Genomic DNA, 71,500 nt, shown 5'->3' with positions numbered 1-71,500 from the left:
GCGGCACACGTGAAGGAGGGGCCGACTGCTGTGCTCGGCGTCGGGCTCTGCTCGCGAGCAGTGAGTCTCGGCGTTGCCGAGGCGAGCGCGAGTGGCGAGGCTGGCACAGGAAGGCGGTGGCGGTGCTGATCGACGGGCGGTGCGGCGAGCATCGGGGTCGCATGGAACGCGCGCAGCGCGTGGACATGTGCGCGCGTGCGTGGGTAGGGAAGGAGAAAGAGGGGAGGGAAAGGAAAAGAAGAAAAAGAAAAAGAAGAAAAGGAGAAAAAGAAAGGAGAAAAGGGAAAAAGAGGAAGGAAAAGAAAAGGAGGCGCCGGCGGAATTCGCGGCGACGGTCGACTACGCGCGGCGGTCGGGCGACACGCAGCGCAACACATGGGACGAGGAAAAGAAAGAGAAGAGACGGCGATGTATTTTGGTGTCGGACGGCGAAACGCGGGGAAGGACTTTGGGAGATTAGAAGCTCGGACGAAGAGGGAATGATTTGAGCTCAACGATGAAAAAGAATTTTGAAAATTATTTTTAGCGCGTGATTTATCTTGGTGAATTTTTTGGATGTTACAAACCTACCTCACTTAAAATGAATCTCGTCCTTGAGATTCGGCTGGTTCCTGAAGAGATGGGGAAACTCCTTCTTTAAGGCATCTTCGCGTTCCCACATAGCTTCTTCTACTCCGTGTCTGCTCCATTGCACTCTGCAAATTCGTACTTCTGAGTTCCTTGTTCTTTTTGTGACAGTGTCCAGAATTTTGACTGGTACCTCCTGGTATCGCAGGTCGGGCTGCAAATCAATTGCCTCTACTGGCACGTGTTCTGCCTTGGGTACCCTTAAACACCTTCTTAGTTGTGAGACATGGAACACTGGGTGTATGTCTGACATTCCTTCTGGTAGTTGAAGCCGGTAGGCCATTTTTCTAACTTTCTTTAATATTTGGTACAGTCCAATGTACCGAGGGGCTAACTTTCTATGTACTTGAAACCTTCGGGTTCCTCGAATGGGTGAAACCTTGAGATAAACGAAGTCTCCTGGATTGAAACTTATTTCTCGTCTTTTCTTGTTCACGTAGCTCTTCTGTCTGTACCGGGCTGCTTTCAACTTCTCGCGGATTTCTGCTACCCTTTCTTCTACTTCCTTTATGGGGGCTAGTCCAACTAATGAACGCTCTCCTACTTCTGACCACATCAGAGGGGTTCTACACTTTCTTTCATAAAGAGCCTCGAATGGCGACATGCCTAAGCTTGCCTGATAACTATTGTTGTATGAGAACTCTGCATAGGGTAAGATTTATTCCCTATCTTTACCATAGGTGAGGACACATGCTCTCAATATATCCTCCATAACTTGGTTTACCCTTTCAGTTTGTCCATCAGTCTGCGGGTGAGGCTGAACTAAAATCCAATTTGCTCCCCATGGCCTTATGCAGACTTTTCCAAAACTTGGAGGTGAACTGGGTTCCTCGATCTGAGACGATCCTACTAGGTACACCGTGCAGCTTTACTATATTATCCACATAGAGATGGGCTAGCTTTTCTCCTCCATAGTTGGTCCTTACGGGTAGGAAGTGAGCGACCTTGGTGAACCGGTCCACTATTACCCAAATGGAGTTATAGCCTTTCTGGGTTTTGGGCAATCCTACCACAAAATCCATTTCTATCTCATCCCATTTCCAAACTGGGATAGGTAGGGGTTGTAGTATTCCTGCTGGCTTCTGATGCTCAGCCTTGATCATTTGACATGTGTCGCAATGGGCCACGAACTGGGCAATGTCTGATTTCATTCCATTCCACCAATACTTTTGTTTTAAATCCAAATATATTTTGGTGGATCCTGGGTGAATGGAATATGCTGAGTTATGAGCCTCGTCCATGATCACTTGCCGAAAGTCCCCTTCTTTGGGCACACAAATTCTATCTTTATACCACAAGGTTCCTTTATCGTCCACTCAAAAATCTGGTGCTTTGTTTTCTCCGGTATGTTTGCGGATTTTCATTAAATCCTTATCCGAACTTTGGGCCTTTCTGATTCTGTCCTCTAATGTAGGCTGAATACTTAGCGTGTGGCTGGAGCCTCGAGGGACAATGTGCACATTCAATCGGGCTATTTCCTCTCGCAGATGGGCATCCTTGGGTCCATAAGATTTCCGGCTTAAGGCATCGGCTACCACATTTGCTTTTTCGGGGTGGTAATGAATTTCTAAGTTGTAATCCTTAACCAATTCCAGCCATCTTCTTTGCCTTAAGTTCAAATCCGGCTGGGTGAAGATATACTTCAAACTCTTATGGTCGGTGTAAATCTCACACTTATTTCCAATCAGGTAATGTCGCCAAATCTTAAGGGCATGCACTACGGCTACAAATTCCAAATCATGGGTTGGATAATTCTGCTCATGAGGCCGGAGCTGGCGGGAAGCATATGCAACTAATTTCCCATCTTGCATCAGTACACAACCCAATCTTTGTCGGGATGCATCACAATAAATGACAAAATCTCGATGAATATCTGGTAGGGTTTGTACTGGAGCGGTTGTCAATCTTCTCTTTAATTCCTAAAACTCCTTTTGCAGGACTCTGTCCAAACAAACTTCTTTTCCTTCTTAAGCAACTCCGTCATGGGCCGGGCTATCTTGAAGAATCCTTCAATAAACCTCCGATAATACCCAGCTAATCCAAGAAAGCTTCTGATTTTACTAACATTAGTTGGTTGCTACCAATTGGAAACCGCTTCGACTTTCTCAGGGTTGACTGCTACTCCTTTTGCGGTCAGAATATGTCCAAGAAAAGCCACTTTCTCTAGCCAAAATTCACATTTGCTGAATTTAGCATAGAGTTTGTGCGCTCTCAATTTTTCCAAAACTACCAGCAGATGTTGCTCGTGTTCTTGGACACTTGGAGTAAATAAGTATGTCATCGATAAAGACTACGACAAACTTATCTAACTCATCCATAAACACCTTGTTCATGAGATTCATGAAATAAGCAGTTGCATTCGTGAGTCCAAAAGACATCACGGTAAACTCAAACTGCCCATAATGGGTGACAAAAGCTGTCTTTGGGATGTCACTTTTCTTAATCTTGAGCTGATGATATCCTGATCTCAGATCAATCTTGAAAATGTACTTGGCTCCTTTTAGCTGATCAAAAAGATCATCAATCCTAGGGAGAGGATACTTATTTTTGATGGTGACCTCATTCAGTGCGCGATAGTCCACACACATCCTCATACTCCCATCCTTTTTCTTGACAAACAGGACTGGGGCTCCCCATGGGGATGAATTAGGTCTGATAAAACCACTTTGTTGCAACTCTTCTAGTTGTTTCTTCAGTTCTGCTAGTTCTGGGGCTGCCATCCTATAGGGTCTTTTGGCTATGGGAGAGGTCCCTGGGACAAGGTCAATGGAGAATTCTATGTCCCGGTCTAGTGGCATTCCAGGGAGTTCATCGGGGTATTCATTCACAACTGGAACTCCTTCTAAGGATTTCGCTTCCATACTAAAAACCATTGGGTCCGGTCCATTTCCCCGAGTATGGTAGGTCACTTGTATCCCATCTGAGTTGGTTAGGTGTACTACCTTGTCAGCACAACTTATGAGACCATTGTGTAGGCTTAACCAGTCCATTCCAAGGATCACATCTATTCCTTTAGACTTAAGTATTACTAGATCGGCTAGAAATTCTACCCCACTTAAATTGATCCTTACCCGAGAACAACCCAGTTGACACTTGATGTCACCTTCAGGCGTCCGGGTTAATAGGGGTGTTTTTAGTAGTACTGTAGGTATTTTATGTTTATCCAAAAAGCATGACGATATGAATGAGTGTGATGCTCCAGAATCAAATAATACTGTTGCCAGAGTTGAGCTGACTAGGAACTCACCAAGTACTACTCCTTGTGCACCCTGAGCCTCCTGTGCATTGATGTGGTTGACGCGGGCTCGTCCATAAGGCTGTTGGCTGTTATTGTTGTTGCCCTTGTTGTTGCTGCCGATGGGAACACGGTTGGCTCCGGATACCGGTGGCCTAGGCCCATTCACCGAGTTGGAGAAGACCGATGCAGCAGGCTTTTTTTTTTTGGCATACGGGCAGTTGGCAATGTAATGCCCTGCCTCACGGCAGTTGAAACAGGCCCTAGCATTGTTGTTGGTGGTGGTGACTTGGCTGGCATTGCTCTGCGGGGCCTTCATGGTAGTCTGGCTCCGGAACTGTGCGTTAGGAACCTGGGAGCCTGTCACCTGAGACTGGGTCCTATACTGCATTGGGGCCTAAGATCTTGGTGCAGTATAGCTGAAGCTTCTGGGTTTCTGAAAAACGGTCCTGCTGGCGGGCCTTGCTTTCCAGGAACTTGCGCTTATTATCCTTCCTTTCTTCAGCTTTGGCCCTTTCTGTGAGAATGGCCATATTTCTCAGTATTAAAGTCCGGGTAGATCTAAGGGGTAAGCAAGGTCCGAAGTTCTGGGTTCAATCTCTTCTTGAACATGTCCTGCTTCTTTTCATCATTGTCCACATCCTCTGGTGCATAGCGGGCAAGCTCAATGAACTGGTGGGTGTACTCTTCTACTGACTTGTTTCCTTGCTGCAGTTCGCTGAACTCTTCCGCCTTGCGCTTCATGGTGGCCGTGGGAATATAATAGCAGCGGAACTCCTTCACAAATTCCTTCCAAGTGATGGTGGAGGCATCTTCGGCAGCGGCACAGTAGTTTTCCCACCAAGCTAAGGCAGTTCCAGTGTGTTGGTGAGCTGCCAGAAGAACTTTGTCTCGATCTTGGCATTCGAACGGCTCGAGCTTCCTTTGGATCACACGCAGCCAGTCGTCTACATCCAAGGGGTTGCTGGATCCGGCAAAGGTGGGTGGCTTGGTCCTCAGGAAAGCTATCAGCTTGTCATTCATGGTCTGCTCTCGTGGCCACTTATTGACGAGGGCATTGGCCAGGGTTTCCAGTATGAGGGTCTGGTTGTGTTATTTGTGCTAGGTCCCCGAGGGGTGGTGGTGGTGGCAGTGGCACTTCTCCTTGGCTTCCTTTTTCTTGCTGGTCTACCTCCTGTTCTTCCTGAAGAGGGTCCTGTCTGTTAGGCGGTCCTCCCGCGCCAGGGGCTGCAGGGGTCCGACGGTGGGAAGCTCTTGAACCACGTCGGGACAACATCTATAGATTGGGTAGAGTCTTTGTGAGACTAGGATTAGGATTAAGTGATGTTTAAGTTATTTAGTTTGTATTTTTAAAAAGGGCAGAATTCACCTCCTGCCGAAAAGCACCCAGACTACAGCAAGCACACAGACTAGCAACACAATAAGCACAAACAACTTTATTACTGCAAGGGGGGTACAACATTGGTGCAAGGCCAAAACGCGTACTACACGACTGGGTACAAAGGTCACACTTAAGGGTACAACTTAAGTCACAGGGGCTAGGAGGGCTTGTTCTAGGGTGGTGTTGGGGCATGCTACTCGCGGGGCGAGCCTTCTTCCGGGGCGGAACATGCTTCTAGGGGAACGGGCAACTCACCGTCTTCTGGGTTTTCGTTTTCCAGGGGTTGCCCAGCAGCCTCTCCTTCGACTGCTGCAGTTGATCTTTCAGAATTCTTAGGTGGAGCTTGTGGGGTCCCAAAAAGTGGTCACCATCCTATGACGGGCATCTCAAGTAGGATATGGTTTTCCCCAATTACCGGAACAGGCGTTCCACTTCTGGTCCATTCTTGAATACGCCGGTCCTGGGCCTGCCTGAGGCTCTGCTGGGGAACCGATTCGCTACTGACCGCGGCTGCGGCTCTTGCCTTGGTTTGAGCCACCCGGATCTGATGCATCCTTACCGCGAGCTCTGCTTGCTTGGCTCAGTGGATTTGCTTCCTCAGGATGCTGGCTTGCTCGTCAAAGAGCTGATCCAAGGAGGCTAGGTAAGTAGCCACTTGGTGCAGGGGGTTCTCTTCATGGCGGCGCCGTTCCAGGCTTCTCATGCGGGCCTCCGAAACTAGGGTTCTGATGGCCGGAGGGAAGAACCTCATTGGTGTGGGGGCGAGATGTCCTTCAAAAATTCGGCATAGATAACAGAGCGCCTTCCTGGCGACCAGGTGATAGGTGTCTTGGTACCTAAACCCCGTGGCGGTCACTCGCCATGGCTGGATATCGGGGTAGCGGTCACTTTTGGCGATGACCAGGATCACCCTGCAGCGGAGAGTACCATGGTGCTCGTACTCCCTGCTATAGCACCTTGGGCGTTCCGTGACGCCAAAGTTCTCTAGGGCATTGATCAAAAGGCTGGGAAAGCTAGGTGCAGCTTGGCAAATGCCCTGGGTCCATCCTTCCTCAGCCATCTGAAAAACAAGGTAGGGTAAATAAGCTTTGCACAAATACTTGGGTACAAAAGGGGATAGATGGTCTTTATTATTACAACAGGGTGGGGTACATTTTTCATGGATACATGATTATTAGGATAGAGGCCCTAGCTTAGGTGTGCTACTCTCCTATCATAGGGACTCTTCCTCGAACCAAGTGCGGCGCTTCTTTGGTGGAAGACAGTGCTCTTCATCTTCGGTCTGAGTACCCTTATCCCAATGGGTTTCTTCGGGTTCTTCTTCTTTCCTGGGCACCTCATGGTTTTGCCATTGGGCTTGGAGAGCGGCGAGGGAGTTCTCGGCTTGTATGGCTCTTTTCCGTTATACTTTCATGTCTTGGATCGCCTTTTCTGCCCTGCGGATTTGGTGCTTCAGTTGTGCCGCCTGTTCTTGATAGAGTTGGTCAAGCCGGTGAGATAGATGGATTGGTGGGAGACCGTATCTTTTAGTTCTTCTTCTTCTCTCCCAATTCCTCTCATCCGGGCAATCCATGAGCGCCCTCTCCCTCTAGTAGGTGGGAAGAATCCCATAGGAGTCCGCTGAAGATGATGCTTGTAAACCACACACAGACGTCGCAGGGCTTTCCGGGTGACCTTTCAGTAGGTGTCTGGGAAGCAAAAGCCAGTGGTGGAGATGAGCCAGGGTGCCACGTCAGGATAGGGGGTGCTTTTTCCCACAAAGATCATCAAGTTGCACAGAAGGGTTCCCCTGGAGTCATACTCCCGGTAAACATACTCCGGTGGATCCACAACTCCAAGGCGTTCCAGGCTGAGTAGCAACAACTTAGGGAGGCCAGACTCTGCGGGGCAAATTCCGCCACTCCATTTGTCGTCAGCCATCTGGAACCAGGCAAAGGCCAAAGGTAAGTGCTGTGTGGAAGATGGGCTAAGCAGGGAAGGTTATAGGGGAAAAGGCTTAGAAAAGGTCCTCGGTCCTAAGGGTTACGTCCTACGGCCAACTTACGGCTCTGATACCAACTGAAGCGTGCCCACATAAGTAGAGACTAAATGTGATACAAATATCAGTCCTAGGAGGCTGATAACACATTTATTCAACAGATGGTACAGTCACCATACAAACCTCCGATGAGGCGGACACTCGATACAAACGATAATAAGTAATAAAACAGCTACGGTGATACACCAAAGCACGACCCAAACGGTCTCCAGCTCGGGATCAGAATAGTGCGATAGCAGAAGCATCTTGCAAAGGGCCAACACCACAGGCAAGATTGGGCGCGGACGCAACCTCTACTCAACGTTTTCCACAACGTAGTCCGGATCTTCTTCTGCAGAAAAACCACAAATATATATTGGGTGAGTACAAAAGTACTCAACAAGTCCAACCCCATCCACAGTAGGGGGTAACACAGATATGCACAGGATAAATCAAGGGTAAGGCTGAGGTTTATTTGCAGTAAATCTAGATTTTACACATGCAGGGGTTTATTTTTTAAAAGAGTTTCCTTAATGCAATTCCTACTTAACCGATTAATGAGTAGGGTTGATCCTACACCAAGGATCCAAGTTTTAATGCTACCGGACTCCCCATCCGCGGTAGCGCTCGGCACAACTGCCGGACACTTTCCAAAACAACGCACACCGTGAAATCATTCCTCACAAAAGTCTAGTTGTGTGACCAAACCGTAACTCGCCCAAATACCGTGGGCATGGCTATTCGAATAGGTTTTACACTCTGCAGAGGTGTGCAATTTTACCCACAAGTGGTGTATCACAGCACGATCACCTTAGTGTCGGTGCAGATTCCAACAAAGCCATTACCCACCTTAGCTAGACCTGACTAGCCAACACGGGCTCCCTCAAGGGGCCATTGACCTATCACTGAGGTTTAACCGGGGCATAAGTCACCACGACCTTATCCATTCTCCTTGATCACCCGTTGCTCTCAGCTCTCCTGATGGCTATCAGACTAGCTAGTGGGATTTATGCTAAGCCATTGCCACATACAACGGTCGAGTGGTTTGCACGATAGTTGAGTTAGGCAAGATGACACATCAACTCGGTCCTTAATTGTGATAGGATGGATATCTCCCAACCTTCTTGCTCAACCACAAAGGTACGAGCCTCCAATATGACAATTCACATAGAAATGCCATTCGTCCATCCCATCTTAACATTCTATTCTTTTATAACCCAACTTCCCTTTTCTCAATACTCACGCATTTTCCCTTTTATAAAACATGTTGTAACCATTTAAAACGAGTACCAGGTCCTAAGCGGCGCTCTAGTAGCGATTAACATCCAAATAGAATTAATCGTATTCAGACATTAATCTAGGTGGCCAAGAAATGGTTATAACAAATCAAGGGGTGGCTATCCAACTATGTTTTCAGTAGACCAAGCATATGCAATTTTGTAAAACATGCCAGTAGGTTGTGGTTATAAAACTGGGTCAAATATGTAATCAAAGGATGAGATCGAGCTTGCCGTCTTCAAAGCCTTCCGAGAAGTCTTGATCGAGGTACTGTCGTTCGGGTTCGGGGTCGCGGTATTGGTCCTCGCACACCTGCTCGCGGGACTGCTCGTTGACGGGTTCTTCCTCGGTCACTCCGTGATCTATGGCGCACACAAACAAACACACAATAAATAAAAAGAAATAAAAGTTTTTCTGTTGATCTCGAATCAGAAGAAATTAAGATATGGAGGTAGAAATAATATTTTTGGGTGATTTTCTAATGGCACGACCAAAACTATATTAGAACAGGCATGGTAAAGTTTCGGGGTGATTGGAGGATTTTTGGCGCATGAAATGACAGGTTAACGAAGGCTTAGGGGTTAAATCAGGATTTAGGGGCTTATGTGTAATTATGTTTGAGATGAGAAGGGCTTGATTATAATTTTGGAAAATATTTGGGCTACTCCGGAAATGGGCAGGGGTATATTTGAAATTATGTTTATATGGTGGAAGGGTTGGTTTTGAATAAAATGATAAAGGAGGGCTTCTTTTTAAAAAACTAAAGAAGGGGGGACTCTTTACAGAATAGAAGAAAGGGGAGGGGGCTATGGGCAAAACGCCCTTTCTTCTTGCTCCCCTCAATACAGAGAAGAGGAGGGGGTAGGAGGGTGCCGGCGGCGCCGATTGCCGGCGGCCGAGGTTTGGGGGGAAACAGAGAGGGGGATGAGGGGGTTTGATCCCGCTACCTATCTCGAGCCAGGATGGAGCGAAGCGGCCTGGCCACGAAGGTTGGCGGCGGCGGGTGGAGGAGCTCTGGGCGGCGGCACTGCGCGGCTTGGGAGAGGGCTAGGGGCGGCGGTGGAGGTTGTGGGGGTGAAGGGCGACAAGAGGGGCCTATTTATAGGCGGGATAAGGCGGTGGAGGAGGGGGGGTCCGCGATGGTGGCCGACCGGTGGCTCGGCGAGGCGACTTTAATGGCCCTCGCCGGCTTGTGAGAATTGCGGAGCGGCGCGGGCGTCGGGCTCTGCTCGCGAGCAGTGCATCTCGGCGTCGCCGAGGCGGGTGCGAGCGGCGAGGCGGGCACAGGAAGACGGTGGCGGTGCTGATCGACGGGCGGCGCGGCGAGCAACGGGGTCACGTGGAACGCGTGCGGCACACAGGGCGTGCGCGTGGCGCGTGGACAGGCGTGCGCGTGCGTGGGCAGGGAAGGAGAAAGAGGGGAGGGAAAGGAAAAGAAGAAAAAGAAAAAGAAGAAAAGGAGAAAAAGAAAGGAGAAAAGGGAAAAGGATGAAGTAAAAGAAAAGGAGGCGCCGGCGGGATTCGCGGCGACGGTCGACCGCGCGCGGTGGTCGGGCGACACGCAGCACAACACGCGGGATGAGGAAAAGAAAGAGAAGAGACAGCGATTGATTTCGGTGTCGGACGGCGAAACGCGGGGAAGGACTTTGGGAGATTAGAAGCTCGGACAAAGAGGGAATGATTTGAGCTCAACGATGAAAAGGAATTTTGAAAATTATTTTTAGCGCGTGATTTATCTTGGTGAATTTTTGGGATGTTACACCTCGTTAGCCTATCTTTTGATGCACCAAAAATCCTCCAATTATACCGAAACTCAATCACGTCATTTCCAACATTATTCCAGCCGACACTATCTGAAAATCTCCCAAAAATATTCTTCCTACCTTCATATCTAAATTTCTCCTGATTCGAGCTCAACGGTAAAACTTTTATTTCTTTTTTTATTGTGTGTGTGCGCCGTAGATGCCGGTGTGAACGAGGTAGAACCCATCGAGGAGTTTGCCGAGCAGTACCGCGAGCCGGAGCCTGAAGAACCATACCACGAGCACGAGCTTCCGGAAGGCTTTGAAGACGGCGAGTCCAATTCCATCCTTTGATTGCATATTTAACACAGTTTTATAAATAGAACCTATCAGCCTGTTTTAGAAAATTGCATAAAGTTTTGTTGCTGAAACCCTTTGGATAGCCACCCTTTGATTGCTATGATCATTCCTTGATAACCTATGCTTGTCTCTAAATATGATATGCTCTGTTTGGATGACTGCTATAATGCTTAGGACCTTGTGCTCATTTTATTACACTAAAAAAATGGTTACAACGTGTTTTATAAAAGGGAAAATGCGTGAGTTGTGTGTAAAAGGAAAGATGGGATATTTGATAAATTAAAGAAAAGAATGTTAAGATGGGATGGATGGATGTCATTTCTGTGTGAATTGTCATATTGGAGGCTCGTACCTTTGTGGTTGAGCAAGAAGGTTGGGAGATATCCATCTTATCACAATTAAGGACCGACTTGATGTGTCATCTTGCCTAACTCAACTATCGTGCAAACCACTCGACCGTTGTGTGTGGCAACGGCTTAGCATAAACCCCACTAGTTAGTCTGATAGCCATTAGGAGAGCTGAGAGCAACGGGTGATCAAGAAGAAGGGATAAGATCGTGGTGACTTATGCCCCGGTTAAACCTCGGTGATAGGTCAATGGCCCCTTGGTGGATTCCGTGTTGGCTATTCAAGTCTAGCTAAGGTGAGTAATGACTTTGTTGGCATCTGCACCGACACTAAGGTGATCGTGCTGTGGTACCCCACTTGTGGGTAAAGTTGTACACCTCTGCAGAGTTTAAAACCTATTCAAATAGCCGTGCCCACAGTACTGTGCGAGTTACGGTTTGGTCACATAACTAGCTTCCGGGAGGGATGATTCCATGGTGTGAGTTGTTTTTGGAAAGTATCCGGCAGTTGTGCCGTGAGCTACTGCGGATGAGGAGTTCGGTAGCATTAAAACTTGGATTCTTTGTGTAGGATCAACACCACTCACTATACGGTTACCAAATAATTATTTTGAGAAAACTCTTTTCAAAAATAAACCCTTGCATGTGTAAAATCTAGCTTTGCTGCAAATAAACCTCAGCCTTATCCTTGATTTATCCTGTGCATATCTGTGTTACCCCCCTCCGTGGGTGAGGTTGGACTTGTTGAGTACTTTTGTACTCACCCGATATATATTTGTGGTTTTGCTTCAGAGGAAGATCCGGACTTTGTTGCTGAAGACGTCAAGTAGAGGTTGCGTCCGCACGCAACGTTGCCTGTGGTGTCGGCCCTCTGCAAGATGCTTCTGCTAGCGTGTTACTCTGAGCCTGAGCTGGACACCGTCTGGGTCGTGCTTTGGTATGTCACCGTAGCCATTTTACTGCTTATCATCGTCTGTATCGAGGGTCCGCCTCCACGGAGGGTGTACGGTGTCTGAACTATCTGTTGAATAAATGTGTTATCAGCCTCCTGGGACTGATATTTGTATCACATTTAGTCTCTACTTATGTGGGGATGTTTCAGAATTTCTTCAACCCAATTGACCCATCTTGGAGGAAAACCCTTAGCTCTAAGCATGTCCAAAACAACAGTGTGCTCGACTTGATCAAAGGCTTTTTTAAAGTCCAGCTTGAGGATAATAATCTCCCTCCTAGATTGGTGGTATTGATGCAGGTACTCAAAAGCCCAACCCAGACAATCTTGAATTGTCTTGCCTTTAATGAAACCATACTGGTTCTCGTGAACTACCTCAAGAGCCACAGTTTGGAGCCTGTTTGCAAGGAGCCTTGAAATCAACTTGGGTGATGAGTTTACTAAGGAGATGAGTCTAAAATCATTTACACTCTCAGGATTGTCTTTTTGGGTTACCAATATGATATAAGAGTAGTTGATGCTTTTGAGGTCAGCCTGATGGAAGTAGAACTCCTTGCAATGCTTATACATATCAAATCTGATAACAAGCCATGCTTTTTTTTTTAAAAAAACAAGCTATTGAAGCCATCTGGTCCAGGGGCTTTGTCATAGGGGAGCTCAAGAATGACCTTGTCAATTTCCTCCGAGTTAAAAGGGATGCAAAGGTGCTCCAAGTTGCTGTGTGAGAGGACAATATCTTGAAGGTCAAATTGCATGGATGTTTCAACTGAAGTCCCCAGTGTTCTCTTGAATTCCTGGAAGAAGAGGGCACTTTTCTCACTATGTGACCATTATACCAGAATCATCCAAAATTTGGCTTATAATATTTTTTCCTATATGTCTGAGTGGCCATAGCATGAAAGAACTTAGTATTTTTGTTTGGGGAGAAAAATACCCGGATGGGCTTGTCTACACGCGGGGGAAAATAAATTGCGGGCGTGCTAGTGTATATAAATACACAAAATAAATAGACAAAGAACAAGGTAGGGAACATATATTTCATTCATATTTTCTAACAATACAAATACTGGTTCCAATATGTATGCGCGCTCCATAGCCTGCCGTGGGGCAGATCGAATCATGGGCGATGTGATCTTCTGGTTCCCAAGGCCTCGGAGGGCTCCTAGTTAATTACATCTGCGAGATGACTCGCAGAACACCTCCGATTAAGCTGCAATGGTTGTCTTCCTCGATCTTCACTTCGCGTCCTCTTTGCATGATGATGATTATGGACGAATGCAGGCGGCGGCATTATCATGGCCTCGTCGGTCCATGGGCCGATGGTAACGCAGTTGAAACATCGACGGTGTCCGCCCGTGCCGTTCGGCTTCGTCAGTCACGAACAGCAAGTGTTGTATGGAGTGTCGTAGTGGAGTTGCTGATGTAGTTCTGCATGGCGGCCCTTAGTTCGATCTATCAGACGTCACAGTAGTATAATCTCATAGAGGCGTGTCGAGTAGCCATCATATCGTTGGGTGTTGGCGGGCGCAGATCTGGCCAGAGTACGACCACCACACAAACGCGAGATTTCGGCAGTTGCAGCCCAGTCGAAGACAGAACACATCGGCATCACTCTTCTCTCCGTGAACGTCGAAGATGAAGAGGCAGCCCGTGTTCACGTTGATCTCTTGTGGCTTCTAATATAAACTTGTACAAGAACGGCTCTTCAGTTGATGCATGCAAGGCCTTGTGACACATCTCAGCGACATGGGCTGTTCAGGGATGAGCTCCGATCCGATGGCCATCTGCTCAGTGGCGAGCCGAACAATTGTGAGCCGTGGTACCGACGTGACGATGGTCCCGGTGGCCGACGACGTGGCGGGCTATTCATGGACGAGCTCCGGCGGCGAACTGCACAACGGCGAGCGGGACGGCATCGAGCCGCGGCTGCGATACGGTGACGGCCCCGGCGGCCGACGATGTGGCAGTCTGTTCACTGCGGCAGGTGACTATCTCGTCCACGGCGACCACGATGACCATGATGAGCGAACTCCATGCATGCGTGCTGAAAGAAGACATGCAAAGATGCAAGAAGAAAATGAACGAGATAAACGATCTTAACCTGGGTTACCGGCGAGAAGAACAGGGGCCATGGGGTCGACGCCGGGGTGCTCGACGGCGGCGACGTTGGATGCATGGCACCGTGAAGCCAAGGCCAGAAGTTCGCCGTAGGTCGCGGACTCACTAGCCGGTGCCGCGCGCGTGATGGAGATGGCGGCCGCGCAGCAGGTGTCGTCGCTGATCACGAACTCTGGCCGGTGACGACGCGAACTGGTGTGGTGCAGGGTGAGTGGATGGCGATGAGGTGTGTGTGCGTGATGGATGTGGATCGTGGATGTGTGTGAATCTCCTCGTGAGAGACCGGGGGGTCTCTTTTATAGGCCGGACGCCGTGGCCAGGAGAGGAGCGCCGAGCTGTGCGCCGCCTCTAATCTGTTGCCGAGCGAGCCGGCGCCCGAGCGAAGCGCCCGGATCAGTTTCACACCGTGCGGCCGCCAATTCAAAATTTGAAAGCTTGATCTCATCCACAGGCGGCTGGAGCACGTGGTTGTGCATGCGCAAGCTTCCAGAAGGCAATTCGTGGAGGCCTGCTCGTATCCACCGCAAGACGCTTGCATGGGCTGATGTATGGGCCATGCGTGGGTCACATAAAAGCCCATATACACCAGGCTAATTAGTGCTAACTCTTTACTAATTAGCCCAAGACTTAGCTTAACAAATCCAATCCATTAACCATGGCCGGCAATGCTAATCACAGGTTGACAAATCCAATCCATTAACCGTGGCCGGCAATGCTAATCACAGGTTGCGCACATGCATTGGCCCAAACTGTTTGTGCAACCTCTGAAAAGAATAGGTAGAGAAGACACGTGCGTGCAGCTAGCATATGCAAACTTCTTTGCACGTTAACATCATGTAGCTTGCTTCTCTTAAACCACATATGTAATCTCATCTTCTTTACCTTGAGGAACATGCATGTACAAAATACCGTCGGACAAATGCACCCCCCCCCAAGTAGAGTTTGAGGGCGGAGCCGACTCAAACTCAACTTGGTGGAATATTCTCGGTGATACGTTGCATTACTTATTACTTGTGTCTTGCGACCTTCGCATATAAGTAAATGAAATCTCTACTGTTTGCCATTTTAGCTTCCGTGGGTATTTTGCATTGTCACGTGGAGACTTCAGTTTCAAGCTTATCCAGTTGATTTGACTTCTCAATCGTAACAGCAGGGAGAAACACCCCCAACAATTGGCACGTACATCTTGCCTAAGGGGAAAACGCCAATCATTATCTGCATGCACGCACTGCAACAACCAGCCGCCGCTCGCCGTGAAATTAGCATGTGCCTCTCTCTCTCTTGGTTACGATTTTGTGGGCCTCTAGCTCTATAAATAGCTGCAAGGTGGCAGACGATTTCTCCGGCCAACGCCAACTCGCTTGCGTTTTGTTCCTGCTCGCGGCCACCGGAAAGCCTCACGTCGAGATCCTTCTTGCTTCTGGGTAGCCGGTAACAAGCATTCGCTTGCAGCTTTATGTACTTAGTGATTTCATTTTATTCCTTGTACGTGATGCATTATGTGCCAATCTTGTTGCAGTTTCGATGGCACCCGGGAAGTCTGGATCCTCTCGTTGTGATGGCAAGGACGCCCAAGCGGAATACCGCGACACCAGGGATGTTTTCGAGCGCCGCGACAGGAAGCGCGACTCTCGTCAAGATGACGACCATGAGGATAGCCGAAGCCGCGAGACGGGCCACTCGGATTGGGGCTCTAGGTGTCGCAGAAGTGTGGCTGGGCAATTTGCTCTGGTCGCTCGCGACGTGCATCAGGCCAAGCGCGCCAAACACTACGAAGGTACGTCCAAGGGAGAGATTAAATATGCTGGTTCATCTAACGACGCTTCGTGTCGGAATTCTCTGCCTAGCGCCTTGCGACTGCCCGACCAGCCTCCACGTCCTTGCCGTGATTTGGGACATGGGGGTACGCAATGATGAATCTCCGGTTGACCGTAAGTTTTGCAACTTACGGTCGATGCAGTCACTCTCTTCTTTTAATGTAAGGAACATGGCACCATTTATGCCATTTCAAGTGATTTTGGTGATCGAATGACAACACAACACTTGGATTAATATGATTATTAAGATGATCATTCTCAGAGTTTTAAGATTCAAGTAATGACAAAGAGAGAGGAGATAGGCGTAGCAAGGCCCGTAGAGCCGCCCCTACGGGGGTTCCGCATTGAGCGTCCTATGTTCCAGAGACGATGTCAAGATCCCAGGAGAAGATTCTTCAGCACCGGTTGAACCAGTGAAGCATCGGTGCATACCATCGGTGTAATAACGTCAGCTGTCAACAGAAGATTCTTCAGCACCGGTTGAACCGGTGAAGCATCGGTGCATACCATCGGTGTAATGACGTCAGCTGTCAGGAGAAGATTCTTAAGCACCAGATGAACCGGTGATGCATCGGAACAAAGCATCGGTTCAACCGGTGATCACTGCGTCAGCTGTCAGGAGTTCAACGGCTACTTCGGGTTATGAGTGACCGGATGAACCGACGCTACCCCTGCCAGAGGCATCGGTTCTTCCGGTGATACACAGATTTTCAGCTAACCGTTGGAGCAACGACTACAAGACTTGGTGGCATATATATATACGCCTCACCCCGGCCATTTGAAGATTGCTGGAGTTGCTGGACATCCCACACACACCCAAGAACATCTCCAAGCCATACAAAAGCATCAAGATCAATCCTTAGCCCTTATCACACTTTGAGAGTGTTGTGTAAAGGTTAGCTCTTGTGAGTGTGATTGCAAGGCCTTGAGCCTTTGTGCTGTGGTTCTCTAGTGAACCAAAATAAGAGCTTGGTGCGCCGGCACCTTGGAGATTTGAAGCTCGCCGGCAACGTCATCGACCCTCCGACTTGGTGTGGAGCGGCGACGACACTTTGTGCGGGGGACGTGGAGACCCCCATCCTTTGTGGAGAAGCTCCTTAGTGGAACCCGAGGCCAAGGTGACCGTGATTGTGTTCACGGAAGAGACTTGGTGGCCGAGTAGCAATACTCTTAGTGAGTGCTACAACAACGTGGATGTAGGTGTGTCTTTATGGCTAACCGAACCACGAGATAAACACCCGCGTCAAGAGTTTGCTATCTTCTATCCCGCTCATTAAGCTTCCGCATTTCATACTAGCAATTTGTATGCCTTTACTTTCGTAGAGTAGTTTCTTGAATAGAAAAGGCTATAGGTTGCTAAACTCTTTTGGGATAGGGGTTTCACACTAGAACAACCATAGTTGCACATCAAGATAGCTTGTTTTAGTTTAAGTTTTGTGCAAACTAGTTGGAGACATAGGTCTAAGTTTTTAGAGTGCCTAATTCACCCCCTCCCCCTCTTAGGCTAGAGCACCCGATCCTTACATTTACTCTTTTCCCTTTCCATCTTCTTCACCCCTTTTCCTCCATCTTCCTCTCCATCCTGGATCCAGCGGGGGAGCCCCTCTCCCTTCCTCCTGGATCTAGCGGCGGGTGGAGCGGGGTGGGGTGGCGGCGGAACTGGTGCGGCGGCGGCGGGGTGGCGCGGCGGCGGCGGGTGGGTGGTGCAGAGCGGCGGGATGGCGTGGCAGCGGCGGCGGTTGGGTGGCGTGGAGCGGTGGGGAGGCGCGGCCCTGGCGGGAAGGCGCCAGTGGGGATGCGCCGCGGCGGGCGGCGCGGCAGGACGCAGGCCGGTAAGATTTTTTTTTAATTGTTTGATTCAAAAATTTTAATAATTTTTTTTACCCAAGATTTTTTTATTTTGGATGCAAAAAATTTCTCTTCAAATATTTTCAATTTATTTCGTAAAATTTTGTCTTTCAGTTTTTTTATCCCCCCAAATTTTTCTCGAAAAAATTTTCTCTCCTAATCTCCAATTTTTTTCTTGAAATTTTTTTATGTCTCCAATTTTTCCCTTGAATTTTTTTTCTCTGTCTCCAATTTTTTCATTAAAAAAATTTCTAATTATTTTTGCAGAAAATAACAAAAGAGTTACTAAAAAGGGAAAAAGTGACGGTCGGAAGATCGACCGTAGGGAAGCCCTCCCTACGGTCGACCGTAAATTAGCCTCCCCATGGGGTAACCTTTACACTGTTTCCAGGCCCTCCGAGAGTCACGAGCAATGCTCGTCGCACTCCACCGACTGAGGCGGCACCTGATGCACCACGTGACACACTGCCGACTGCACCGACAGAACGTTTGGACTTGGATCTTGGAGACACAAGAAGTGACACGGATGATGATGATGATGTGAGTGTCGGTACCCTGTAGCAGGGATACCCACTCTTACTGCAGCAAGGCAGGACCCGCGTAGTTATCCGTAACTACGCGTAAGGACGGAGTAGCCAGGCCCCACCGGTCAGGCTCTTTCCTCACCAGGCTAACGGCCCCGGACCCGTTCCCCGCCTGGGGATGGGTCCGGAGACGCCACGTGTCTCTAAGGAAGGGAAGCTCCGAGCTGACAGCCGAGGCCTCGAACCCCCCCATAGGGGTCCGGGACCTCCTGCGCCCATCCGGACCCCCTTACCGCGAGGGGGTCCGGAGCCGCCACGTGTCCCGGAGGCACGGGCGCGGGCTCGAAGCGAGTCCTCCGCAAGGAGACTCGCCCACCCACCGCATTTAATGCGGATAGTTGAGGCGTGCTCTATCGCCGCGGCACGCGGGACAGCCTTTGTCAGGCCTCACTGTGCACCGCGTATTACCAAGGTACACAGTGAGGCCGCCTGTGCCGCACCCGCGCAGAGCCCGTCTGTAGCATTAAATGGATATGATGGCACGGCACTTTTCCATCATGCCGCCTACGCCGCAAGCTACACAGCCCGTTCAGCTACGTGGCAGGCGACGCCGCTGGCAACGACTGGCGCCGTTCCGACAAGACAGCGCCTGGACATGCTGAACGGGGGACCCCAAGAGCAGGCAAGGATATCCAGAGAAAGATCTCCTTTGCCTGCAACGCCATAATGTATGAACAGTACGTTATTTTATACTGCATCGCTGGGCCCACTTGTCGGGGTCCCGGCAGCCATGTACGCGCCTCCCTTGAGATATAAAAGGGAGGCGCTCGCTGGACACGCCCATACTCAGTCTGGCTCTCCGGACACACAAGCTCTCAAAACCTCTCTCACTCTCGTGGGAAGGCAAGACAACACACAGTGGACGTAGGGTATTACGCTTCGGCGGCCTGAACCACTCTAAATCTTGCTGTGTTCATCGTGTTCTTGAGTGAGATCCATCTGGGACTAGCTAACCCCCGAGTACACACCCTCTGGGCTAGGGCGGGTGCCTTCCGCCACCCGGCCGTGGTTTGCAGCACCACGACATTTGGCGCGCCAGGTAGGGGCCCGTAGGTAGCTCCGGTGGCCCACTCCGGCGGAGACCGCTCGCCACAGTCAACTCAAGTCCACTCCGGTGGCCCGCTCCGGCGGAGACCGCTCGCCACGGTCGACTCAAGTCCACTCCGGTGGCCCGCTCCGGCGGAGACCGCTCACCACGGTCGACTCAAGTCCACTCCGGTGGCCCGCTCCGGCGGAGACCGCTCGCCACGGTCGCCAAGAGCCGGGTCCGGGAAATGGTGCTTGCTCCCTGAGCGATCCGAAGTCTGTGTAGCTGCTTAGCTTGGTTCCGCACCCTAAGCCTACACCTTCGATGCCCTGTGGAAAGCACTCTAGTACCTGGACCTGACTACCGGTGTTCCGGCCTCCAAGGGGTCCGGAGCACCCGCTCTTGACATGAGCACACCGACGCAATCAAATTTGCGTGGAAACACATCGCGATAGTAGGCCCCACCCGCGGGTTCGTACCTCTCCCGAGGTGGGCCCGGGGGCCACTGTCGGTACCCCAGGACTGGGGTACCCCCTCTTGCTGTGTCCAGGCAAGAAGAGTTTTGTAGTTATCCTTAACTACGTCCAGCAGCCGAACCCCTACGGTCCGGAAGCCCTGTTCACCCGTCAACGGTCCCGGACCCGTCCTCTGGTTGGGAAAGGTCCCGGAGCACCACGTGTTCCGGAAGAAGCAGACGCTCAGCCCGAACAGCCGGAGGCCCCGGACCTCCCGTGGAGGTCCGGGTCCCCGCGGAATCCCGGACCCCCTTTGGGGTCTCGGACCCCCGGTATAGTAACCGGACCCCTCGCCAAGGGAAGGAATCGACACCCCACCTCGGGGTGGTCCGGGGCCGCCACGTGTCTGCAAGCACAGAACTCGTATATAAAGCTGCTTGGTCTCAATATTAAAGTTCACCTACCGCTGTATTCATTGCGGTAGGAGGACGTCCACATTGATGTAGCAGAAGCTAAGGCGATTCTTTGACCAGGGGGCACTATTGATCGCGTATTACCAAGATGCATAGTGGGGCTGCTGGTGCCGCCCACACCGCTGGCGCCGCCCACGCCGCGCCTGTCAGTCTGCTATAACAGGTGGATACGACGACTCGGCTTCACCTATTATGACGCCTACATAATAGCCTCAACAGGTCACGCCGCAAGCTACGTTCCCCCAACAGGCACCTTGCTGACGGGACAAGAGAAGACCACCCTTCGTCAGAGGGCTAGCAGGGCATGGAAGCGTATCAGAGGAAAGATTCGTAACCACTGTAGCCATTTGACTACTCTTCGCAGTATGCTGCACAGTCACGTTGGGCCCACTTGTCGGGGCCCCAACGTCCTATGTATCCGCACCCCTTGGTCTATAAAAGGGGGCGCCCGCTTGAAGAAAAACTCAGGCTGGGTGAGAGCTAAGACCCGGCAGAGGATAGATTCATACACAACAGAGATCAAAACCTCTTCCAGTGGACGTAGGGTATTACACTCCGGCGGCCCGAACCACTCTAGATCGTGTGTTCTTGTGTGCCTATCTCAGAGCTAGATCAGCCAATCGCCTAGTATCTTCCCGAGCACTCCCTCTCTGGGAATAGGCGGGTGCGTTCTGCCACCCGGCTGTGGGTACCCTAGAAATCCCACGACAGTGAGTGTTGCCGATCTTTTTATATATCCATACATTCTTTTTCCTATTTTTTTTAATCAAAGCCTCGATCTCTATGCAGTTCTCCATTGGATTGAATCAACTTAACCTCCCAGCTATTCCAACTAGCGTGGATTCATTGGGTGGCCCAGATGCAAGCGCAAGCCAGGAAGCGATGGTGCGGCTTGAAGGTACTTGATTTTTTTCTCGTAGTTTCCTCCATAAGATGTTTTGCTTTATCCAATCAAAACTCTAGTGACAATGATGTAGACGACGATGATGATCAGCTACCCCTCTTCGAGCGGGTCAGGAAACTGAAGGGGATAGTTCACCCTACTGAGCAGACCGAGACGCTAGAAGATCCGAGCAGGTCAGGAAACTGAAGGGGAAGGATGTAGTTCACCCTGTACTTACAAACATACTTTATTTCTTGTACGTAATGTAACCTGCGTTGATCTTGTTGCAACTTCCATGGCACCTGCCAAGTCTGGATTTTTACGCTGTGAAAGCAAAGATGCCCCGGAGTACCACGACAACAAGGATGTTTCCAAGCGTCATGAGAAAAAACACAGTGCCCATCAAAACGACCATGAGGCCAGCCGAGGCCACGAGAAAAAAATTGATTTGGATGCTCTACTGTATCTCATATGATAGACTATAAAGCGAATCTCATATGTGTGTAAACTTGATTCTGGCGCACATATGAGATGCATTCGGTTTTTCATCTTAAACCAGGTGTGATAGAAGTGGTATCAAAGTAGTGTTGACTGTAGGACGTTAGTCTAGTTAGAAATGGTCAGAAATTAAGGCCTATCTTGTTTAGAAACCATATTGGTCCATGCTTATTTTGAAAATTGCTCAATCCTTATTTATATTGATATCTTTTATCTCATCCTTGGTGCATACTTGTTTTTCTTCTTCCAAGTGTTTTTTTCTAAAACAAATCTCTCTATCTTGTCCTTGCTACAGATGGTCAGGTCTCGCCAAACTGCTTGCAAGAGCACCGGGGTCATGTCTCTGCTCGCCGTACACCTGTTGCGCCAGCTCCAGCTCCAGTGCCTGCACCTGCTCCAGCTCAGCCAGAGGAGGAGGTTGAGGAGGTACCGGGGAGGGACTACTTCTTCGCCGAGGATCAGAGAGGCCGCATCATGGAGGTCGATGCAGAAGGGAACATGTCAACTCCGCTGTCATCGCCAACGCCAGCACAGGAATACTCAGCACCGCCACCTGCACCTCCTGCTCCAGTAGCTCCAGCACCTGCACCAGCTGGAGGAGACCCGGAGGACCCAGGAGATGATGAAGAGGAGGAAGACAACCAGGACGACGGCCCGCCAGCACAGAGGGAACCGTGCTGTGACCATACCTCGTTCCACGAAGACAGCTACTTTCCCATGATGCTGCGGGACGTGCTTGACGAGCTGAACAACATTGTGGCTCCTCTGTACTACACAAGGCACTATGACGACCCCGCACTCGGCGAATACTACGTCACTTGTGTCCACATCAGGACTGTTTCAGCGCACAACTCCTCTACACCCATGTCCACCTACCGTGACGTAGTCAGCAGTGCAGCCAGGAGGGCTCTCTGGTCTCTCTGCCACACCAACCGCCGAGACATGGAGAACACAGATTACCAGCATCTTCCTCGCTGTGCTCATGGGACTGAGGACACAGAGTTGACACTTGGAGGAGACGAGGAGAGCCGCGTCAACATCCTTGTTCGAGCTGTCGCCACACTCAACACAGATCTAGAGCATGTCACCAACCAGCTAGACGAGACCCAGGATCGCCTGAGGGAGGCCCAGCTTGAAGGGGAGGCGCCCCGCCTGTCCAGGAGGATGAGCCTCCTCTTCCCGCCTTGTCACCCCGTGCAAGAGGCTCCATTTCGGCGACCGTGGCTACCAGAACCGCTTCAACTAGATGTTAGGCTTAAGAGTTTTAGGATGAGTCTTGTTAAGAGTCAGTTGTAATCGTTAGTCCCTAAATGTTTCTTTAAAGTGTGTTAGTTTTATCAGTGTATTTTAATGCTTGGTCTTGTGAACTTTGTGAGTTGCTTATTTGTAATGATTGTGGTGGAATTATGGAGTGATGATCATAATTTCATCAAGTTTTAATAAAGTTAGCTAGTTAGTAAAGCTTGGGGTTATCTATCTTTATTTATTGTCTCCATCTCATCCTTGTACCTATAATTTACCATGATCTATTTTATGAGTCTCACTTGTCTAACTGATCAGATGGTGAACACTAGGTCCGGAAGAGGAATCGATAAGGCACCAGTCCGACGTCAAGGAGTAGGCATCAACCCCCAGCACCGCAACATGAATGGTGCAGGCAACAACCAGAACCAGGGGTCACCACCACCACCAGGGATGGAGTAGTTCTTCGCTGCACAGACTCAATTGTTGACCCAAATGGCCAACGTCATGGTGAACATTCAAGCTCAGGTGAACCAGGCTCCACAACCGCAGCCACCACCAAGAGATCATCATCGGGACTTCATGAATCACAAGCCCCCTACCTTCTCACATGCACCAGATCCTCTCCAAGCTGACGATTGGATCAAGACCATTGAGAAGATGCTGAACATAGCTCAGTGTACTTACAGAGAGAAGGTCATGTATGCTTCAGGACGACTGGAGTGAAACGCCGCTGACTGGTGGGATGCCTACACTGCAGCTCATGCTGACGCTGACACCATCACGTGGCAGGAGTTCAGGACTCAGTTCAGGGAACACCATATACCCAAGGGTTTGATGAAACTCAAGAGACAGGAGTTCCTTGCTCTGAAGCAAGGAGGGATGTCTGTGAGTGAGTACCGGGATAAGTTCATCCAGTTGTCCCGCTACGCCCCCGCAGATGTTGCTGAGGATGAGCAGAAGCAGGATCACTTCAGGTTGGGATTAAATGCACCCATCAAATATCAGCTGTTGGTGCATACATTTGATAGCTTCCAGAAGTTGGTGGACAACATCATATCAGTGGAGAACACCTGCAAGGAGATGGGCGTTGAGATGAAGAGGAAGTATGAGTCGCAGGGTCAGTCCAGTAACCAGCGCCCCCGCTTTGGATCACCGCAAGGGACACCGTTCCAGAACCAGTACTAGCGCCCCGCTCAGCAGAATCAACAGACATCACAGACTCCGCGTTCTGGTCAATCAGTGCCGCGCCCTAACTTTCCACAAAACCGCCAGAACACTCCTATCGGCACCCCTGCGAGGAACAGAAACCCCGCACCCACTGGAGGCAATGTCTGTTTCAAGTGTGGTGAGCCTGGGCACTATGCCAACGCTTGCCCCAAGCGGAATACCCGGGGTACTCCAGACCAGTTCAATAATAGTGGCCAGAGGCAGACTCCCCAGCAACCACAGCAGCAACAATAGCAGCAGCCCAGGAACAGCAACCAGACCCTCCAGGGCAACAGAGGCCAGCAGAACTATGTTCACTGGAGGGTGAACCATGTGACTGCAGAGACCGTGCAGGAGGCACAGGACGTCGTGTTCGGTTATGTAATAAAGTTATTAATATTCTCCTTTCGTTATGCATTTGTAATGATATTCACTTTATAGTCTATCATATGTGTGTAAACTTGATTCTGGCGCACATATGAGATGCATTCGGTTTTCCTTCATAAACCGGGTGTGACAACAAGTTTAGTAGTGACACTGATGATAATGTTAGTATTGCTAATTTCTTATGTATTTCTTTCTCTCTACTTTTATTAGTAGACGACTCAGTCATTTTTGCAGTTTTCAATTGGGCTGAAATTCACGTGAATTCCCCAAAAATTTGATTGATCTTGATTCATTGGGTGGCCTGGATGCAAAACTCGCTCCTCCCGATCATAATGCTTGGTGGTACGGCAGCAAGGTACTTGATTTTTTTCTTCTTCCTTTTTTCCTCAATTTCTTTTTTGTAAGATTGTATTGTGTTATTCGGTCAAAATTTTGGTGGAAATGGTGCAGCTGATGATGATGATGATCAGCTACCACTCTCGGAGTGGGCTAAGAAGCTGAAGGGGAAGGATGTGCTACCCCCTACCAAGACGTCAGAAGATCCAATCTTGTCTCCAGAGAAGGTTAGGACTAAACCAGGGGCGCTTGCTCTTCTAGAAGGTTAGGACTAAACCAGGGGCGCTTGCTCTTCTAGAGCAGGCACTCAAACTGAAGAAGAAGAAGAAGAAGAAGAAGATAGAGGCCTACATAGCTGGTCTCCGATATGTCTCACTTCATGATCAACTCAGTCTACTCTGTTGAGTGCGAGCCTATGAACCCACCAAGCCTGGTCCTTCCGATGAGAACTCTGGAGGAAGAGCGATCATACATGATCCATGTTGATCTTGCTCGTCTCTTCCGCATGCTGAAGAGGACGCCCCTTGATGGTGCCAAGGTGATCTAAACGTTGAAACTCCTCATGAGCCAATGGGCCAGCTTGTCTGAGTCCCCACTTCCTGCTGATCTAGAGCTGCTGACTACGTGCCTGGGGATACTAGCCCAGCGCTTAGCGTGACCCTCGGCAAGGATGAGAAAGATGTGCTCTCCCACTTGCAGCGTACTAAGACTGCGTGTTCTGAGGTGGCGGCCGAGTTCGCGCTTGTTCAAGGCGACCGGACAGTGCTCATGAATCATAGGTAGAACGCCACCTCCATGCAAGATAAACAAACTTCTATGGATGCTGAGTACGAGCAGAAGATGAAGGAGGCACATAAGTGAACAGAGAAGATCTGGCATCTGGTGGGCATTGCCTCGGAGAACCTCGAGACCTTCTACTAGAATCTTGGGTCACATGGTGACAACCTCGGCCAGCTCCCCAAACTCTGTGATGAACTGAAGAATCACGTGGCGCGCAGCTTGGTGAAGAGAAGGAACATGGCTGCTAATTCAAATTTTGAACTTCAATCTCATCCACAGGCTTATCCTTTGGCTGGCGCACGTATGCATGCAGAAGCTTACAGAAGATATGACGCTGATCTCATTAGTGAAGGTTTGCATGTACACACACATGATGCTTGCACGGGCCACGCATGGGTCATCTAAAGCCCATATACACCAGGCTGTGCTAATTATTTACTAATCAACCCAAGACTCGAAGCTTAACAGGTCCAGTCCATTAACTAGCAACAAGCTTTGCTAATCACAGATTGCATGCTTGAGGCACTAGTGTGTTGACCCATTAACCAGTTATTGGAAAATTTATTTATAAAAGAAGAAAAAAAGTACTATAAATTTCATCTACTTTAATTATAAAACATATACAAAGGATATTTAAAAGAAATATCTATAATTATAATTAACTCATATTATATATTTATAAAGACAAAGTAGAACTTATTCAATTTTTATTTATGATTGTCTAAGTATAAATTAGACTAATTAAATAATAATTTGAAAAGAACATGTGATAGCTTCTAAACCATAACTTTATATGACTCGTGTTTAACTAACAAATTATAAGTAAAATACATTTATATATTGTATTAATTATATTAACATTAATTATGAAAAACTAAGGTAAAGATTTAATTTAGTCAAACCAGACGAGAGAACATTAATTAAATTAAATCTATATTTAATTTTTTTTAGTTTTAAAAAGAGAAACTATGATATTGTTATATTGCTCAATGATAGTTACGCTAAAACAAGACTAACGTAATAAGAACGGAACGAAACGGATCTCAAATCAAGCGCGAAAATTATGGAAGAGACAAGACTGAAGGCATCTCTACATAATTAACTATAGATGTTAAAGCCTACAAGACACATAAAACAATGCTGGCTAAAAAAGTAGAATTAGATCTGAAAGGATGATGGATCGAGCTATATTATCTAATTTTTCAAAAGATTTTCTACAGGTCTCAAAACACAAAAAAGAATAGGGTTCCGACTTACCGGCTCGAAGACGAGAGCGGCGGCGCAGTGCTCGACAGGAGAGCAGGCCTAGGCGGCGGCGCTGGGTAGGGGCGATGCAGGGGGTCGGGGCGAACAGGGCAGGGCGACGGCGTGGCTCCTGGATGGGCGCTCGGGGCACACCTTTGGCCCGCGGTGGAGGGACCGCGGGCGCTAGGTCTGCTCCGGGCGAGCTCCTTGGCGGCGGCGCGTGCGGCTCGAGCGTGCAGGAGGAACGTGCGAGGTTTGAGGGGGCGAGGGATCGAGAGCGCTGCCCTTTTATAGACGCGGCAGCTGGGCACGCGTAGCGCGCACGCAGGGGGAACGAAATGATGTCTTTGCGGGTGACCGTAAGTTTGGAGAGACACGGTCGATTTTTATCAATACGCTGGACCCCACACCTACGTGCTGCCGACCACATCTCTCTCCATTCTCTTTTCCCCTTATCTCTTTTGCACCTTTTCTCCTTCCCGGATCCAGCACACCTCCTCCAGCGTACCTTCTTTCTCCACTCCAGATCCGGCGCACCTCTGAGCAAGCGGCGCGGTGGCGGCGACGAGCGGCGAGGCGGTGAGCGGCGCTGGGACCTCCGAACCCCAGGCGAGCGGCGAGCGGCGAGGCGGTGAGCGGCGCGGCGGGGCCTGCGGGGCTGGCGGCGCGAGGGGCGGCGCGAGCCCGCTATTGAGCTCGATCTGGAGGAGTTCGCCGGAATCACCACTGCATGCGAAGCTCGTTGGAGTCCGCCGCTCCCGCGCTCTCCAGCTATGCCGGTTCGATCCAGCAAAGCTCGTCAGGGACTGCCGCTACATCGCCGCAGGCAACGCTCGCCGCACAAGCCGCCGGTCCGCTAGGGATGAAGCGCGCGGAGCTCGATGCCACTTTGTGCCGCCTCCACGAGCGGCACCGCGCCGGCCCCGTGCCCCCATGCTGCACACACCTTGGCTCAAAGCAATCATGGCGGTGGATCTATCCGGAGAAGAAAAAAAGAAGCAAGGAAAGATTTTTTTCTTTGCATACAAATTTTTTTTAAAAAAAATATTAGCCGAGTTTTTTTATTTGGATGTACATTTTTTGTTTCTTCCATTTGATAAATTTCTCTCTGTCAAATTTTTTCTCGTAAAATTTTTTTATCTCACCAATTTGTTTCTTGAAATTTTTTCTACCCACCAAATTTTCACTTGAAAAAATATTTTGACTCATAAAAAAATGTCTGAATTTATTTTTCTCAAAAAACGACAAAAAAAATTCTAAAACGAAAAAAAAAATACTGTCGGAAAATCGACCGTACGAACGCCTCTCGTACGGTTGACCGTAAACTAGCATTACCAAAGGGGGAAGGCGGCGGCGGTGCTGCAGCCCTGCAGTGCCAGGGACTCGGGCAGCGGCGTTGCTTTCCGGGCTGGGTCGGGTCCTTGGCAGGACGGGAGAAGTGTGGCCCACGGGGATAGCTGGGCTGACCTGGTTGAGGGGTTTGGCGCAGGAGTTATACGTGTTGGCCATGTTCATGTCGGCAATGTTGGATTCTATCTTTTTTTTTTTTGAGTATGGATTCTATCTTGTTGCTGTGGCGCAGTGCATTTAATGAGCCGTCTTTTGAAGCCCGTATAGTCTCTTTGAGGTATCATATGTGTCTAAGATTTCGGCCCAGGAAAAGAAGCCCTAATAAACTGTAACTTCATGTTTGGCTCATTTGTGTTTGCAACATTGAGGGCTGGCAAATAGCTCGTCAGATATGACTATTTTGCAAATCCAGCAAAAACACCGGAGTGCCAAAGACCGACCGTTTTTTAGGGTCAAACATACATTTGCAGCAAACGAACTTTACTTGGATGATGATCAATACTCAAGGAGCGGCTAGCTTGAAAACTGTTCAAAGTGAGTGACTTCACTAAGTGATGCAAACCACTGCTTGGCGGTTGGCACAACTCGATTGCAAGTTGCATTTGTTGCTTCAAGGGAGTGAGCCGAACGAAGCGTCCGAGGTTTGAATTGACCAAGCTCTCGACCAACCCTGCCACGAACGATGATGATCCATGTGATCAAGTCAATCTATCCCTTCAGGAATCATGCCACTTGGCAACTTGACCCTGCCAAGGACAAAAGGGGGGCCAGTATCTTGTATGAGATGCTTAGCTAACTTGTCACTTCAGATAATAAACTTTGAAACGTTTTCAGTTTTTCAGCATCAGGATTAATGGAACATGATCTGAACCAATGTCTGTTGTTACAACTCTGTTCATGCTGCCTGACTGATGGCAATGTCAACGGCCTAAAGCTATCCTGCTAGCTGTTCCTTTATTTAGTCCGTAACTGCAGATTACCTGGTAGGTAATGCCTGTTTGAATGGGTGAAACAGAATCCAAGGCACGAGGCATCTCTAAGTCAAAAACGTCATTTTTTTGGGGGGGGGGGGGGGGGGGGGGGGGGCGGGCAGAACAGCACATATGGGCGCCTGCAAATGCAAATTGCGTTAGTTTTCGTACTCCCAAGGCTGTTCGATCATTGGCATGCACGTCCGAGGTTCACTTTGACGAATCCTGCAACAATATGTGTCCCCAAACATATAAAATATATATCTCACTGTCTTGCAGCTGCACACTGATCGCGAGACCAACCACTAAAAATGGGGGCATCTCTTCTAAGGCCTCCTCCAGAAGCACTGACGAAATCGTCATCTGATGTGGCAGCCAAAAATAATATAAAAGAGAAAATGAGTTATTGGGCTTCTCGATTTGGGCATTCACTCACACAGCACCTGGCGAAGCTCGCCAGCAGCTAGCGGTACAATACTCGCTAGCGAAAGATTTTTCTCAATTTCTCTCTCCACCAGCTAGGACTAAGCTGACGATATCGTCAACCATTGGATAAGGCCTAAGCTGCTTTCTACTTTATGACTTGTCATTCGAAAGCTCAAATTCGGCGCTCCAATAATGGCACAGCTAGCGAAGGATACAAGTTGCATGGAGGCATGCAGTGGAAGCATGGGCTCTAGCAACTTGCCACCGGACTGCTCGTGCAATGGGCCGGGGCAGCTAAATGTAATAGGCTGGATGATGCATGTTGGCGAGTTGCGGTGTGGTCTGAAATTCTGAATCTGGTGGACTGCTGTACTGGACATTCAGCAGAGATCAGCAATTCAGTTGTCGACTTGTCTCTGCTGCGAGTCACAATTTTGTTCTACTAGCATGGAAATGGATCAGTCTGCTACTTGAGCTCCAGTAGCAAGCTCCAAAAGTTGCCAACGCAACAGTTTCAGAATCGCCCTATCATTGTGTGCTTAGCCCAGCCTGGCGTATCGACAGGCAGTGACCTTTTAGGTGACGATGTACACCGAGCAGCCCACAGTGTCCTGGCCTGCTTGCTTGTCTTGCAACTTGCGGTTTCCCGCCAAGATTCGGTATCCGCTACAAGTGCATTAGTTGTTTCCTGATTTGGGCTTCCCACCCGTAAACAAAAAAAACATCACATCGAATGTTTCGATACATGCATTGAGTACTAAATGAAGTCTATTTATAAATTTTTTTACATGGATGGGCTGTAAATCGCGAGACGAATCTAATGAGCCTACTTAATCCATGATTTTGCAACAGTGATGCTACAGTAACCATCCGTTAATTATTACTTAATTATGGATTAATTAGCATCATTAGATTTGTCTCGCGATTTACAACCCATCTGTGCAAAAAGTTTTGTAAATAGACTTCATTTAGTACTTCAAATTAGTAAAATTCCAACGCAAAAAAATTTGTGCCGAAACTAAACACGGCCAGTTCTTTGGATCAAACAAGTGTAGTCAAACACTCAGACAGCTCTTCCATGGTAGTACACCTTTAGCTTCTTGTGCTCCCTTCACGCCAAATCATCAGAATTTTTGGTCAAAAACGTTTTTTTAGGGAATTTTTGGTCAAAAACGTTAAACCATTCGAAGAGTCCAGTCAACTATCTATTGAGTCAAAAAGCTCCATGCATGCTTGGAGAGGGTGCTGCGCCTGCGCAGTGCTTGCATACAACAGAACCGAAAAGAAGCTTCGCACTTCTACATGGTGTTTACTTTTTTTTTTGTGAAAGTTCGTTCCAATTCTATTCTCCACTCCAGGGTCCAGGCTTACTACTCTAAGCTAGTTCAAAAAAAAAAATACACGGTGGAGCAGATCCAACAGAAAGCAGAATCCATGGAGCACATCTTTGCCCTTCTCCGCCAAAATGAATTAGGAGTCGCGGGTGTTTGAGTTGGAACAGCCCCAAATAGACCCTTAGCAGTTTTCAGCGTGGTTGGTCCACTAGCTAGAGTGGATGTGAATGATGTTAGCAGATTTATCACCAAGGTTACTTTCATAAAAAGTAGCCATTTTGACATATGCTTAGGTCGTGGTTGGATCCAAGCTTGCTAATAGGTGAAAGTGTTAAATCTTAACTTCAGCTCTAGCTCATCCAAACGGAAGTGCTAATGGGGTGGGCTAAACTTTAGCCAAGACTAAAAAACTTAGTATGTGTATGAGTACTAATACGTGCTAAAGTTTAGCACACAACTTTAGCTTCTCCAAACAGAGCCTTAGTATTATACCTTCGTACTAAAAAAAATAACATAAGGGGGTCTGACCCTGATTTTTTATCTTTTATTCTTTTTGCACTACCATGCTGATACCTTTGTATCCAAAGGTGCGTGCTACCATGCGCGCCATACGGTTGTCGTATAAGTATGTAGCAACTAGCAAGGTGTCCCGCGCTAATAGCGCGGGTATCTAGAAGTGATGCGAATAGGTAGCAACACCAGATGGAATTTATATTGCCCCATGCAATGCTGTATAAGTAGAACTATAAATCTGATTTGATATTTCCAAACTGAACTATTATTGATATTCTTTTCTATAGGATTCTATTTTATTTTTACCATCTCCTTATTCTATTGTGAGAGATGCATATGACTTGTAATGAAATCAATACCAAACTTACAATTTGGACACACAAAATCAATGGTACACACTAATTCTATTATAAGTATAGACAGTTAGATCTTTATAAAATTCAATGATGTGCTCTTCTTTTTTTCTTTAATTAATATGGTAATTTTATAGACTGCTAGATCTCCATAAAATTGAACTGTATGTATTCTTCTAAGTTGGCCTGCGCGGCTAGATTGCTTACTCTATAACAGTGCCACGAACACCTCACGTTCTCATTAGAAAGACCTTCTCTTATTGACTTTGTTTTGTTCATTTGCCTAAATCCTCCCATTAGTCCCTGCATTATAATAAGATGATATATCACCCAAAGTCGTGTTAAGAAAACACAGTTGATTATACTCTTTGCTCTACAATCAAATGTGGTGATACTATAGAACTCTATTGGTCAAAACCATAAAACTCCTAATAATCCATTCGATTTCCATCACAATAGTAACATTCAAAACATGACATTGAGCTCACAACGATCGGAAGTCGCCATTTCCATCATTGCCGCTATGGCATCTTCATATGATGCTGCACCACAATCCCCTTTTACTCACCTTTTATCGCCCTGCCACGAAGCTCATCAGCATTGTTTGTCGAATATTTGGAATCCCTCTTTTGCTAGGACAAATATTCGAGCCCAAAATCACATAATTTATTGCTGGTAGTGTACATCTCTTTGATTAATGTTCTACTTACACCATCTTCTTGATACAATCCGTGGAAAATGATTCCCTCGTGTTTGATAGTAACTTCAACTTTCCTGATAACTACTATCCAATACTTGGGCATAGCCATGTTGATCACCATTGCCGTTGTTGTCTGGCCCTTCATTGTAATCTGTATCGCATATCAATCTTTGATTCTGTCCATTTCCTTTATTTGCTTTGCTAGTGTGCTACTGGCTTAGGCCAGTCTCAGTGGGAGTGTCATCGACACAGTTACCTAGGCTAAAATCTTAAAAACCGTGCCAGTGGAGTGTCATGGTGATGACACTCCTCTCACATTTCATGACACTCCTCTCTTCTCTCTCCTCATATTGTTGGTACATACTAGCAAATTTAATGTTCATGACACTTTTATGACACTCCCACTTCCATGCATGCCTATATCTTCCCTCTGCTGTCAACAATTGTTGCACGCTACGTACCCCCCATCTTGAACCTAATTGATGCTAGGCATGGCTTCCCATTGTCAACTCTTTGTTGCGGTGATCGTTGTCAACTCTTTGATGTTCCCTACGCCATCAATGGAATCGAACAAATTTGCAGGTCACCAGGAAGCGACTGTAGTACGTCCCAATTTTGCACAGTGACTCTTCCGTCTCCATGAGCCATCTTCCAAGACCCGAGCCACCGATCGATCCCTAGCACCAACCCAGATGTACTCGCCGCTGCCTTCTTTGCTGCTGTGGACGCCTCCTAGCACCAACCCAGATGTACTCGCCGCTGCCTTCTTTGCTGCTGTGGACGCCTCCTTGCAGCCTTCTTTTTTAGATTAACGTGATAATTTCTACTTGTTTTTTTCCTTTTTCTGAATTATATATTTAATTAATAGTAGCATTTGATATGGACTATTTGGGTTACTTGTATTTGACATGGGACTCTTTGATTAGTTGTATTTGACATGGACGCTTTGGTTAGCCTAGACCGTTAGATTTTCATAAAATCCAACGGTGTATATGCTTCTCTTTTTCGATTAATATGAGAATTTCTAGACCCTCTCGGCGAACGTTGAAATCCAACGGTGTATATGCTTCTCTTTTTTCGATTAATATGAGAATTTCTAAACCCTCTCGGCGAACACTGTGGCTTCTTTTTAACACTATTGTATTAAGATAATAGATTACGAATTGAACGCAATCACGCAGAGGGTACACACAACCTTGAAGTGCGCTTTGTTGACCGGCAATAACCTACGAGCAGATCGGCAGGTGACTTTGACTGTTTGACTGGAGGGAAATCTGTCGACGCGGCTACGCAAGGAGAAAAGCGTATACTACGTTACGTCACCAGTGACAATTGGCTCAAGATTAACGCCATTAATTATTTTCTGTCCCTTTAAGTTCTTGTCCGCTCCTCATCAACACTGCAAAAAAAAGTGACAATTGGCAATGCTAGCTTCTCTTTTCTGGTTCGGTTCGATGATCTAGCATAGCGGCTGCAGATTGCGTCGACAAAATCGATGGAGCACGACTGCACGAGGCGACGATTACCGGTGATCGATCGATCTCGGTCGATGCATGCTTGCGCAAGTAATTAATTACTCGACCTGCGTAACATAATTAATAAGCCAAATGATCATGTCAACCGATGTGCAGGTTTTGCTGCATCAGCACATGGACATGGTAGAGCCAAAGGCCAAAGCTAGAACGTGATGTTGGCCCAATGCTTGATCTGGAGCTTACGTGCATGTGCGCGCCGCGATGCCAGCAATGCGACAGTTCCGAGAAGACGGGAGCTGCAGCTAGCCACGGGGGCGTTTAGGAGGGCTCCTTCAAAATGACTTCATCGGTTTTATCCGGCTTCTAGTTCATTTTTATCCCGATTTACAAAACAACTCCACGCTATATGACGTGTCAACTTGCGCAATACAATAAATAAAATAAATTGTAAAACTCTTCCGAACGGACCCGTAGGGCCGGCGGCAGATCCATTCTTGCAGTACTCACAATAATCGTACTTGCACGAGAATTTATGGCCTTTTCTCTCTTGGATTGCATCGTGGCATGCAGGTGTGTCCAGCAGATGTACACGACCTGCAGCAGCAGCAGCCACGTTCCCTTTCTCTGAGCCTTTTGCTTAGTTTCGCGACAGGGAATTTTAACTTCGTCGAGCCATCCTAATCGGGGCGAGATGCTACAGGTTGGAGTTCGGATACGTCGAATATCTGCAAGATTTGGTTGTAACTGGGAATGATTCTCTGAAATTGTAAATTATGCACGCCCGCATTCTCTTAGTTTATCTCGTATCTATCTACCGCCAAATCTTGTGGCAGCTCTTAAACTAGAACAAATGGGCAGATGGTCAGAGGAAGTTGGGAGCTAGGGAAATAAAGTATAAAAGTATAAGCAGATTCTTGCATCTAACTAGCTTGCTTGTCCATGCGCTGAAAGAAACTGATTTACAACTTGGATTGTATGGAATCTTAAATAAGGTGAAAAATCAAATTAGGATGTATTGAAAAAGTTTTTTTTTGGGGGGGGAGGGGGGTCTCCTTTATATGTACATTATTTTTTTGAGATGTTATGTACATTATTTATTTCAGTAATGCAAGAATGTCACGTTCAAGACTGCAAGTGAAAAATACGTTAAAAGGTAAAATAATAAGTGAAATGAAACTTCATCAACTTTTCTTCATCATATAGACCTTGCACTCAACATATGGAAAACTTTAAATTTGAATTTAAAATGATAAATTAGACTCGCATTTTTCATTTCAAATGGCTTGAACTTGTCCCACATGTTCTTATACAATCCAACAATCTATCAATCTGTCTTGGGTTTTCTAATGGATTAATTTGACCAGGTCCAAATCAACAATGACCTCCAACATGGTGGGGCACCATTGTGCCGCGTGGCTTATGGGTGTTTTGAAGCACATCTAAACGTACGATATTTCTTAAAATTATTAGTTAGTTTGGTTTTTTGGAGCCCTTTCTTCTCTATGTTTTATTGTTGGTTTACTTGAAGCTTCTAGATCCTGTTTCATGAGGTTTTCATATTTTCTTTGTCGTATTGTTGGTTTACTTGAAGCTTCTAGATCCTGTTTCATGAGTTTTTCATATTGTTGGTTTACTTGAAGCTTCTAGATCCTGCTTCTAGATCCTTTCTTCAACTGAAATTCCATTTCAAAAGGCAAAGAAACACTTAACAAGATCGTCAAGCCAAGTGTCTCTTGGAGGTGCTCATAGGTGTAGAGTTGCTTGCATGTATTTATAGAGGTGGATATGTGTGGATGTATGTGAGTATTTTTCATTTGTATTGTGTTTCGAAAAAAAAGCCAAGTACTTGGCCCGGCTTAGCCCGACATGTGGTCGGTTCGGTTCGGTTCAGGTTGGGTCAAACCTGATTTTTTTTTGTACAAATTTTGGGTTGGGTTTCAAGTAAAAAATTGGCCTGTACCCGGCCCTAGTTTTGGGAACGGGTCAAAAATTCCAGCCTATGCCCGGCCCATATATTGATCGGGTCGGGCAGCTCATGATCAGGTATAGATCCGACACATTCAATAAATCATTGTCCAGAAGAGAAAACAATTCTTTTTTTGATAATACGTGTCTGTATTTTTAGGTAAAAAAATGTACAAGTACAAATACAGAGACATACGAGAAGGATACAGGAACAGCTATACCAGCCAAACTGCACTAAGGACCAGAAAGAAAACAAAAATTACACTAAAGTCCCTAGATCCAAAGCGAGCCGAAGACACTCATCGTCCTCGTCGCCGGCCGCCGCCGCCAAAGAAGACGTTGGGCATCACCTTGAGAAGGAAGAGTCCCATCTCCCACAGGCCTTGAAAGAAGCCGGAAACAGACACCTGTCGCGAAAGGCGGGATGAAGCCATCGACCGGTGGTCGCCCATCGACCGGGGCCGCGCCCCGACCCGTCCTGCTCCTGGATTTAAGCTCGCCATCGATGGACCCCTCCGCCGAGGGAAGACCAAGGCAGATCCAGCCGGCCACCATCCACAACATCCATAGCACATCCCGCATCCTTGAAGGAAAAGGGCAGGAGCAACATCACCTGCAAGGTGATGAAGATCCAAGCCCGGACTTCTGTACAGCAGCTCCCGACCTTGCCGGTGGCACTGGATTGGAGCGCCATCGGGGCGAGGAGGAGGTGGAGCATTATTCCTCGCGCCGCCGCCGCCTTCGCCTCGTCGACGCCGTCTCGGAACGCAAGCCGCAGAGGAACATCCCCCGGCTAAACCTAGTTCTGCCAACGACCACCGCCGGCGAGCAAACCCTATACCTAACTACTCTATGTACATCCGCACGGCGCTTCCCCAGACCTCCACCCACTCCGACGCCTCCCCGGCCGCCAGAGAAGAAGGAGGCCGGCGGAACCGCCGTCGGAAACGGCAGTCGTCCCCTTTTCGCCTCTCAACTGTAGCAGAGGATAGAGACAGAAGGGTTGCGAGACTAATTAGGCATCCCGGACTTGGAGTTGGAGTACCGCAGGGGGCAAATGTATCCCGGTCCCGAGAAACCGCTTCTTGATGTGTGAGGCGTGAGGGTACGATTCTGTCTACTAAGTTTGCGGCTGTAGGAGCATCATCCTTGTCATGAAGAACACTCATTTTCCATGCGAAAGAGGTTGCACACCGTACCATGTGTTTTTTTAGTTGTTACGAGCCTCGTGGCTAAAAAACGAGATTGTGTTTTTTTTTAAAAACAAACAAATTAAACGAGCTTGCTAACCATATCGCAACAGCCATCATGGAGATCTCGTTAAGAAGCTATATGCAGACACATCCATTGTGATTCACCAGTAGAGTGGATGCAATCTAATCTAACAGCCGGGCAGCTGAGGCATCAAGATCTGGTGGCGGAATTCTTCTACTACTGTAGATCACTTATTGCACTAGCGTGAATCCGATCCTCTGCCGTCATCTGAGCTCTTCCATTTTTTTACGATCACACGGTGGTTGGGGGAGCAGACTCTTTTTTTTTTCTTAGAAACGAAGGTTGGGGAGCAGACTCGATCTACCCGCTGCCTTCTGATCGACCAATCGGCCACAAGCGTATCTTGGCGAATCCACTGCCCGTGGTTTAAACTCCTCGGCCGGCGCTAACAAATTAAAATCTCCATCACGCGAACAATGATGCGTTTAAAGAACGGCGATCATGGGCGCAGGCAGAATACACTGTCACTTGCAGGAGGAGCAGGTTCAGGGCTCCCTTTTACCGGCGGCGGTGCCTTTTACTGAGACGGATAATGCCGGCGTGGTTCGGCTCGATCGGTCTCCCGCCCGTCGGCAGCGCCGGTCGTCGTTCCCACCTCCATGATTTGGATCTCTTAATCCACCGTCAGTCGGCGGCAGGCTGGACCGGCCGGGCCGGTCCATCCATCATCGCTTTCTAATCTGAATCTTAGTACTGACCGATCGATCAACCCTTCGAGTTGAATGATGATGATCTGGCAAAAAGCTCACGACGTACGTCACGCGCGCCTACGTGGCGGCACCTTACCAGCGCCTTCGCGAGACCGCTCCGGCGGCCGCGGTTTCATACCTCCGGTGGTCGTCGTACGTGAAGCTCGATCCCGCCGGGACGACGGTGCGACGACGTGCCCAATCAATGTCGCCTCATCCTGGGATGATAACAACCAACACGTGTGCGGATGATGATGATGGCTCGATCGATCATTGCGTGGTGCATGAACTTCCCCGACGCACGCACGCGCGGCGACCGCGACACCGACGAGACAGGCATGCGGACAAGACGGCGGCAGGAGCCAGGAGCAGCGGTAGCCTACCATACAGGTGGCCAGACGCGCGTGCGAGCACGTATGATCCCCCGGTGGTGTGTCAAGATCGGCCTCCGGCGTGGCGAGCGCGCGCGAGAGTTCGCGCGTGATGATGCGTGATCCCTGCTTACGTTCGCGGAAGATTCGGCGATCCCGGCAGGCCGATCTAATCCGCTCTCGTCTAATCTCCCCTTGGCCGCGGCTGTGCTGGAGTCAGGCTTGCAGGGGCAGAGTCGCGGAGATGATATGGTCCGGGGACAGGGAACGACGCGTGCTGCTAGCTAAGCTGGGGGCTGGACGGCTGGGGTCTACCGCACCTGCGATGGCGACGGCCTACTCGATCAAAAGCGACCGAAAGCGACCTGGTTAAGCACAGACCAGGACTAAACTACAACCGCATACAAACTTCAACTCAGCATTAGTACTTTACAGTTAATTGGGTGGCGGTGGATATTCAATTCTCTCATTACACAGTTTCCCTGTTTCTGTCGTACTTAGACTGTATCCATCAGAATTCAGAAGCCTGCACTGTAGGCAGTACTAGTTATCCTAGTCTCTGAATAAAAGAGTAGTGCGGTTTTCCTAGAAAATAGTTATCAATTATTATGGGTCCTAAAACCTATTATGACATTGATATACTTTAGTACAACAAATAATTAATCAAGCTAAAAATATATTATGCATTTTTTAATGAATGTATTATTATTATAAATCTAATAGCATCATTTTTCATGTTATCGATCCATGTGTATTCTTAAGTATTGATGGCTACAGAGAATTGTAAATGGGGTTGTATTTGGTATCAGTGGCAGCAATAAAATTCTTCAGAAATTGGTCAGTGTGGGGCATTGACAGAAGTACTGCTGCACTCTACAAATTCCGGAACTTTTATCTGTCAAACTGATTCAAGTCTGTTGTCTGAAAACCGGGAGAATAATGCCCGTGCATATGAGTACCAGTACAGCCAAAAGTAGCTTAGTTTCTGAATTCTGATGGCATAATCTAACTTGGAGAGAGAAGGGAATAATCCCTGGTCTGGAGAACAGCCGGCAGGCCATCACTGTACATGTCTTAACGCTAAACAACACAGAGCCATGGCAGCCAGCCATAAACAGGCAAAGCACGCTGAAAAAGCTCATAACACAACAGCCTATTTCCTGCGGCATGTACCACACTCTTCAGAACAGAACAACCCAATGCGAGCTTCTCGGTGGATTCTTTCCGTCCAAAAGAAAAACACTCGCAGCGATTCTGCGGCAACAATTCCCTCCTCTATCTTTTTTTATGTTGTCTCTCTCTCAGCATCTGGAAGCCTTCGCCTTCCTTTATATAAAGCGAAGCAACCTCCTGCTATAACAAGCACGCAGCTCTCTCGGTCCCGCAACCATATCTTGCACTAGCTTCTCTTGCCTCTCTGCAGCCTGCGGCCTGCACCGCCATTAGGCAGGCAGCAAGAGCCACCAGAGCTTCGATCTCTTTCCTAGCTACCTCGGCCGGCAGCCATGGACTCGCTGGTCTGTGTGGCTGTATGGGCTGTGACCTTGGCCATGGTGATGGCTTTCATCACGTGGGCGTACAGGTGGAGCCATCCGAAAGCGAGCGGCCGGCTGCCTCCGGGCTCCCTCGGCCTCCCTCTCCTCGGCGAGACCTTGCAGTTCTTCGCGCCGAACCCTACCTGTGACGTCTCCCCATTCGTGAAGGAGAGACTGAACAGGTACTTAGTCATCACATGCTGTCAACACAAACAAAGCAGATGATTAATAAGAAGACTGATACTGATTTACTACTCTCTGCATCTGCATTGGTGATGAATAGTAAAATAATTTGCATGGTTGCGCATGATCAGGTACGGGAACATCTTCAAGACGAGCATCGTCGGGCGGTCGGTGGTGGTGTCGGCGGACCCGGACCTCAACTACTACGTGTTCCAGCAGGAGGGGAAGCTGTTCGAGAGCTGGTACCCGGACACCTTCACCGAGATCTTCGGCCGCGACAACGTCGGCTCCCTGCACGGCTTCATGTACAAGTACCTCAAGACCCTCGTGCTCCGGCTCTACGGCCAGGAGAACCTCAGGACCGTGCTCCTCGCCGACACCGACGGCGCCTGCCGCGCCAGCCTCGCCTCCTGGGCCAGCCGCCCCAGCGTCGAGCTCAAGGACGCCATCTCCACCGTAAGAAATTAAAGAAGATCATGGCACCGTACTGTATCTTTTTTCACACCATCATATCAGGTTAGATTGAAACTAATTAATCTCCCTGCTTCAGATGATCTTCGATCTTACCGCGAAGAAGCTGATCAGCTACGAGCCGTCGAAGTCGTCCGAGAATCTGAGGAACAACTTCGTGGCCTTCATCCGCGGCCTCATCTCCTTCCCGGTGGACATTCCCGGCACAGCCTACCATGAGTGCATGCAGGTAAATTTGCTGCAGAACGGCACATGCATGCGATCGATCGATGCAACAACAACTTGAGCAACGTAGGGAGCAAGACAGCACCGCACACATGCAGATGTCAAGTCAAACAAACGGCCCTTCACCACTCACATGCACGCGGTCAAATGATTCTAGATCAAGAACCTGTTCCTCTAAGCTTCTAATTACGGACCCGGCACCAATGCAAGCTGCTGCTAATTAACGCTGCGCTAATTATGAACTGATCCTAATCAGATTTCACTGTCTCCTTTAATTATTTTTAGGGGAGGAAGAACGCTATGAAGGTGCTCAAGAAGATGATGCGGGAGCGGATGGCGGACGCGGGGAGGCAGGGCGAGGACTTCTTCGACGTCCTGATCGAGGAGCTGAGGAGGGAGAAGCCCGTCATGACGGAGGCCATCGCGCTCGACCTCATGTTCGTGCTCCTCTTCGCCAGCTTCGAGACCACGGCGCTGGCGCTCACGCTGGGCGTCAAGCTCCTGGCCGAGAACCCCAGGGTGCTTCGGGCCCTAACGGTAATTATTCGTCCTGCACAGAAACTGCATCGACTTCATTTTAAAAAAAAACTGCATGGACCAGCAAGATGTGGCAATTGTTTACTGCTCTCGACGTACGTGGTGTGTGCCTGACGAAGCAGGCAACAAGGCCTGGCTTGTGCCGGAAACAATTGACCGGAGATGATTCTGTGCTGTGTGGACAGGAGGAGCATGAGGTGATTGTCAGGAGCAGGAAGGACAGGGATGCTGGACTCACGTGGGCCGAGTACAAGTCCATGACCTTCACATCCCAGGTGAGCCTAACCAGGTCTAGCTAGCCAAGATACTGCACGGATGCAACTTGAACCCTTAAGAAAGCTTGCGCGACATGTCTTACAGACACAGTAACTACTGGCGCAATATATATGCAGCTTTGACAGAAAAATGCGATTGTGCAAGTGCACGGTCAGTGTTTCGTGCCTGTGAAACCAAATGCACGGTCTACAACGAGGAAGAAGATACTGTAGTTAGCTTACTAATTAAGTAACTAGCAACAACTCTGGGACAAACAAGTGCAACTGAACGAATAGAAGAAAAACTAATGGATCGGATGGATTTGAGTATCCAGAAATGCAATTCTTAATTAAACTGACAGCCCGGCCGGTTTGTTTTGTTGTTCATGAAGGTTATATTGGAGATAGTACGATTGGCAAACATTGTGCCGGGGATTTTTCGGAAGGCCTTGCAAGACATTGAGTTCAAAGGTACATTTATTTACCTAAAATGATAATTAACATGGTATTTTTAGCAGAGATTTTTTTTATTTTTTGGAAAACTTCATGCATCCGGTGGATGCAGGCTACACCATACCGGCAGGCTGGGGAGTGATGGTGTGTCCTCCAGCAGTGCACTTAAACCCCGAAATCTACGAAGATCCATTGGCGTTTGATCCATGGAGGTGGCAGGTTTGTGCCCTTTTCTCTGCATGCAAAGCTGCTAAAAATTGAACTAAATAGTCCCTATAACACTTTCAGTTTCAGACTTTAGGATTTTGTAGTTTGACAGTACTGTCCATGCCCATCGAACCATGCATAAATCTAGCTGAAGTAAAAAGGCTGCTGCCACATTTTGTTTAAATTGTATCAGCATTTTAGCAAACTAACCTGCTATTAGTATAAGTCGGGATCAAGAATCGAGTTCTTTTCATGTTGTAGCTTACTTGAAAGGATAAGAAGATCCCAGAAAAAGTATAAACACATGCATGGTATAGCCGAAAGTCGTCCTATATACTGACGAGCTAGCCTGCATATATATTGACAAACACTGCACCAATCACCTTGGAGGAGTACAAATGTTAGCATATTTTGCACCAAATTGCATGGGATTCTGACCACTTGCCCTAGCATGTCTACGTTTTAGGGTTCTATCCTGACAGTTCCTAAATATAGCAGGTGAAGCATGTGGTATATCACATAGTCCCAGTGATAAGCAGAAAAAGAAATGTCAAGGGGACATAACAGTACTATAACACAGGAGTAAATAATAGATCCTATCTTGCCAGTGTAGCAACAAGGGGATGAACCTGGAAGGGCAGTAACAAGTTCAGTTCTTTGTTTGTAGATTGCTACCTGTTACGTCTACATTGGGATGGTCATCAAGTCAGCTTATGGGACAGCATATAGTCAAACGTTACTTAATATGCGCTGCTCCGTTAAAAAGAGACACATAGCTATAAAGAAATGAGGCAATCTTAGAGCGATATATAACAATTGAGACATTGTTCGCACCAAGCAAAAATAAAACTGCAGCAACTTGGAATAAGATTTTCTCGTAACTAGGAGCCTCCATGCATGCATGCATTCCTACTAACTCCTAAAGGCAAATGCATGGACATGAAAATACAGTGTTCAGTTTTCAACTCACCAGTTTCTCTGAAGTCTGAACAATTCTTGTGGGCATGTATAACTTATTGAGCAGGACAAGGCAGAAATCACCGGTGGAACGAAGCAGTTCATGGCCTTCGGTGGGGGTCTCCGGTTCTGCGTGGGCACCGATCTCAGCAAGGTCTTGATGGCAACTTTCATTCACAGCCTGGTTACAAAATACAGGTACCAGTACGCGTGAACACATAACATTGTTTTAGTAGGTTCTTTTGAAAATGGTGTAATTCATGTTTAAAGATAAATTTGCTCATTGCAGTTGGAGGACTATCAAAGGAGGGAACATAGTTCGTACCCCGGGCCTCAGTTTCCCTGATGGATTTCATGTTCAGCTATTCCCTAAAGAGCTGACGCCTTCTTCTGTTCTGAATACAGCGTGTTCTGTCTGACTGCTGTCTGGTCGACGTGGTTGCCTGCAGCCAACATATACAGGAAATAAGTGAAAAGATGGAGTATTTAGGTGATGAATTAGTATTATACATACATACATACATGAGGTCATTGTAGAGACCTCCTTGTTAGCGTAGTATATAGTCTTGAGACCAAAGTATCTATTTAGGCCTCTGGATCCAAATAAATTGGTGTTTGGATCTATTAAAGAGGTGTTTGTACTTTGGGTTCTCTCTTTGTTTCCCGTGTGGTTAGTGGTCTATACGGTTCTACCCATATTGGTGTGTCATCTAGTGTTCATATCTCATTTGCAAGCGCTTAGCGGTTGCATATGTAGTCGCCATGATGTTCAATTGTTTTGGCATGGATGCATGCGTTGTTTCAACAGTAATGATATAGTACGTGAGTTGCTTGGTTTTGCCTCAAGTTTGAGCCAGTTTTTGGGTTCATTGCATATGCATAGAGATTGATGTAATCCAATCAATACATCACAGAAGAGAAATATGCATAAGAAAAAAATAAGTCACTTTACAAATATATATATACGAACATAGTTAACCTGATAAGATTTCGAGGGTTTCGATCTCATCAGAACAGGGAGACTGTTCAATTTGAAGTCTGAATCCATATATTTTTCTAGACCTTTCTCGAAACTGAAAACTCATTCCAGAACCGGTCATTCCCCCCCTAGGATAACCGAAAATTTGTCAGCACACAAGGTCCGTCGTCTCCGTCTCCGTTGCACCATGCGCGTGCGTGGAGTCAAAGAGACCTTAATGCACATCGCCCGTCGTCGACATCCCAGCCTAGACATGAGTTGCAGCGGTGCGGGCCCGCGGCCGCCACCTTGCGCTCGTCCGGCCTCTCAGCGTGCGCTCGCCATGGACGGGACTCGAAGCTAGCTGCCGGCGGGTTCGTAGAGTCACAGGCTCGGCCACAGCGGCGCCGCCGCAACCTGCTGGAGCTCGGACCTCCTAGCTGGTGGACTGTAGATTTACTACCCCAATGGCCATCGTGGAGTGCTCGGACGGCGACGGAGACAGCCGCATCCGGCGGAGCCGCCGCAGCCCGGGGCACGCTCCTCGAAGCGGTGCTGCACTGCAGCCCGCCATGCGGGCGCTCTCCACGGCTCGTGGTTGCCGACGAGCTCTCGCTCGCCCGAGAGTTGACCGAAGTCAATAACTTCCGCAAACCACCCCCTTGAAACGGAGCGTATGCAAATTTTGACGGCACAAATCTGATCTAACAGCTGCGAGGGACCCCAGGGGTGGACGGTATTTCATTTACCGTCCACCCCCGGACGTTCCCGTCCCGACCATACCCAGGGTCCGTGCCTCGACAGGTCCGACTGGTATTCCTCTGTTCCATCTCCCCCCAGCTTAACCCACCCTTTCTTTGAACCTAGCTATCTGTTTGGCCCAGCTGCTTCCTACCTTTGAAATATTATCCCTACTTATTATAACCTTACCTCCTGATTGCTTTGTTGAAAAACGGCTAATCACCGCCGGGGTCCCCCGCATCATCATCCTTGAATTAGTAGCCAGCCCAAGCGTTCTGACGAAGGTGGAGATAAGATTACGGCTGCATTCCGCCGTGCCCGCGCTCATAACCACCCATCCCGTCCGGTGAGGGCGACACGCCGACGGCTGGCTCAGCGTCGAGCAGCTCCTGGACGTGATGAACGCCGGGGATCTCGGGGTAGGTGCGTGCTCTGTGCGGTGCTGCAGTCGGCGGTGCCCGCGCTCAAGGCCGCCGGGGGCGCGCTGGTCGGCGCGGACGAGCTCTCCAGAGCGCTCGGCGTCGTGGGCGCCGCCAGCGCCGAGGATTACGCGTCCATCCTAGAGTGCCTGGATGGCGACGGCGCCATCACCGTCGAGGAGTTCAGGCTCGTGGCTGATCTGCTCTAGATCGAGGCTGGAGAGCCTAGGCTGTCACACCTTCCCGTGGAGCGGATGTTTAGTTTGCTGGTGTGCCCGTGGCGTTCATCTATACTGAAATCGTCAATAATCGAGTAGGACTTAATCATCCATGTTCCTCCATGGACTGTGCAAAGTGCAAGAAGAACACGCGACGCTTGCAACTCGTGAATCCTACGACCATGGAACAGAGCAGTCGCCACGGCTGATGCCTTTGGGCTCTGGTGGTAGTGGGAAGCTTGAGGTACGGCGCGGCCGCATGGCAGGGGAATGGGGCGCGGCAGGAGGATCACGGGGGAGGTGCTCCGGGTCCACGATGCGATGAACGCCGGGGAGCTCGGGCTGGGCGCGGCGCTGCCCGCGCTCGAGGCCGCCGCCGGGGGCGCGGACAAGCTCCGCCAGAGCACTCGGAGTCGTGGGCGTCGCCAGCGTCGAGGACTGCGCGGCCATCGTCGCCGCCGCCAGTGGCGCGCTGCTCAGAGCGGTGCTGCAGCCCGCCGTGCCGGCGCTCCACAGCTCGAGGCTGCCACCGGGGCCCACAATTTGGATCCAACGTCCTACCTCAGGGCTTCTCCAGTCGCTGAACCATGGGCCACGTGGAAGACACCAACCGAATCCTCGCCGCTGGAGAAGTCGAATCATGGAGGAGAGAGAAGAGTCGACTCCCCACGAATAAAAAAATGATTGGCCCTCTCATCTTCGAGCTCGTCGCTCGCTAGCCCGAGCGTTCACCGCCGTGCTCGCCGTCATCCTCGTCGCCGAGCTCGCCAGAGCCGCCGCCTCTGCGCTCCCTGGCCTCCTCGTCGCCGAGCTCGCCAGAGCTGTCGCCGACGCGCTCCCTGGCCTCCTCGTCGCAGAGCTCGCTGGAGCCTCCGCCGCCGCGCTGTTCGGCCTTCTCGTCTCTTGCTCGTCGCCGGGCAACCAGGCTAAGCCTCCGCCATGGCGTCGCCGAAGGATCCTCGTTGCCACGCTCAACTGAGCCTCCACCGCGGCGCCCTGGCCATAGGCTCACGGATCTCCAATGCGGTCGAGGCTAGCTCGAAGAAGCAATCGCTAGCTCGTGATAGAAAGAAAATCAGTGGCGAAGGAAATGGAGAAAGAGAGGCGGAGGAAACAAGGTCCGTCGGACTCGCCGAGGCCCCGCCGCAGCGCTCGCCGAGCCCCCGCCGCCGAGCTCGCGAGGCCCCGCCGCCGGACTGGCCGAGGCCCCGCCGCCGCGCTCGCCGATCCCCCGCCGCCGGCCTCGCCGAGGCCCCTCCGCCGTGCTCGCATGAGCCCCCGCCGCCACGCTTGCAAGGGCTTGCATGCCCGTGATTGACGCCGCCCGCGCCCCACGAGGTTGAGGCGTTATTATCGGTCAAAACCCACCGGCGAGTAGCGACAGGCAACACGAAGAGCCGGGAGGTCGCCGGGGCGCTAGCAGGCACTGCTTCCTCGGACAACGGCCCGCAATCCGGCACACGCCGAAGATTCCGGAGAATGTAAGGCGTGCCACCTGACCTATACCCGATCAAGAGGGTGCGAACGTGCTTGCGACGAGTTGCCTGCATACACAAACACGTGAAAACGTAAGTCCGAGCCGTGGTCGGCTCCCCGGGACGACTCTTGCATCGGCTTTAAAGAGCCGATTAGGTCCTGGTGTCAGATTGGATCTGCATCTATCCGGATATTGATGAATAAAGCAAATAATTATGGAAAACTTGCTTCAATTAAATCTAGTTGATTCAATCCACGATGGTAAAAGCCTCACTGCTAGATCGGAACATCCTACACGTAACTAGGCCTAGCAAACATAATAGATAACTAAACCATAACCGAAAACAGAGGCCTAAGAACTAGCAAGAGCCGATTCCCGGAACAATCCCTATCAAGGCTAAGGCAAAGCATCTATTACATCACCGGGACATCCAATCCGTTTGCAGGGCCTAACCTAGCAGATATTGAGCTAATTCTTATAAAATAAGAACAAACCGTAACAGGTTGGATCTACTAGATAGAAAAGAAGCAAGGTGTTAACTCTATGCAACTAATCCTCTATGATGAGAACTAGCTTAAGATCAAACATGAACACATAGAGAAAATATGATATTCGTAGATGGTAAACAATAAGAGCATGATAGATCTACTAAAAACCATGCTACGAACATCAAGATAACTAGTACTACCCGCCATCAAAAAATGCTTCAGTACGAGTAATACCAAGGTAAAGGCAAGAACAATGCTGCCCTGATCGCAAGAAGGCGATCAGGGCAGCATGTCGCTTACTTGGATGAAACCCTAAGATTAGGGGGTGGCGATGCGCCGAGAGTTGTTTGCGAGATGTGATGACGTTCTTCTTTACAAATGTCATAGGGTACATATTTATAGTCCGGAGACTTCTTGCCGTGCAAGGCAACCTCTAAACTCTTTCCTAAACGAAGACTAGAGATAGATTACAACTCAACAAAGACTCGAAGATTAGATAACATGATCTGGACTCTTCCCTCCACCGGTCCAGATCTTCATGAAGCTTCCAAATATCAGCCGAAACATGCCGTATAATTGTGGCAGATTCTGGTCGTCCTATTGTTTCGGCAGTTCCCGTCAACTCCGAGCGAATCTGGACGTGATTCCAGTTGTATTGGAAAACTTATCTCCTTAGCTTTCCATGCATATCTAGAATATCCAAAACGGAGTCCATATGTGGTCTGGGCGTCCATTTTTGTGCGGCCTCTTCCTGCAGTCCGAACCAACCTCGCGAATAGACTAGGCTTCAACATGGATTAGGCTCGTGACCCCATCCCAGCTTGACCCTTGAGTGCCCAATTATCATTGTATTTGGCCAAACTTATGATATAAGCCTGGCTAAGTGGACTCCTTTACCGTGGTCTTCTTCTGACATTTAGCCTAGTAATCCTGGTTTGGCCAAATATAACAGAATCTACTAAGCGCCAGCCGTAAACCAAATAAAAACATCATCTCCTCAAATTGTCTTCTCATGCCACTGATGGTCTTGCCCCCCAAGCCGATAGATCGGCTATTAGCCAACTGACTTTGTGACCGATTGCTTGAATCGGCCTCACGCCTTCCTCGACCAATCTCAATGTTGTTGCAGACCAGTCCTAGTTTTCATATTCCATGGATGGCACTGACTTATGTGATCATCCTCGTACTTCATCAGCTCAGCATCAACACATACGGCCTCTCCTGCAAAACAATCACTTGCAGAACCGACGCTACAAAGATCATTGTGAATCGGCTAAAAGCTGATGAATCATATTCGGTTAGCCAAACAGTCCACATAAACCAAACCATAATCATTGATAAAAATTTCTTCCCCCCACAAAAATATGCTATGTCATGCAAAGAGTGAGTGCGAGCTTCCAGATATGTCTCAAAGCATTTATAAGTGCTAGCATGTATATACAGTGAGGGTATAGCATAAAGACACCGCATAGAAAAGCTCAAAAGAATATATCTATATTAGAACATGAGCAAGCAATTTTTAGGATTTTCAAAATAAAAGGCATCACCACTTAGCCCAACCAACTAGTACATTAAAGCATGACAAGCAAAAATCAGCAAGTACCTACACCAGTGAGCTCTTTCCGATACAAGGATCTTTTAACAAGCTTGATTATGCATGCCCTCAGGTCTTGCAGGTTAAAACATATTGCATTTGAAACTCAAACAAGCCTTTTGTTCTGTGCCAGGGGTTATTTGCTTATCAGGCCACTTCTTACCAACCAATGCTAAGCCTAGGTCCATTGAACCATCAGAAACTTAAAGCAAGGTTTTGGTCATTCACAGCCTAGTCTAAGTTCATGCTAAAATGCAATAGCAAGCAGTCCCGAACTAGATCAGTGAGACAAAACAAACCCACCTGGATCTTTTCATTATAGCACAACATGGACATCATTCAGATTTTAATGTAATTTAGCACAAGATTATCATATAAGCATTGAGACTCGAGCTGCATAAATAATTCCAAGAAAAGGATATAGCTACCAGGCATGTACAAGATAGTAAAAGCAAAGTCAGCCTACACATACTAGTATCCAAGTAAAGCGGTGACCATATTTCAGATTTTCAAAAGAATAAAAGCCATGCTCGGTATCAGATATTCAACATATTCAAATGAGCCTAACCACACATGGTCACCAGCACCCACACCTCAAAATATATACACGAAACACAAGTAGAAGCTACTAAGCATATAAGGAAGCTAGTGCAAGTGATAAACGCATATACTGTATGATGATGCAATGGTGGGTTTGAATATTACCAATCAAATTGGCTATTGACGAGCCGATGGTTAAAATCCCGCCTGGTCCGTACTTGCCATAATGCATTATCATCACAACTATCGGTTGTTAGAAAGCCGAACATCTGTAGCCTAAAGTCCAATCAACACATCTGTTGTCGTAGAGAGCTCTTCAAATGCTTTGTCGACGTGGATGAAGTAACCGATGTTGATCGCATCGAAGGAGCACAGAAGCTGAATCAGCCGGCTGATGTGATGAATGCCCTGACCCTCTATCCGCGGGGGTCGGGCGAGACGGACTCCGTCCGCAGGGGTTGGGCGAGGCGGACCCGTCCGTAGGTGACGAATGCCCTAACCCCGTAGGAGCCGAATTCGCCGATGTCGATGGTGTCGCAGGAACGGGAATAGCCGATGACGATGACGATGCAGAAGTACTGTTGGCCGGATCGATCGGCTAATGTATCAGACACTCCCATGCCCACATGGGAGCAGGAGTAGCCGATGTTGATGGCCGGAACTGCGAAGGAGCGGAAGTAGCCGATGGCGAAGAAGCTATAGGAGCACCGGCGGTAGTTCTTCATCCGGACGAAAATTTTTGTATGGATCTCCATATTTCATCACCAAATCTCCGCTTATGCCCCCCGAGCCGGATCCTTCATGTATTGGAGGAGATCGGCTCTCCAATCGGCCGTGCCCAATTCACTATGAACCAAAGAATTCAGACGTTTTGCCGCCGATTGCTGGAATCGGCTGTGTTTGGGGCTGATCTGCCCATCGGCCCGGACTCAGATGTTAGCCATGCAGCTAATTTGTTTTGCTACTATTTCTTTTGACTTTCTTTTTCTGGCATCGCATCGGCTGGGGCTGATCGCTTAGATCGTCCACTACAGGGCATGATCCCGTAGAATTCATGAAGCCTACGGGACATCATGTCGTGTCGCGTCTTTAGCTCCCGCAGCTGAATCAATCTGCGGCTTGTGCTTCTAGACCAAACTGCGCCTTGACCGTAGGTTTGGTATTTCTGAGATCTCGTTGAACCTTTCCAGCAGCTGAAGGTAGTCCCCTTCAGGTTATTTGAGACTGCGCAGGTGTTGGACCCTGTGCTTCTACGACCTCGACAGTCCTCCTGGGCACCACCTTGGCAGGTGGCATTCGTCACGGCGCTGCCAGAATGTGTTTATTCTATGAGGCCAGTGGATAAGACCAGCCTCAACCCGTTTTTTGTCGCTTCGATCCGATCACAGTCTTCCGGCGCGATCCCTGAGATCGGCTCTTGTCCTTCCGCGTCCCAAGCGTTCATTTCTGCGAGCGAAACCTCGCTGGAGTCATCTGCACGGACTACCTCCACTTCATCGCCATCCTATTGAACCAAACACTGGTGCATTGTGGAAGGAACACAACAATTGGCGTGAATCCAATCCCTCCCAAACAGCACTGTGTACGTACTCTTACTGTTGACGATGAAGAACGAGGTTGGGACGGTCTTGCGGCCAACTGTCAACTCCACATTGAGGATGCCCTGCTCCTTCGACGGCTGGCCGTTAAAATCATTGAGCATCACGTTGGTCTTGATAAGATCAGCAGCAGAATGACCCAATCGGCATAGTACTGAGTACGTCATTAGATTGATCGCGGCACCAGTGTCGATCAACATCCTGTTCACAGGCTTGCCGTCGATGAGGCCCTTGAGATATAATCCCTTCAGGTGCTTGTAGCTTTTCTCCTTGGGCTTCTCGAAGATGATCGGCTGTGGGCCAAGATCCAGCTGCGCGACGGCCAATTCCTCCGGTTGGGGCACCCGAAACCCCGACGGGAGCACGAACACCATGTTCACATCAGCCGATGGCTTTTCATTGGCTCTTGGCTGCTTGGGGCACCACTCCTTCCTTGGAGGGCACCTTTGCACCCTTCGCGGGTGCCTGACTTGCTCCGCGAGATCCGGACATGCTTTCCTCAGTACATCAAGGTATCTTGCTTCTGCCTCTTCGAGATTGCGTAGGCGTTGCACTCTGCACTTCTGTGAGCGGCTGAGCCCGTCAGGGCACCACCGTGGATGATAATACTTGTCTTCCTCTTCTAGCTCAAGATCATCCCTGGATGGCCGCTTAACATGGTCGTCGTGACGAGCTCTGGGCCCCAAGCGCTGGAACACCAACGTCTTGCCTGGCTGGCATCCCCGAGGCCTGCACTCCAAGCAATCATCTATAGTAGGCAATCGGCTCATGCCGGAATTCCAACAGTACCTGAAGAACGGGCAATGCTAGTGGTCGTGTATAACCTGGCGTCTCCCCAGCGTCCTTCCTGTGCGGTGCTCATACTCCTCTTCCAATTCATATTGGCGGCGCAACTTGTACTGATACTGGTATTTTTCCAGAAGCCGATTAGAAGCTGGGAGTTGATTGCGGACGTGACGCACTTATTCTTCGGTAACATGTTGCTGCTCTGGCTCACGTTCATCCTGGGGCCGTTTGCCCGAAGCGGCCTCTTTCCTTTGCTCGTCACGGCAGCGCATGGGTCCCGCCATGTTAATCTGGAATGCTAAGTTCTGGCCCTCGGGTCCAAAATCCGACAGCTACACCACGTTAGCTTGTGGGAATGGTTGACTATCCACCTTCATCGTGTGTTGGGCCAGAATTAATCGGCCTTGCTCGATAGCCGATTGGATCTGCCGACGCATCTCCTTGCAGTCATTTGTGGCATGGGTGAACGAGTGGTGCCACTTGCAGTACAATCTCCCCTGCAGCTCCTGTGCCGTTGGTAGCTTGTGATTCTCTGGGAACTTCAACTGTTTTTCTTTGAGCAGTAGATCGAATATCTGCTCTGCCTTGGCCACGTCAAAGTCAAAGCCTTTCACAAGCCCCTTCTGTCTGACCCACTTGCACGGGACGGGGTTTGGCCCCCGGGTCCACTCCGCCACAGCCACTTCTTGTTCCCCGCCAGAATCATCGGAATCATCTGCTTGGGCCATGTTTACGTGGCGCTTGAATTTTTCCTGGTACAGATCGGGGTGGTAGTGTTCATACGCCGTGAGCTTCTGCACCATGTGTGCTAGAGAGGTGAATTCCAACTGAAAAGCCAGATCCTTGATCGGCTTAGCGAGTCCCAGAACTGCCAAATCGACTGCCTCCTTTTCTGTGATGCGCGAGGAGTAGCATCGATTCTTTGATCTCTCTGAAGCGCTGTACGTATTCTGACACACTTTCCCCTTGCTTCTGCCTGACTTGGGCGAGGTCAGCAATCCCTGCTTCAGCAGCCTCTGAATGGTACTGGGTGTGGAACTGATCTTCCAGCTGCCTCCAAGTCCGGATCGAATTTGGGGGCAGTGACGTATACCATCCAAAGGCTGAACCCGTGAGGGACTGGGAAAAGAAATGAACCCTTAAAGGATCCGACACTGAAATCATCCCGAGCTGCGTTAGGTATCGGCTCACATGCTCGATGGAGCTGGGCCCTTCTGACCCGCTGAACTTGGTGAACTCCGGGAGCCGATACTTTGGTGGCAACGGGATCAAGTCGTAATCACTTGGATACGGCTTAGAATAGCCGATCGCCTTTCTCTTGGGCAGGATGCCGAACTGATCTCTTAATATTGCACTGATCTGATCCACACTAAGAACTCCTGGGGCCGAGGGCTCAGCACTCGGCCCGGTAGCGTACTTCGCTAACCATGCCTGCTTCTCTGCATCTGTCCCTGAAGCTCCTGTACCCACCAGATGTCCCGCACGCGTTGAACTGATGCTATCAGGTATGTACACGCACGTGTAGCCATGCGGGATCTCCTTAGGCGGCTCGTTCAGGAACTGGCCTTCTCCAGGGTCACCGCCAATCTTGTAGACGACGTAGATCGACGAACCTTGCGGTCCTGGGCATGTGAGCGAATATGGCAATGGCGGCCTGGACTGAAGTGAGGCCTCTCCCCTGTGACTCCCCAGGATTGGTCCTGATGGGGAGTACTGGTTCTTGATCACCTCCTGGACGACACGATGTGCCACACGCTCGAGTTCATTCACCAGACTTTCTGAGTGCCGATGAAGCGTGTGAGCCACCATGTAGTTCATCTCCTGGCGTAGGGCTCTGGTGTGCTCTTCTGATGGTACGGATAGGTCAACGTTGTCGAGAGCGCCTTCGGGTGAGAACCCCTTCCACCTGATGCCGTGGTTGCGGGTCCTCTCAAAAGGGCCGATGAGATCGGCTTCAAACTGAGCTTTGACCTCATCATATTTTTTCTTGTGTTCTGGAGTCAGCACTTCATACGTGAGAGGTTTGGTGATCGGAGGAACAAGAACTTGGTCTTGAGGTCCGGTTATCTCTACAGCTGGCGTTATTATTGATGAAGGTCCCACCGGGCGTGCCAGAATGTGTTGTCGGTCAAAACCTACCGGCGAGTAGCGACAGGCAACACGAAGAGCCGGGAGGTCGCCGGGGAGCTGGCAGGCACTGCTTCCTCGGACAACGGCCCGCAATCCGGCACACGCCGAAGATTCTGGAGAATGTAAGGCGTGCCACCTGACCTATACCCGATCAGGAGGGTGCGAACGTGCTTGCGACGAGTTGCCTGCATACACAAACATGTGGAAACGTAAGTCCGAGCCGTGGTCGGCTCCCCGGGACGACTCTTGCATCGGCTTTAAAGAGCCGATCAGGTCCTGGTGTCAGATTGGATCTGCATCTATCCGGATATTGATGAATAAAGCAAATAATTATGGAAAACTTGCTTCAATTAAATCTAGCTGATTCAATCCACGACGGTAAAAGCCTCACTGCTAGATCGGAACATCCTACACGTAACTAGGCCTAGCGAACATAACAGATAACTAAACCATAACCGAAAACAGAGGCCTAAGAACTAGCAAGAGTCGATTCCCGGAACAATCCCTATCAAGGCTAAGGCAAAGCATCTATTACATCACCGGAACATCCAATCCGTTTGCAGGGCCTAACCTAGCAGATATTGAGCTAATTCTTATAAAATAAGAACAAACCGTAACAGGTTGGATCTACTAGATAGAAAAGAAGCAAGGTGTTAACTCTATGCAACTAATCCTCTATGATGAGAACTAGCTTAAGATCAAGCATGAACACATAGAGAAAACATGATATTCGTAGATGGTAAACAATATGAGCATGATAGATCTACTAAAAGCCATGCTACGAACATCAAGATAACTACTACTACCTGCCATCAAAAAACGCTTCAGTACGAGTAATACCAAGGTAAAGGCAAGAACAATGCTGCCCTGATCGCAAGAAGGCGATCAGGGCAGCATGGCGCTTACTTAGATGAAACCCTAAGATTAGGGGTGGCGATGCGCCGAGAGTTGTTGTTTGCGAGACGTGATGGCGTTCTTCTTTACAAATGTCATAGGGTACATATTTATAGTCCGGAGACTTCTTACCGTGCAAGGCAACCTCTAAACTCTTTCCTAAACGAAGACTAGAGATAGATTACAACTCAATAAAGACTCGAAGATTAGATAACATGATCTGGACTCTTCCCTCCACCGGTCCAGATCTTCATGAAGCTTCCAAATATCAGCCGAAACATGCCGTATAATTGTGGCAGATTCTGGTCATCCTATTGTTTCGGCAGTTTCCGTCAACGCCGAGCGAATCTGGACGTGATTCCAGTTGTATTGGAAAGCTTATCTCCTTAGCTTTCCATGCATATCTAGAATATCCAAAACGGAGTCCATATGTGGCATGGGCGTCCATTTTTGTGCGGCCTCTTCCTGCAGTACGAACCAGCCTCGCGAATAGACTGGGCTTCAACATGGATTAGGCTCGTGACCCCATCTCAGCTTGACCCTTGAGTGCCCAATTATCATTGTATTTGGCCAAACTTATGATATAAGCCTGGCTAAGTGGACTCATTTACCGTGGGCTTCTTCTGACATTTGGCCTACCAATCCTGGTCAAATTCTGGCGATAACAGGCGTGGCCTTCTCGATGAGGAAGAGCTCCGCCGCGCTCGCCCGAGACCCGTCACCACGGATGGCGGAGCTGGTGAGGAATGAACGGAGACGAAGCCCTCGAGAATTCGACTCGCCACTGCAGCAACGTGCGGATGGCAGGAGTCGACTGGTGATTTTTGGCTACGTGTCTCTCTCCCTCTCCTCAAGGATTCGACTCGCCACTAGAGCTGCCCTCAGGCTCCTTCTTCCCCGATAGTTGAAACGGTCAATAACTTCCGCAGAGTATCCCTTTAACGGCGCATATGCATATCTTGACCACAAAAATCCAATCGAACGGCCGCGAGGGACCCCAGGGGTGGACGGTATTTCATTTATCATCCACCCCTGGGCGCTATTTCGTTTCCCGACCCGGCCATACTACCTCGCCTGGCTCGCCGCCGCTACAGTCCGTCGTGCCCGATCACCCTGGGCACGAAAAACCGAAAACTGAAAACCGAACCGAAAAAACCGAGAACCGGAGCCGAACCGAACCGAAACCGAGAAGTTCGGTTCCATTTCGGTTCCTGGTTCTTAGGAACCGAAGTCGTCGGTTCGGTTTCGGTTTTTTTTTCCGGTTACCCGAGGAACCGATATTCAGCCCACATGGAAGAATCTGGCCCAAGGCCCACTCAAACAAAACCCTAAATCCCCCACCCACCCAGGCGTCACTCACCCACCCGCGACCCCGACCCGCCCCCCTGACCTCACCGTCACCGACGCCTCCATCCTCTTCCTTTCGAGAGTGCATCCCGACGCCTCCATCCCCCTCTTCCGAAGCGCATCTCCGATCTCCCTGCGCCCCCGCATCCGCGTCTCCTTGGCACCGCCCCCTACCTTCCTATGGCTAGGCACCCCGGTCGGCTCCCCTAGGCCCTAGGCCGGGCGCTGCTGCTGCCAGTTCGTGGCTCCCCAGGGCGCGGTGTTGCCGTCGTTGTCTCGCGGCTCCCCTGGGGCGGGTGCCGCCGCAGCCGATTCACGGCTCCCCAGGGACGGGCGCCGCCGCCACTGGCTCGTCCCTCCCCTGGGGGGCGCCGCCGCTGCCGCCGTTGGTTCGCGGCTCCCTGGGTCGGGCGTTGCTTCATCTCCAACATGGCGCCATCTTCGCTTCCGCTTCCCCCTGACAGAGACCCCCAAGCGATTGTGCCCAGTCCTTGAGGTAAGCTCTAAGCCCTCCTCCATCAACCCCTTCCCTAGATCCTCTTGGTTTGAAGCACGAGATCCAGAAGTACCTGCTAGGGTTTGTGCCTATTTCTTTCCTTTGATCTGTAATGTAAATATGTAATATGCTTGCTTGTGTGAACAATCAGACCAAAGATCTTGGATCTATATAATCCTTTAGGTGATGATAGTAATTTTCTAATCTAACAGTATATGTGGATTTTCCCTTGTTATTGATGAAATCTAAAGTAAATAATTTTGGGGATGCTATGTGAACCACACTTAAATTGGTTTGCCATTGCCTTCTGTATAGGTTTTTGTTGCAGTGAACCAGCTAATTAACCATTCAAGACTATCAGGAGGAAGATGCTTGAATTTTACTTCTGAACTCTATAGAAGGAGGAGGTTTGAATTAGCCTTCTTGTTTCAAGGTAAAGCTCTCTTTTATATACTTATTATGAATGTGCTCTGTTATGTTGTTTGTTCATCTTTTCCTTCGTGGTCAGGAAGAACATTGCAGTAGCTTGTGAATTCTAGCTTGTGCTCTAAAAATCAGAAATAATTGACTAGGACTAGCTTGAACTGTACATGTTATGAACTCTAGCTTGTGCTCAGTAATTTATGAGCAGAGTAAACAGCGAATCGATTATTCTCAGTAACAACTGATGCTCACATTAGACTAGAAATGCAATCGGCCAATATTTACTGGATAGCTTTGAATGTTCCTTGGTAGATGATTGCTGTATCCAGTCTTAGGATGAACTTCTTCTTGTTATCGAGCATTTTTTTCAGATGTCTCAGGAGGATTTGGATCAAGAGATGAGTAATTGGATGTCAGAGTACACCGGGCCTAATGGGGAAATGCTCGAAGGCGACAAGGTTGAAGGTACTGATGGAGAGAAGGAGAAGGAGGAGGAAAAGAAAAAGGAGAAGGAGAAGGAGGTCATTGATCTAGAAGGTGAAGAGGGCAAGAAGAGAAATCCGATAGTATCCAGATCTGGGATGTGGGAACACTTCAGCAAAATTTTCCATGAAGGTCAGTTGATCAAGGCAAACTGCAACTATTGCAAGAAAGATATTGCAGCACATCCAGTGTTCAATGGTACATCTGCTATGCATAAGCATTTTAATTGTTGCAAGAGTAATCCTCATATAGAGTCTAAACAAGGGGTTTTGTCAATTAGTCAAGGTACTGGTGTAGGTACTTGGAAGTTTGATCATGAATTGCTTAGGTCTGCTTTTGTTGAAATGGTCAAAGAAGATGAGGAGCCATTTGCAAAAGGTGAAAAGTCTGGTTTTAGAAAGTTCATGTCTGTTGCTTGCCCTAGGTTCACTTTGCCATCTAGAAGAACATGCACTAGGGATGCTGTGCAATTGTACTTTGAGCAAAAAGCAAAACTGAAAAAAAAAATTCAAGAACATTGCAATAGAGTTTGTCTCACAACCGATGGTTGGACATCACAGCAGCAAGAGAGTTACATGACTGTGACAGCCCACTTTATAGATAATGATTGGTGCTTGCATAAAAAGATAATTAGTTTTTTCAAGGTCAAAGGCAAAAGGGGGGATGATATTGGGAAACATCTGCATAAAGTCTTGCTTGAATGGGGGTTGGAGAAAGTAATGACAGTAACGGTAGATAATGCTAGTGCAAATGATAGTGGTGTTAGTTACTTGAGAAGACAAATGAATAGTTTGAAAACTAGCATAGCAGATGGCAAGTAACTTCACATGAGATGTGCTGCACATATAGTTAATTTGATTGTCCAAGATGGGCTGAAAGAAGTAGACCAATCTATCAAGCGTGTACGGGCTGCAGTTAAATTTGTTAGGGTGGCACATCAAGAATAGCCAAATTTAAAGAGATTGCTGAATGGGAAAAAGTGGACAGCAAGGCATTCTTGAACCTTGATGTGTGCACTAGGTGGAACTCAACCTATGACATGCTAAAAGCTGCTTGCGCATATGAAAGGGTCATTGCAAGGTATCCGGATGAAGATCCATACTATACAATTGAATTGCTTAGTGACATTAAACTAGGTGTTCCTGGTCCAGGAGTTCCTGATGAGCTTGATTGGGAGAATGCAAGAAAACTAGCTGACTTTCTAGGCCACTTTGCTGAAATAACAAAATGTGTTTCAGCCTCGTTAAGTGCCACTGCTCACACTTACTTTCATGAGATTGGAGAGGTCAATGAGCTAATAAATGAATGGATGAGTAGTTCTGATTTTTTACAGCAAGAAATGGGAAGAAGAATGAAAGACAAGTATGACAAGTATTGGGGGCAATGGCATGAAAATTTGGAATTGCAAAATGAGACGGCAAAGGGAAAGGAGAAGGTCAAGGAAAATATTAACTTGCTGATTTTTGTTGCTGTTGTACTTGATCCTAGATACAAGCTCTCACAATATACAGAAATTGCAATCGATGAGATTTATGGAGATGGTGTTGGGCAGAAAGTTTGGGCTGCAATTACCAAATGTTTGCAAGAACTTTTTGAAGAATGTAGGAACAATCGTTCTTCTCCAAGTGAAGTGTCCTCTCAGCCAAGTGATTCACCCCCATCTAAGCAAGGTGGAGAGAGAGCTAGAAAGTTGAAGACTAGAATTATAAAGAAGATGAAGCTGAATAGTGGAACAGCAAGCAGTTGCATCAGGGGCAGCAGGACTGAATTAGATAGATACTTGGCCGAAGAGTGTGAAGAAGATTGCAAAAAGTTTGATATTCTTACTTGGTGGAAGGGGCAGTCAGTCAACTAGATTTCCAATATTGTCCAGCTTGGCTCGTGATGTGCTCGCCATCCCAATCTCCACCGTTGCTAGTGAATCTGCCTTTAGCACAGGTGGCCGCATTCTAGATGATTTTAGGAGTTCACTCACTCCATTTATGGTTGAAGCTCTTGTTTGCACTCAAGATTGGCTTAGAAGAGGAACTCCTATCAATGTTGTAGAGAATACAGAAGAGTTGACCAAACTAGAAGAAGGTAACTATTTATTGTACTATTTATTTGTTGTTTTCAACAATGAAAAATTATTTAACATATCCATTGTTTGTTGTTTCTGTTTTCAGATATTATTCAGGAATTTAAGGACAAAGCAATTGCTGATGCACATGCTGCCAAGTCACAAATCCAAGGCAGCAAAAAGAAGATGGTTACATCCACCAACATTAGCTCCCAGCCAAGCAAGTCCTCCAAGGAAAGCAAAAACAAGAACTCATCTAAAGATAAATGACCATGTGAGCTAATATTCATTTCTTCTAGTCATATACTGCTGCCCTGCTTGCTGCAATATTGCTGCCTGCTCTGCCTTGCTTGCTGAGTTAAACACTTGAATTTAAAAATGTTTAGTCAACATACATTCTATTCTTTCTTACTTGTTTCAGTTTGTAAACCATTTTCAGGCTTGTTGATGTTAAGTCGTTGACGAAGGTCGAAGGGTGTTGTTGTGGCCTACTGCTTGGCTGCTTGCATGTTGAGGAAATGAGTGGTGGCTTCGTGCCTTGCTGTTTTTAATTATTCCAAGTTTGAAACTGCTTGCTGGCTGCTGCTTTTATTTTAAAACTGTGAATTGTAGTACTGCTTGTGAGTTCTGAGCGTGAATCACTGGATTGTTAGTGATTGTTGCTTGTTCTTTGAATTTGAGAGAACCATAATATTTATGTCTTGTGCTGTTGTTTTATATTGAATTATCCCTGTTGATTGCATGAAAAATTAGGTGAAATGCTGTCAAAATTTGCTATTGAATGGGCTATTTTTTGTACATCCTGGAAGTTCGGTTCTTTCGGTTATAACCGGAAACGAACCGAAAGAACCGAACCCGAAGTTTCTCGGTTCTTAGCTTTGAAAAGAACCGAACGGTTCCTGTTTTCCAGGAACCGAAGTTCTTCAAGAACCGAAGAACCGAACCGATCGGTTCAGTTAGAACCGAACGCCCAGGGTGAGTGCCCGAGCTCGTGGCCATCCTTCCCGTCTGGTGAGGGCAACGCGCCGACGGCTGGCTCAGCGTCGAGCAGCTCCTGAACTGGATGAACACTGGCGAGCTCAGGCAGGGCGCGCTTAGCGTGATGCGGCAGGCTGCAGCCAGTGCTGCCCGTATGTTCGAGGCTGCGGCGGCGCCATCGTCGGCGGGGACGAGATGAGCTCGCCAGGCCGGCAGGGCTTAGGGCGCTGAGGACTTCACGGCCATCTTCGAGTGCCTGGACGGCGACGGCGCCATCACCGTCTAGGAGTTCAGGCTCATGGCCGACCTGATCTAGATCAAGGCTAGAGAGCCTAGGCTGCTACAACTATGCTCGAACACGGTGTTGAGTTTGTTGTGTGCCCGTGATGTTCATCTATGTACTGAAATCGACAATAACTAAGCATTTGTTCATCTAGGTTCCTCCATGGACCATGAAATGACGCTTCCGACTCATGAAGCCTATAGCCATGGAACATAATATATACAAACCAAGGTTCTAAATAGCCGGCTATAGCCACCGCTATAGCCTGCTATAGCCTTCCGAAGAGGAGAAAGCTAGAATATACATCTCTTAGCTCTAAAAGGCTAAATCCGCTAATAGGCCGCTATATCTCGCTATAGCCGCTAAATTAAAATTTATTTAGCCAGCTAAACCATATAATCAATCTCTATTTATTGTTAGTTTAGTATTGAACTTCGTTATTTACAAAATTTAGTATTTCGTCAATGATGTAACAAGAGAATGAAGCCCAAGACGTACTTTAGTATATGAAATTTTCTTGATTTTATATTTATATGCAGAATTACTCATAGATTTATACATGGTGGAGTAGAAATGCATAATTGTAAGAAGCTTCTAGAATATTAGAGAGTATATATGAACCATGATTACCATACTTCATGGTGAAATATGAAATACTCTAGAAATTAGATATTTGTATGGTTAGATAAGTATGAAAAAAAATCTAGACTTAGATATTTTATAAAAAAGTGTGTAGAAGATGAATACATGGCAAAATCATATGAGCCATGGAGTTCTATAAATAGGGATACTTTTCTCCCCTCTTGTCATACCATGGCATAAGAAGTCTCAAGCAGGAGATGGCAAGATTACCATGTAGTGTAATAATGTCATGGTATGGTAGTTACATAAAAAAATGCAAGAATTCTGTGTTGTATTAAATTATGGTGAATAAAGAGTTGGGTTCCCATATAGAGTTAGCTAGGGCCATCAATTTCTCCACACATAGTATTTACAGAACTGCTAAATGAGTTAGCTAGATTATAGCCCGCTATAGCCTTTCATAGCCTCTACAAACACCTACCGCTAAATGTTTTATCCCGCTATTTTAAATACTGATACAAACCACTAGTGGAGTGCCCATGCGTTGCCATGTGCAATAAAAAATATATTAATCCACATATGAGAGTCATTCAACTTTCTAAAACTCATGCAAAAGTGAACTCAAACATTGCAATACAAATTTGGAAACTATCAATTTCACCACTCACATTGCAATAGACAAATTACAAATGTATAATGAACATTTGAATCAATCTTGACATATTATCTGAAGAGCTGCACCGATGAAGCCTATTTATATATAACATCTCTATGGCTTCTTAAAAGTTAAAATCATTTGGATGGGAATATGTATCAGGCAAAGACAGCCCAAGGAAGCAATCATCATCTTCTTTCATTTGCAGCCTGTTTATGCTCTCTAGTCTTCTCAACAAAATGGATTACTTATTGGGCCGCATTAAAACTACTGAAGACATAATTATAATAGAAAATGTGCTACACCTCAAATGTACTTAGCGGAAATATACAAAAGAATTGGTTGCTTCCTTATGATAATGTGATCTGCATTGGAGATCCAGAGCCAAGAAGCCAAGACTCAAGTCTTTTACTATGGCTGGGGACTATCCAGCCATAATTAGGAAGTAAAAGGACAGGGTGTACCATTGCAATTTGTTTAGCCATATGATGGTTTGCTTCTTCGAAGATCTAAGTTCTTGTTTGTTTCATACTTTCATCATGTGAAAATGGAGTTAACAAAGTCAAAAAGTGATTAAAATATGTGCCTCAAGTAAAATACACCTTGAAATTCCATCTTGGTTGAACAAATTTGACATTTTAGTAACACTTCTATTCATAAACTAAATTTATATAGCACCATAGTCTTATCATCTCATCATTTTTTTGCACAAAATAATGCCCAAAAAAACCAAGTAGCACCCCCCCCCCACCCCCGCCCCCCAACTACAATTCCAATATAAAGGCTTCCGGATCCCATTCACTATGTGCAGGATGCCCACCGATTCCATCAACTAAATGTATATCAGCTTCTCAGTTTTTGTAAACATATATACTCATAGGTGTTTTCTGGAAGCATGAGTAAGAAATTTCTGACTCAAACCCATTTTAAGTATTGAATCAATTGCTCATCATCCCATTCCTAGACCTAACTGTACTATCACACTGAGTGAAACATACCTTACAGATACCCTAAAATTTGTAGCCTAAAACAGATTAAACAAATCATCATGTCAATAGCCAAATCAAGCATCATTCAACCTCCATGTATTTTTTTGATACAAACAAGATCAAAACCAGTAAATCATTGAGCATATATCAGTATCTCTAAAGTGAAAAAGAATCATGCCAATTATCCACCAGTCACAGAAATTACCTGCAGATGGAGTGCCAATATCTGTAGGACTGTAGCTGGCAAAAAATACCTTGATGGCACCCAACATCCTTGATACCTATCAGAGGTGAAGTAAACAGTGGCAAGCTATGCATGGTTCAGGTCTATTGCATTCATAATCTACGTAAGCTATTTGCGATGATACAAGGGTGGTAGTGAAAACATCATTAATGTGAAACCAAAGTACGAAAAGTCAGAAATTTGGGTAATAATGACAATGGCATTTCATATTGTAACTGGGGAGATGGTGGAACAACGAGTAACTGACTGATTATGAAATACATGTGAGAGGTGTCAACTTGCTAACACAAATGGAAGATTTCATAAAGCAGATAGATATGAAGTTTACTAATTCACATATTAGTTGAATGGCCAAACAACTCTCAGCTTGTGTAAGTCATATAATCTGCAACTAATATACCAAATTCTGAACATATAAGATATTAGTTTCTGAATGACAGGACCAATACTGGATAGCTGGCCAAAAATAGTAGAAACCAATCAGTTGCAGTCGCAGTATGCTGATTCAGTCTACACATTATAAATTGCATATTGTTTAGGCTATGATTCATCATCAGAAATCAGTAGCACTGAATTGGATTAGTTTCTGAATGAAAAGGCGGATTTAAATAAGTAGGCGATGGTTCAGTCTACTAATAATCAACAAAAAGCTCACTGAGACTGCCCTCTATGTGGACTTCCCAAATTATTAGATACTGAACTTGCCAAATCATTATGTACCTTGTGCAATCTACAGGTTCTTGGCTTGCAAAGCTGTAGATTCAGACAGTTACCAAGATGCATGAACTCATTAATTAGCCAGCGAGACTTACATGTAGATACAGATACAATTGCTCTAATCCATGGCATTGGAGCTCTAACAAAGCTCCAAGGCTTACACAAATTTCAGAGGTTGGCCAATCAATCAGAGGCAGCTCTAACAAACTTTTTTCAGAAAGGAGCATATTACTTGTTCACATCTAAATTCTAAAATGGGACAGAACGCCAAACGAAAAAAAAGTGTCCCAAATCATTCTTTATAGTTGTAGAGACTTTCATGGTAATGAATACCAAATACGGGAACATTTTTTTCTGTGACCCAGTAACAACGGCATCTCTGAAAAGCATGAAACTTCAGGATCAGCTCATGGTGCTGATAGAAATGAAGGGCAGAGCTTCAAGACCAGCTCGCAAGTCGCAAGGTGCAATCCTAAATTCTCTGAATGGTCATCAGTTCCATCAATCTCATACACATCAGATGAAGGAATCTGCAGGCTCCATGCAGCCACGATGAAGAGAAGATGATGCCATTTGACCGGTGCCGACGCCATTGTACTGTGATCCCATCTGGCCAAAGAAGCTTGATCCCACAGCATCAGCATCAAGATATGCTCCCGTATCCGTCAGTGCTGGCAAGACGCACGGGTCTGTTGAGGTTGAGGGCAAGTCGCCAAGGGAACGCATGAACTCGTCGATGTCGAAGTTGTCCAGAAAGCCCAAATCCAAAGAAGTATCGACGGTGATGCCGGGGTTGAGGTCCTGCTGGTTCGCTGGAACTGACACCGGCGCTGCGAGCTGGTCTGCATCAATGGGACAACTGCCATAGGCGTGATCCACCATCGCCATGGAAGAAGAACAGCTGGGCAGCGAAGCTGATATGTCGAGCAGAGCGTCCTCTGCCACACGCCGCCGGTCCTCGGCTGGAGCTGCTTCGTCGGCCAAGGAATCCGCTTCTCCCCTCTTTCTCTTCTTGCCGTGGCCGCTGAACCGGATGCGGTAAAGCCTCATCTGCGACTCCGCCAGGTGGTCCAGGGCGGTGATGGCGTACTCGTGCATCACCCACCCCGTGCTGCCCTTCTCTCCGCCTTCCTGGAAGCTGAGAGCTTTCTTGCGCCACGCGACCTCCGCGCCGCCGCCGGGGCCAGGGACCCGCAGCTTCTCGCCATCGACGCAATTCCTCTCGCCGATCCAGAACCCGCCGTCTGTGCATGTCCGCTTCTGCCGCGAGCCCTTGCCGCTCCTTGCCTGCCCCAGAGCGAAGAAGAAGGCGTCGTCTTTGCATCCATTACGCTTGAGGAGCTCCCACGGCGGCGCGCTGAGCGGGTCGTCGTCGAGGATGAGGCCGTCGAGCAGGAGTGGCTGGCCCAGGATGCGGCGGAGGAGGTACTGCTCGACGACATCGCCGTCCTCGGGAGCAAAGAGGAAGCCCAGCGGGAGGCCGAGCGCGCGTGGTACCTCCATGGCGCCGCTCTGCTTCCTCCCGTAGCTGCTGCGTCGGATGTGGTACAGCCTCAGGGGCGAGCGGACCAGATCCTCCGGGGCGGTGACCGCGTACTCGTGCATCACCCATCCCGTGCTTCCCTTCTCGCCGCCGCCGCCGCCGTGGAAGTTGAGGGCTTTCTTGCGCCACGCGGCCTCCTCGCCGCCGCCGCCGGGGACGCGCAGCTTGCTGCCTTCCGCGCACGTCTTCTGCCCCTCCCACCAGCCGCCTCCCGCGCAGGTCCGCTTCTGCCGCGTCCCCTTCCCGCACCGCGCCTGCCCCTCCGCGAGGAAGAAAGCTTCCTCCTTGGGCCTGTTCCGCTCGAGGAGCTCCCATGGCGGCACGCTCAGCGGATCGTCCTCAAGGATGAGGCCGTCGATCACAGGCCGCAAGCCCAGGAGAGGCCGGGGATGAGGTAGTACTCCACCGCCACCTCATCCTCAGGAGCGAACACGAAGCATGCCGGGAGCTCGGCCACGCCCAGAGCCGCCGCCATCTCCATGCGCCGCGCTCATGTGGGTCAGGGCTCAAGCGCGAGGATTTGGCTTTGGGGGAGACGGAGGAGAATTGGCGCGTACTGGCTGCGCGTCCCTTGGCCCATATTTATTGGGGGGGGGGGGGGGGGGGAGCGGATCTGGGGCGGCGGAGCGCAGGGGAGTTCGATCGGATAGACGGACCAGCTGTTTTTTTCCTGTTCGGAGGAGTCGGATTCGCTTCAAAACATGGAAATAACTAGGAGAATGCCCGTGCGTGCTACGGGGAAAAATTCATGAACACACATATTTTTTTTATAGTACACAGTACAACACAGACGCTCACAACACACACACATTCACCCATATAAACACACGTACGCAAACCCTACCCCTATGAGCACCTCCGAAAAACTGGACCGGCAGATCTCGAGATTCTCGAAGTCACCATTGGCGCCTCGTTGTCGATGGGAACGTCGCTTATCACTTAAAGCATAACGCCAGAAAATCATGCAAAAAATCCAGAAAAGTACGAGCACCCGTGCCAAGTCGAGGACTTGAACTCGGGTGGGTAGGTTCTATCACAAGGGACCTAATCAACTGATCTATGATCAGTTCGCATGAACACACATGTCAACGCCCGAGATAACTATAAATGCTTAAGTATACTTGATATGCACGGGCATTCTGTATACATACCAATAAATATCATATAGTTCCAAATAAATCCATAATGTCATTGTCACTTAAGCACACTCATATACAAGGAAAACTTTAGTGAATTCTATTTTATATTCCATCCATTGATGTGGCTAAGAAATTTTCTTACTTCAGCACGAAGCAGTTTTGGTGTGGGTGCACTTGGTGTGGGGGCACTCCACTTCAGCAGGAAACAGTTCCAAATAAAAATGTTGCTGTGTCACTAAGTTGTTTATTCAAGTGATGACTGATGAGAATACTACCAAAACAAACACGTACTACATTCTTACTGATGAGAATACTACCAAAATTTGGGTTGCTTACAGGTCTACAGGAGTACTAATAAAGCTATTCTTAGTATCTACCATCCAGAGATTTTGCGCTACACTTGAGAACTTATGCACCCTCCATGTCAGAACCCTAATTAACCAGGTGACGGTAGAACCCATCCACGCACAGAGACTGATAGTAGCTACCCCATAGATCTTCCATTCACTGAATTAATCAACAGGTGCCGTAGAACCCATCCAATCGCAGCAAACAGGGACTGCCTATGGATCCTGCAATTGATCATGGGACTTCCTATGGATCCTGCAATTGATCTTCTGCCTATTGGAGCAGGAACAATGCCTCGCCGCGGCACAATGCCTCGATTGAAGCAGGTTGATGATAAATCAGGGTGACTCACCACGCGGGAAACGGGCGTGGGATAGAGCAAGCGTGGCGGCCGGAGATCAGGTAGCGCCACCGGCCGGAGATCTACGAAGACACAAGGAGGTGCAACTGCCGGCCTGCCGCCACCGCCGCCGGCGTGATGTCCCGGCGTCGAGGCGTCGCTCGGTCGTCCCGGCGTCGAGGCGGTTTAGGGTGACACCACGCGCATGCGCAAGTCGCATTGATCTCGCGTAGACGTCCCGAAGTCGAGGCAGCGTTGGTGACACCCACCACACGCAAGTCGCGTTGATCTTGCGTAGATAGAATAGAAAGCAATCTCTCCGAGCGGAGGGCGCTGCGACGTGAGAGACAGCCAGACAGGACTACGATGGAGCGATGGGGCTACATCCGACGATCCGAGCGATAACCGTTGCATCGGACGGGGCAGATTTGCCAGAGGGACAATGACGGGGTTGGGGGGCCGCGAAGAGCGAACGACGCACCGTCGCCGTCCGTCGCCGTCTTGGTTTTATTAGTTGTAGAGATTAGTTAACCTGATAAGATTTCGAGGGTTTCGATCTCGTCAGAGCAGGGAGACCGATGCATCTGAAGTCTGAATCTCTATATTTTCTAGATCATTCTCGAAACTGAAAAGTCATTCTATAGGACCGGTCATTTTTTTCCCTCGGGTAACCGAAAATTTGTCATCAGCATGCATGGAATCAAGGAGAGGTTGCACATCGCCGCCCGTCGTCGGCGTCCCAGCAGCGTACAGTTAGCAGATCTAGACTTGGGTTCGAACGGTGCTGGCCGGCAGCCGCCACCATGGCGCTCACTTGCTCCGGCCTCTCGGCGTGCGCTCGCCATGGACAGGACTCGGCGTGCCTTCCTGCCGGCGGGTTCGTAGAGTCTGAGTCACGGGCTCGGCCACAGCGGTGCCGCCGCAGCCTACTGTCTCTCTGCTGCGGTGCTGCCTACCATCCCAGCTGGTGGACTGTGGATTTAATTACCCCAATGGCCATCATCGAGTGCCCTGGACGGCGACGGCGGCAGCCGCAGCCGGAGGAGCCGCCGCAGCCTGGGGCGCGCTCCTCGGTGCGGCGCTGCAGCTCGCCGTGCCGGCGGCGCTCCACGGCTCGTGGTTGCCGTCAGGCCCCAGAGTTTGGATCCTTGCTCGCTCGAGAGTTGACCACAGTCAATAACTTCCAAAAATCACCCCTTGAAACAGAGCATATGCAAATCTTGGCGGCACAAATCTGATCTAACGGCTGCGAAGGACCTAGGAGTGGACGGTATTTCGTTTACCATCCACCTCCGGATGTTGTTTCATTTCCTGACCCGACCATACGCAGGGCCGATGCCTCGTCAGGCGCGCCGCCGCTGCAATCCGCCGAGCTCGCGCTCATGGATGTGATGAACCGCTCGAGCTCCGGTGAAGGCGACACGCCGACGCTGGCTCAGCGTCGAGCAGCTCCTGGATGTGATGAACGCCGGAGAGCTCGGGGGAGGCGCGCGCAGTCGGCGGTGCCCGCGATTGAGGTCACCGGGGGCGCACTGGTCGGCGCGGACGAGCTCTCCAGGGCGCTCGGCGTCGTTGTAACACCTGACTCGCGGACAGTCCGCTCGAGGCTGGCGGACAGTCCGCGAGGCATCGCCAGATATTTATCTGGACGGATGTGGGACCCGCTGGTCAGATCTCTCTTCCTCCTCATTTCGTCCAGAACCGAGCGACGCTAGACCGCTCGCCTCGACGTCGCCCTCTCCCCTCGATCTCCCTTCTCCGGCCATCCTAACTCGATTCCTTGCGTGAGTACCTTCCCTAGTCCCTCCTCCAGTTTCCCAAACCTCCAGACCGGCTCCTCATGGCCGGAATCCTTCCCACCACCGCCAGACGCCATTGGAGGTGTTGAAGCTCAGTTCCACCGCCGATCCGCCTCTCCGGTCGCCCTCCACTCGAATCGACCGCGGGAATGGATTCGTGGTGAGTTTCTTATGCTTCACAGCCTTTTTCCCCTTCCATGGCGTGTCACCGGCGCCGGAGCACGGCCTCCGCCGTCGTCACCGCCCTTGCTGCCGCCTAGTGCGAAGGTCAGAAATTAGTTATCGCGGACGGTCCGCCTGGGAGGAGCGGACGGTCCGCCGGTCAGGTTAGTTTTTGTCCAGAGGCGATGTTGCCTCTGGCTGTCTTGCAGGATTGATTGCGGACGGTCCGCTATAAGGGAGCGGACGGTCCTCCGTTGAGGCTTGAAATTGTTCCAGAGACGATGTCGTCTCTGGGGGTTCGCAGGGGTGAACTGCGGACGGTCCGCCACTTGGGCGCGGACAGTCCGCGGTAGAGTCTAGAAAATTGTCCAGAGACGTTTCCGTCTCTGGTGGGTTGAGTACTTGAACTGCGGACGGTCCGCCAGGGGTGGCCGGACAGTCCGCAGGTAAAATGGGAAAAAGTTCCAGAGACGTTGTTGCCTCTGCTGGGTTGGTAGGATAGTGCGGCGGACAGTCCGCCACTCGGGCGCGGACAGTCCGCAGGGTATTTCAGTTAAAGTAAGCTAGTTGCATTCTTGGGCTGCACTCATTTAATTCATATGCATACGTGTAGCATCCGCATCTGAGGGAGCCGTCTTTGAGGTGATCGCGGCACCACAAGAGCAAACGACTCAAGCCCAAGAGGAGAGGTGTGAGCACCCGGCCCAAGGCCCGTCTGACCCCAGTGTTGAGCAGCAGGCGCAAGGCAAGCCCCGGTGCACATCCTAGTATTTTAAATTATGACACCTATGTATGTTTCTACTACTGGTGCATTAAGTTCAGAAATTGTTTGGAACCCTAGTTGCATGATCCATAGGATTCCCTAAGTTATACTAGCATGTATAGGACGATAGAAGTGCTAAGCTTAATGTTACCGGTAGAAGACGAGTGGTCTCATGCACTCGCGAGATGTAGGATGTTAGGAGCCGAGTAATTTCCGGTTACTCGCGAGATACGTTATTATCTTTATATAATTCAGTATGTGAGATTGGTTTCGAAATGAACATGGAAATGTGAGACCGGGCGGGGATGATGGATAGGTATGGCAGCAGGACAGGGTTCCTGGGTGTCTTAGCCCCGTCTGTGTCGATTAAGGACCGGTGGATGTGGCAGTGCTGATCGGGGATTGAACTGTACTAACCGCATGCTGGGAGTAGGAGGTAGTCGAAACCGGTAAGCCGAGTACTGCCTTGCTTCGAAAGTACAGGAACCCGCACCCAACTCCTGGGGCGAGTCGAGTAGTCGCGGAGAATTGGGATGCATGTGTTTACTTTTGGTGGTCTCACGTTGAGCTCGGCTGACCATATGTCGTTGGGCTGGTTCCTGTAGTTCGAGGCGGGGAGGGGAATGGTTGGTATGTATAGTCTGACGGGGCAAATACGTGCCGTGTTGGTTAGGTCCACCTTGCAAGGTTAAATCGGATCGATTCGCCGTGTCTCGCGGTTATGAGGGCCTTGGTCTCTTTGTCACACCGTAGCAAAAATGTAGAAAGTGAGTTAGGTATGTTTATATAAAATATTGAGCTCATCGAATTATTTTGCTTGCATCACCATGATTGCTATAGTAGGTCTTTGCGAATATGAGATGAGAGTTAATTTATATAGAATCTGAAGCTAAAATAATGAAAGTAAGGAATTACTTTAGTTGCTTTTTCTGCAAAATAACCACCAGCCAAGAGCCTTGCATGTCTAGATATGTGGGCTAAGTTATACCCACTGGTCGGGTAAGCCTTGCTGAGTATTAGTATACTCAGGGTTTGTTGCCACAATATTTTCAGGGCACGCAGACGTAGACTTCTGTCCCTGCTGCGCCAAGTTCATCCGCCGGGATGCAGAGGGATGGGTGGTCGTGGAGCCGGACGTTTAGTTAGGGATCTCTCTAGGGCTCACTTTTGGTAGCTGTAGGCCCCGTTCCTCTAGACGAACCAGGATTTCAGTATTGTAAAG

At 48.7% G+C, this 71,500-nt stretch overlaps 2 protein-coding genes, 1 long non-coding RNA gene and 1 pseudogene across 5 annotated transcripts; 3 read left to right on the top strand and 1 right to left on the bottom strand.

The window, feature by feature from the left end:
- The first annotated feature begins 39,705 nt into the window (after positions 1 to 39,705).
- LOC120657478 (cytochrome P450 87A3-like) lies at positions 39,706 to 43,839 on the top strand. 3 transcript variants are annotated; one of them, XM_039935811.1, is made up of 9 exons: positions 39,706 to 39,980; positions 40,113 to 40,437; positions 40,532 to 40,681; positions 40,963 to 41,214; positions 41,400 to 41,489; positions 41,861 to 41,939; positions 42,034 to 42,140; positions 43,153 to 43,283; positions 43,375 to 43,839. In XM_039935811.1, the coding sequence occupies exons 1-9, from the start codon at positions 39,769 to 39,771 to the stop codon at positions 43,502 to 43,504; spliced, it is 1,476 nt and encodes a 491-aa protein (XP_039791745.1). In that variant the 5' UTR covers positions 39,706 to 39,768; the 3' UTR covers positions 43,505 to 43,839. The 3 variants fall into 3 exon arrangements, with proteins under 3 accessions (XP_039791745.1, XP_039791736.1, XP_039791728.1); XM_039935802.1 differs by having other exon boundaries at positions 43,150 to 43,283; XM_039935794.1 differs by having other exon boundaries at positions 41,989 to 42,140; positions 43,150 to 43,283.
- A 1,313-nt stretch (positions 43,840 to 45,152) lies between these two features.
- Positions 45,153 to 45,412, top strand: LOC120657468 (annotated as a pseudogene).
- An 11,394-nt stretch (positions 45,413 to 56,806) lies between these two features.
- On the top strand, positions 56,807 to 60,460 carry LOC120712435. Its single transcript, XR_005690883.1, has 5 exons — positions 56,807 to 57,204; positions 57,566 to 57,962; positions 59,644 to 59,756; positions 59,843 to 60,010; positions 60,176 to 60,460. It is a non-coding gene; the product is annotated as an uncharacterized LOC120712435 (long non-coding RNA).
- Positions 60,461 to 64,371: 3,911 nt separating this feature from the next.
- LOC120712424 (protein CUP-SHAPED COTYLEDON 1-like) lies at positions 64,372 to 66,136 on the bottom strand. The gene has a single exon (XM_039998206.1). It carries the CDS (start codon positions 65,787 to 65,789, stop codon positions 64,701 to 64,703), a length of 1,089 nt encoding a protein of 362 aa, XP_039854140.1. The 5' UTR covers positions 65,790 to 66,136; the 3' UTR covers positions 64,372 to 64,700.
- Between the last annotated feature and the right edge of the window lie 5,364 nt (positions 66,137 to 71,500).

The sequence above is a fragment of the Panicum virgatum genome, chromosome 1K, assembly GCF_016808335.1.
Source record: "Panicum virgatum strain AP13 chromosome 1K, P.virgatum_v5, whole genome shotgun sequence".
Taxonomy (NCBI): Eukaryota; Viridiplantae; Streptophyta; class Magnoliopsida; order Poales; family Poaceae; genus Panicum; species Panicum virgatum.
This window is presented reverse-complemented; position numbering and strand designations above follow the sequence as displayed.

Bases quoted from the DNA above. Each gene is read 5' to 3' on its own strand.
- LOC120712424 (XM_039998206.1), bottom strand. From the start codon at position 65,789: ATGCACGAGTACGCGGTCACCGCCCCGGAGGATCTGGTCCGCTCGCCC.
- LOC120657478 (XM_039935794.1), top strand. From the start codon at position 39,769: ATGGACTCGCTGGTCTGTGTGGCTGTATGGGCTGTGACCTTGGCCATG. The intron at 41,490-41,860 runs GTGAGCCTAACC...TTGTTCATGAAG, and splicing joins CCATGACCTTCACATCCCAG to GTTATATTGGAGATAGTACG. The intron at 42,141-43,149 runs GTTTGTGCCCTT...TAACTTATTGAG, and splicing joins TTGATCCATGGAGGTGGCAG to CAGGACAAGGCAGAAATCAC.